Source organism: Rutidosis leptorrhynchoides, chromosome 6 (assembly GCF_046630445.1).
Source record: "Rutidosis leptorrhynchoides isolate AG116_Rl617_1_P2 chromosome 6, CSIRO_AGI_Rlap_v1, whole genome shotgun sequence".
NCBI classification, from domain to species: Eukaryota; Viridiplantae; Streptophyta; class Magnoliopsida; order Asterales; family Asteraceae; genus Rutidosis; species Rutidosis leptorrhynchoides.
In genome coordinates, this window is record NC_092338.1 from 64,058,524 (window position 1) to 64,130,612 (window position 72,089).

General features: G+C 35.6%; 2 protein-coding genes across 2 annotated transcripts; both read right to left on the minus strand.

The window, feature by feature from the left end:
* Positions 1 to 45,541: 45,541 nt before the first annotated feature.
* LOC139853703 (uncharacterized) lies at positions 45,542 to 48,476 on the minus strand (the record flags this gene model as incomplete). The annotated part of the gene is made up of 6 exons (XM_071843070.1): positions 45,542 to 46,453; positions 46,537 to 46,606; positions 46,945 to 47,006; positions 47,132 to 47,206; positions 47,286 to 47,377; positions 47,465 to 48,476. Coding segments are annotated over 6 exons (2,049 nt in total), but the record flags the coding sequence as incomplete, so codon positions are not given.
* A 44-nt stretch (positions 48,477 to 48,520) lies between these two features.
* On the minus strand, positions 48,521 to 49,147 carry LOC139853704 (uncharacterized). The gene is made up of 2 exons (XM_071843071.1): positions 48,879 to 49,147; positions 48,521 to 48,765 (listed from the first exon to the last, which is right to left on the minus strand). Exons 1-2 carry the CDS (start codon positions 49,018 to 49,020, stop codon positions 48,521 to 48,523), a joined length of 387 nt encoding a protein of 128 aa, XP_071699172.1. The 5' UTR covers positions 49,021 to 49,147.
* Positions 49,148 to 72,089: the final 22,942 nt, after the last annotated feature.

A 72,089-nucleotide genomic window follows, 5' to 3' on the forward strand; every position in this document is an offset into this window, starting at 1 on the left:
ACTACCTCCTTCAAATATAGGCGTGTTAATCTTTCCATACTGTCTGTCTCCTTTATTGGTAGAAAGTGAGCTGATTTAGTTAGACGATCAACTATCACCCAAATAGTATCATGACTACTTGTAGTCCTTGGCAATTTCGTAATGAAATCCATAGTTATTCTTTCCCATTTCCACTGCGGAATTTCTGGTTGTTGCAGTAATCCTGACGGCTTTTGGTGCTCAGCTTTGACCTTTGCACACGTCAAACATTTGCTTACATAAGTAGCAATTTATGTCTTTATATTAGGCCACCAATAAAACTTCTTGAGATCGTGGTACATTTTCCCATTTCCTGGGTGAATTGAGTACCTCGTTTTGTGTGCTTCATCTAGTACTAGTTGCCTTAGATTACCATGTTTTGGTACCCATATCCTATCAGCAAAATACAGGGTTCCATCGGCTTTTACTTCAAGCTGTTTTTCTAACCCTCTGCTCATTTCGCCTTTTTCATTTTCTTCTTTTAAAGCCTCTAACTGTGCTGCTTGAATTTGCTTTGTGAGATCAGTACGAATTGTAATATTCAAAGCTCGGACCCTAAGAGGTTTTACTCTTTCTTTCCGACTTAGGGCATCAGCTACAACATTAGCCTTTCCGGGGTGGTAACGGATTTCACAATCGTAATCGTTTAACAACTATACCCAGCGACGTTGCCTCATATTGAGTTGTTTTTGATCAAAAATATGCTGAAGACTCTTATGGTCGGTGTACACTGTACACTTGGTGCCATATAGATAGTGTCTCCATATTTTGAGTACAAAAACTACTGCTCCAAGTTCCAAATCGTGCGTTGTATAGTTCTTTTCATGAATTTTTAGTTGTCGTGAGGCGTATGCGATGACTTTTGTGCATTGCATTAATACACATCCTAAACCTTGGCGCGAAGCATCACAATAGATCACGAAATCATCATTTCCTTTCGGTAATGACAAAATGGGTGCAGACGTTAACTTCTTCTTTAATAACTGGAATGAGGATTCCTGTTCCGTGGACCAATCATACTTCTTTCCCTTTTGAGTCAATGCGGTTAAGGGTTTGGTGATTCTAGAGAAATCTTGAATGAATCTTCGGTAGTAACCAGCAAGACCTAAGAATTGGCGGATTTGTGTTGGAGTCTTCGGTGTTTCCCATTTACTAATGGCTTTGATCTTGGCAGGGTCAACTTTAATTCCATGTTTACTGACAACATGGCCCAAAAATTGTACTTCTTGTAACCAGAAATCACACTTCAAAAATTTTGCGTACAGTTCTTCTTTCTTGAGTACTTCCAGTACCAGTCTTAAGTGTTGCTCATGTTCTTCCTTGTTCTTCGAGTAAATCAATATGTCGTTGATAAAAACAATGACAAATTTGTCTAAATACTGTCTACAGATGCGATTCATTAGATCCATGAATACTGCTGGAGCATTAGTCAATCCAAAAGGCATGACTAGAAACTCATAGTGACCCTAACGGGTTCTGAACGCGGTTTTAGGAACATCTTCTTCTTTCACTCTCAGCTGATGATATCCGGAGCATAGATCAATCTTGGAATAAACACTTGATCCTTGCAATTGATCAAACAAATCATCAATCCTCGGTAATGGGTACCGATTCTTGATTGTTAATTTGTTTAATTCTCGGTAATCTTTGCACATTCTCATAGATCCATCCTTCTTCTTGACGAACAGAATATGAGCACCCCAAGGTGAAAAACTGGGACGAATAAATCCACGGTCCGATAATTCTTGCAACTGGTCTTGTAATTCTTGCATTTCTGAAGGTGCAAGTCTATATGGAGATCGGGCTACAGGTGCAGCTCCTGGTATGAGATCAATCTGGAATTCTACACATCTGTGTGGAGGTAGCCCCGGTAATTCTTCTGGAAATACTCCGGGATATTCTCTTACAACCGGCATGTCATTAATGCTTCTTTCTTCAGTATCGATCTTCTTTACGTGTGCCAAAATAGCATAACAACCTTTTCTTATAAGTTTCTGGGCCTTCATACAGCTGATAAAGTTCAGCTTTGAGTTGCTCTTCTCCCCATAAATCATTAATGGCGTTTCATCCTTACGAGGGATGCGGATTGCTTTCTCAGCGCAAACAACTTCCGCTCTTGTTTTGGACATCCAGTCCATGCCAACGATTACGTCAAAACTTCCTATTCTACGGGTATCAAATCGATTTTGAAGGTTTCACCAGCGAGATTCATTTCGCAACCATGGCAAACTTTATCGGCTTTTACCAGTTTACCATTAGCTAATTCAATAGTATATTTATCGTCTAGAGGTAATGATGCACATTTTAGTTTAGAACTAAAGTCTTTACACATATAACTTCTATCAGCACCCGTATCAAACATAATAGAAGCTAGTTGATTATTAACGGTAAACGTACCCGTGACAAGATTAGGATCCTCACGTACTTTACTGGCACTAACATTAAATGCCCTCCCACGTGTGGGTTCTTTGTTCTTCTCCTTATCAGGGCATTGATTTATAAAGTGACCCGACTTCCCGCATCCGTAACATTTCTTGACATCGGTCGATTTTGACTTCACGCCACAGTTGACTGGTTCCAGCAATAATTACGTAATTATTATTATTATTATTATTTAATTAAACCCTAAATAGGTTTTTATTTATTTATTATTTAGTTTAGTTTTATTAATTAATTTGTATTTTTAGTTTATTTAGTTTTATTAAATATATAAAATTAATAGTTTTATAAAATAAATAATATAAAAATAATATTTTTATAAAAATTATACTTTTTACAACTTTAAGTTTATTTTTATTTTTTTATCTTTTTATTCGTTTTAGCGTAATATTTATATTTTTCGCTCGTATTTAGTTTTAAGACATAGTTTTTGCCATAGTTATTTTTATTTCTAGATTTTTAGGCTCTGCCGTAAAATCCCTTAAGTGCTTTTTCTTTAAACTAAGATTTAGGTGCTTTAAAATTTTGCGACGCCGTTTTTATATTTTAGTAATTTTTAAGTTTTTGCCATTTGGGATATAGTTTTTCTTTTAAGCTTTAATACCTTTAGACGTAACTTTTAATTCTTAGTTTTTAGTTCCTTTTTAAGTTTCGTCGCGCTACTTTCTTATTTTTATTTTTCGACCTTTTATTTTTCGACGTTTTCCGACGCGGTTTTTTTCTTTCTTATTTCTCACCGATATAGTTTTTAGGACATAGAATTTTCTATTTCTTCTCTAAAATTTCTTTAAATTTTGACGAAAAATTATTTTAAGCGGTTAAATTGATAGACATCCAAATTTTCTGCTTCGTAGTAATAGTTGGATTTGTTAGTGGCTGAGTTGTGAGCTTCCAATTTAAAGGGTTCTGGCTCCATGCTGCATCTATTGGCTATTCGAAACGTGGGCAAAAGCAGAAAAGTCTATTAATTTGATAACTTATATAATTTTTATCTTTTATAACTATAGGATATTCAGTGAATGCACCGAGCAAAACGTTCACCACCTTTTGTACGTTCACCACCTGTAACTCGATCAAGACATTTAGCAAATATTGTCGCCGTTGATTTTTCTTTAGAATCGTCATCCAGTCGACAAAGTACTTCAATTCAAATTTCCGATAATCCATTTTTTGAACCCGACCTCATAATTGAGAATCCGGAGAATATTCAGGGACAATTCAGAGATCCTGAACCATTAATCTTTCCTCCGAAACCACCAATCATTCAAACGGAGATTGTAGAGGAACCAACCATTAAATTAGAATCCTCTAGTGATTCAGATTCAACAAATTCAATCATGGAAAATCTGGAACCTCTAAGTATGGAAGACCGAATGAGAGCTAAACGCACTGGTCAAGGTCACGCAATTACTCAACCTGACATTAATGCCCAAATTATGAAATCAAAGGGCAACTCCTACACATGGTAACTAATCAATGCCAATTTAGTGGTGCACCGAAGGAAGATCCAAACGAACATCTTCGTACCTTTAATAGGATCTGTACACTATTTAAAATCCGAGAAGTGGAGGATGAACAGATATATCTCCATGTTATTTCCCTGGACTTTAAAGGGAGAAGCCAAAGATTGGTTAGAATCGTTACCTAAAGGGGCGATTGATACATGGGATGTTTTAGTTGAAAATTTTCTTAAACAATTCTTTCCGGCATCTAAAGCCGTGAGACTTCAAGGAGAAATTGTTACGTTCACGCAAAAGCCAAATGAAACTCTATATGAAGCATGGACAAGATTTGGAAAATTATTGAGAGGATGTCCGCAACATGGTTTAGACACCTGTCAAATAGTACAAATATTCTACCAAGGATGCGACATCACTACAAGGAAAGACATAGATATAGCAGCTGGTGGTTCCATTATGAAGAAAATCGCAACTGATGCTTACAAAATTATTGATAACACTGCTTCCCACTCACATGAGTGGCACCAAGAAAAAGATATCGTTAGATCATCTAAAGCAGCTAGATCCGATTCTAGCCATGACTTAGATTCCATTTCCGCAAAGATAGATGCTGTCGAGAGACGAATGGAAAAGATGACTAAAGATATCCACTCAATACGAATTAGTTGTGAGCAGTGTGGAGGACCACATTTGACAAAAGATTGTCTCAGTATTGAACTAACAATAGAACAAAGAGAGAATGTTTCATACATAAACCAAAGGCTTGGAAATAATTATCAGAATAATTATCAACCGCCAAGACCGATCTACAATCAAAATCAGAATTATAACCGAAATGTTCCATACAACAACCAACAAGGTCCTAGTAATCAACAAGTATCCAACAATACTTACAATCAACAAAGACCTATTTTTCCAATTAAACCACAACAAACCGATGATAAAAAGCCAAATTTAGAAGATATGATGTCGAAGCTAGTTGAATCTCAAACTCAATTTTTCACATCTCAGAAACAAATTAATGAACAAAATGCTCAAGCATTTAGAAATCAACAAGCTTCTATTCAAAATCTGGAACAAGAAGTAAGTAACCTAGCAAGGTTGATAGGTGAAAGAAAACCGGGAAGTTTATCTAGTGATACAAATGCTAACCCCTGGAATGAAACAGCTAAAGCCATTACCACAAGAAGTGGTATTACACTTAAACCACCTGAAATGCCTGTAATTTCTGATGAAGCTATTCCTACTCCACAAGAACCACAATCTGAACAAGATAAGGAAATAGAACCAGTAGTTGAAAAGGTTAATGAAGAAAACACAGTTAAGGCTAAACCTTATGTTAAACCATACTAACCACCATTTCCTTACCCGAGTAAAATGAGAAAAGAGAGACTTGAAGCCGAGCAATCCAAATTCTTGGATATGTTTAAACAAATAAATGTAAATCTTCCTTTCATTGATGTAATTTCAGGAATGCCTAGATATGCTAAATTCTTGAAAGATTTAATCACAAATAGAAAGAAAATGGAAGAACTCTCGGCTGTTACAATGAATGCTAATTGTTCTGCAGTGCTGTTGAATAAGATACCAGAAAAATTATCAGATCCAGAAAGTTTCACAATTCCATGTTTTATGGGTAGTCTTAGTTCAATAGAAGCATTGGCAGACTTAGGTGCTAGTATAAATTTAATGCCGTATTCACTATACACTAAACTAGACCTTGGAGAATTGAAACCAACACGAATAAGCATACAACTAGCCGATCGATCAGTAAAATATCCTAGAGGGATAATGGAGAACATGCTAGTTAAAGTTGGTACTTTAGTATTTCCAGTAGATTTTTTTATTCTGGACATGGAAGAAGATTCTCGAGTTCCTCTCATATTAGGAAGACCATTCTTAAACACGGCTAAAGCAATAATAGACGTGTTTGGTAAGAAACTGACCCTAAGTATAGAGGACGAGAGTGTTACCTTTTCTGTTGATAGAGCCATGCAACAACCGCAATCTGCAGATGATACATGTTATTATATTCAAACTGTAGATTCACATGCAGAATTGTTAGAAGAATTTCCAGAATTACAAGGAACAGGAGAATGTTCTTTAGGAGAAGGAACTGAACCAATTGATGAAACTGAAATGTTAGCTACACTTATGGCTAATGGATATGAACCAACAACAGAAGAAATTCAAATGCTAAAAGAAGAAGACAGATATCGATATAAATCATCGATAGAAGAACCACCGACATTAGAATTAAAGCCACTTCAAAACCATTTGGAATATGCTTATTTACATGGTGAATCTGAATTACCTGTAATAATATCATCTTCTCTTACTGAAAATAAAAAATCACAACTCATTTCTGTGCTAAAAGCTCATAAGCCAGCTATTGTATGGAAAATTCATGATATTAAAGGAATAAGTCCTTCGTATTGCACACATAAAATCCTTATGGAAGAAGGTCATAAAACGTATGTGCAACGCCAACGAAGACTAAATCCTAATATGCAAGAAGTTGTTAAGAAATAAATTATTAAACTGCTTGATGCAGGTTTAATTTATCCAATTTCTGATAGTCCACGGGTAAGCCCAGTTCAATGCGTACCTAAGAAGGGTGGCATGACTGTCATCACAAATGAAAAAAATGAGCTTATTCCTACTAGGACTGTAACAGGATGGCGTGTTTGTATTGATTATATAAAATTAAATGACGCCACCAGAAAAGATCATTTTCCCTTACCTTTCATTGATCAAATGTTGGAAAGATTAGTCGGGAACAGTTACTATTGTTTTCTTGACGGTTTCTCCTGATAATTTCAAATTCCAATAGCCCCCGAGGACCAAGAGAAAACCACGTTCACGTGCCCTTATGGTACTTTTGCTTACAAACGCATGCCATTTGGACTTTGCAACGCCCCTGCAACCTTTTAAAGGTGCATGATGGCGATTTTTCACGACATGATAGAAGAATGCATGGAAGTTTTCATGTGAAATGTCCCGTTCTTATTGATTAAAAACGTTCCATATTAATTGATTTCGTTGCGAGGTTTTGACCTCTATATGAGACGTTTTTCAAAGACTGCATTCATTTTAAAACAAACCATAACCTTTATTTCATCAATAAAGGTTTAAAAAGCCTTACGTAGATTATCAAATAATGATAATCTAAAATATCCTGTTTACACACGACCATTACATAATGGTTTACAATACAAATATGTTACAACAAAATAAGTTTCTTGAATGCAGTTTTTACACAATATCATACAAGCATGGACTCCAAATCTCGTCCTTATTTAAGTATGCGACAGCGGAAGCTCTTAATAATCACCTGAGAATAAACATGCTTAAAATGTCAACAAAAATGTTGGTGAGTTATAGGTTTAACCTATATATATCAATTCGTAACAATAGACCACAAGATTTCATATTTCAATACACATCCCATACATAGAGATAAAAATCATTCATATGGTGAACACCTGGTAACCGACATTAACAAGATGCATATTTAAGAATATCCCCATCATTCCGGGACACCCTTCGGATATGATATAAATTTCGAAGTACTAAAGCATCCGGTACTTTGGATGGGGTTTGTTAGGCCCAATAGATCTATCTTTAGGATTCGCGTCAATTAGGGTGTCTGTTCCCTAATTCTTAGATTACCAGACTTAATAAAAAGGGGCATATTCGATTTCGATAATTCAACCATAGAATGTAGTTTCACGTACTTGTGTCTATTTTGTAAATCATTTATAAAACCTGCATGTATTCTCATCCCAAAAATATTAGATTTTAAAAGTGGGACTATAACTCACTTTCACAGATATTTACTTCGTCGGGAAGTAAGACTTGGCCACTGGTTGATTCACGAACCTATAACAATATATACATATATATCAAAGTATGTTCAAAATATATTTACAACACTTTTAATATATTTTGATGTTTTAAGTTTATTAAGTCAGCTGTCCTCGTTAGTAACCTACAACTAGTTGTCCACAGTTAGATGTACAGAAATAAATCGATAAATATTATCTTGAATCAATCCACGACCCAGTGTATACGTATCTCAGTATTGATCACAACTCAAACTATATATATTTTGGAATCAACCTCAACCCTGTATAGCTAACTCCAACATTCACATATAGAGTGTCTATGGTTGTTCCGAAATATATATAGATGTGTCGACATGATAGGTCGAAACATTGTATACGTGTCTATGGTATCTCAAGATTACATAATATACAATACAAGTTGATTAAGTTATGGTTGGAATAGATTTGTTACCAATTTTCACGTAGCTAAAATGAGAAAAATTATCCATTCTTGTTTTACCCATAACTTCTTCATTTTAAATCCGTTTTGAGTGAATCAAATTGCTATGGTTTCATATTGAATTCTATTTTATGAATCTAAACAGAAAAAGTATAGGTTTATAGTCGGAAAAATAAGTTACAAGTCATTTTTGTAAAGGTAGTCATTTCAGTCGAAAGAACGACGTCTAGATGACCATTTTAGAAAACATACTTCCACTTTGAGTTTAACCATAATTTTTGGATATAGTTTCATGTTCATAATAAAAATCATTTTCTCAGAATAACAACTTTTAAATCAAAGTTTATCATAGTTTTTAATTAACTAACCCAAAACAGCCCGCGGTGTTACTACGACGGCGTAAATCCGGTTTTACGGTATTTTTCGTGTTTCCAGGTTTTAAATCATTAAGTTAGCATATCATATAGATATAGAACATGTGTTTAGTTGATTTTAAAAGTCAAGTTAGAAGGATTAACTTTTGTTTGCGAACAAGTTTAGAATTAACTAAACTATGTTCTAGTGATTACAAGTTTAAACCTTCGAATAAGATAGCTTTATATGTATGAATCGAATGATGTTATGAACATCATTACTACCTTAAGTTCCTTGGATAAACCTACTGGAAAAGAGAAAAATGGATCTAGCTTCAACGGATCCTTGGATGGCTCGAAGTTCTTGAAGCAGAATCATGACACGAAAACAAGTTCAAGTAAGATCATCACTTGAAATAAGATTGTTATAGTTATAGAAATTGAACCAAAGTTTGAATATGATTATTACCTTGTATTAGAATGATAACCTACTGTAAGAAACAAAGATTTCTTGAGGTTGGATGATCACCTTACAAGATTGGAAGTGAGCTAGCAAACTTGAAAGTATTCTTGATTTTATGAAACTAGAACTTTTGGAATTTATGAAGAACACTTAGAACTTGAAGATAGAACTTGAGAGAGATCAATTAGATGAAGAAAATTGAAGAATGAAAGTGTTTGTAGGTGTTTTTGGTCGTTGGTGTATGGATTAGATATAAAGGATATGTAATTTTGTTTTCATGTAAATAAGTCATGAATGATTACTCATATTTTTGTAATTTTATGAGATATTTCATGCTAGTTGCCAAATGATGGTTCCCACATGTGCTAGGTGACTCACATGGGCTGCTAAGAGCTGATCATTGGAGTGTATATACCAATAGTACATACATCTAAAAGCTGTGTATTGTACGAGTACGAATACGGGTGCATACGAGTAGAATTGTTGATGAAACTGAACGAGGATGTAATTGTAAGCATTTTTGTTAAGTAGAAGTATTTTGATAAGTGTATTGAAGTCTTCCAAAAGTGTATAAATACATATTAAAACACTACATGTATATACATTTTAACTGAGTCGTTAAGTCATCGTTAGTCGTTACATGTAAGTGTTGTTTTGAAACCTTTAGGTTAACGATCTTGTTAAATGTTGTTAACCCAATGTTTATAATATCAAATGAGATTTTAAATTATTATATTATCATGATATTATCATGTATGAATATCTCTTAATATGATATATATACATTAAATGTCTTTACAACGATAATCGTTACATATATGTCTCGTTTAAAAATCATTAAGTTAGTAGTCTTGTTTTTACATATGTAGTTCATTGTTAATATACTTAATGATATGTTTACTTATCATAGTATCATGTTAACTATATATATATATATATATATATATATATATATATATATATATATATATATATATATATATATATATATCCATATATATGTCATCATATAGTTTTTACAAGTTTTAACGTTCGTGAATCACCGGTCAACTTTGGTGGTCAATTGTCTATATGAAACATATTTCAATTAATCAAGTCTTAACAAGTTTGATTGCTTAACATGTTGGAAACATTTAATCACGTAAATATCAATCTCAATTAATATATATAAACATGGAAAAGTTCGGGTCACTACATCATGGATGACTTTTCAGTCTTCGGTGATACTTTTGAATCATGTCTAGTTAATCTGGAACGAATGCTTTTTAGATGCGAACAATCAAATCTAGTACTTAATTGGGAGAAATGCCATTTCATGGTTAAAGAAGGCATCGTTCTTGGACATAAAATCTCAAAGAAAGAAATTGAAGTGGATAGAGCTAAAGTAGATGTAATTGCTAAACTTTCACATCCCACTAATGTTAGAGGAGTTAGGAGTTTTCTAGGGCATGCCGGTTTTTACCGACGTTTCATAAAAGATTTTTCTAAAATTGTCACTCCTATGAACAAACTCCTAGAAAAGGATGCACCATTCATCTTTTCGAATGAATGCATCAAATATTTTAATATTCTTAAAGAAAAACTCACTAATGCGCCGATCATGATAACACCAAATTGGAATCTACCATTTGAACTTATGTGCGATGCAAGTGATTTTGCAATGGGAGCCGTTTTAGGACAAAGGATTGAAAAACGATTTCAACCTATTTATTATGCTAGTAAGACGTTACAAGGAGCACAAATAAATTACATAGTTACTGAAAAAGAACTCCTTGCTATTGTCTTTGCTTTTGACAAATTTCGTTCATATCTCGTTCTAGCTAAAACGGTGGTCTATACCGACTATTCTGCTCTTAGATACCTATTTTCGAAACAAGATGCTAAATCACGATTAATCCGTTGGATCTTACTCTTACAAGAGTTCGATATTGAAATCCGAGACAAAAAGGGAGCAGAAAATCTCACCGCCGATCATCTTTCTCGTCTTGAAAATCCCGAATTAGAAGTTCTAAATGAATCGGCAATACAAGACAACTTTCCTGATGAATATCTATTGAAGATAGATTATAATGAAATTTCATGGTTTGCAGACTATGCAAACTACTTAGTATGTGGATTCCTTGAAAAAGGATTATCGTACCAAAAACGAAAGAAATTCTTTAGTGATATAAAACACTTTTTCTGGGAAGATCCACATTTGTTTAAAAGTTGTCCCGATGGAATAATACGCCGATGCGTATTCGGAAATGAAGCTAGTCAAATCTTAAACCATTGTCACACAGGACCAACAGGAGGGCATTATGTGCCTCAACTCACAGCAAGAAAAGTTTACGATGCTGGATTCTATTGGCCTACAATTTTCAAAGACGCACATCTTTTTTGCAAATCCTGTGATGCTTGTCAAAGGGCCAGAAAAATAAGTCAACGTAATGAAATGCCACAAAATGTCATTCAAGTATGTGAAGTATTTGACATTTGGGGTATTGACTTTATGGGTCCATTTCCAAAATCTCATAATAATCTCTACATTCTCGTTGCCATTGATTATGTATCTAAATGGGTGGAAGTACAAGCTCTCACAACTAACGATGCATTAGTTGTAGTCAACTTTTTAAAACGTCTTTTTGCAAGGTTTTGGAATACCGAAAGCTTTAATAAGTGATCGGGGTACTCATTTTTGTAATAATCAACTTGAGAAAGTTCTCAAAAGATATGGAGTAACTCATAAAATCTCCACTGCTTATCATCCACAAACAAGTGGACAAGTTAAAAATACCAACCGAGCTTTAAAACGTATTCTAGAGAAAACCATAGGATCAAATCCGAAGGAATGGTCCATGAAATTGGAGGATGCACTCTGGGATTTTAGAACAGCCTACAAAACTCCAATTGGAACCACACCTTTCAAACTAGTTTACGGAAAAGCATGTCATCTTCCAGTAGAAATTGAGCACAAAGCATTTTGGGCTTTGAAGACATGTAATCTTGATTTACATGAAGTCGGACGTCTACGATTAAGTCAACTAAACGAATTAGAAGAATTAAGACATGAAGTATATGAAAATTCGTTAATCTATAAAGAAAGAACGAAGAAATGGCATGATAAAAGAATCAGAAGTTCAAAAGAATTTAAGGAAGGAGACAGAGTTCTTCTTTTCAATTCACGATTCAAGCTATTTCCTGGAAAATTGAAATCAAGATGGTCTGGACCATTTATAGTCAAAAGAGTTTTACCATACGGAACAATAGAGTTGATAAATTCAAATGGGATTGAATTTAAAGTTAATGGTCACAGAGTTAAACATTACGTACATGATCCGATGGAAGTTGACAACGAAGTTAATCATAATTTCGACACCACATCTAACTAAGTGTGGGGAGGTTCGAATCTTTTTAGGGAAATATGTAGTTCTGTTAGAGTTAAATTTTCTGTTTTCGTGTAGTTCTCGAGAATGGAATCCGAATGGTCTTTCCCTAGCAGACCCTAAAGAACTAGTCTTCTCCCCCCATTCTGAATTTTTATCTTTTTAGGTTTTATGAGATGAAGACTTCCTGTGAATTAAACCATGGTCTAATGCTACACGCTTTGATCACTAAACGTAATAATGACACCCTTCCAAGTGAATTGGTATCATTAATCAGAGGCAAATTGGACAGAGTAAGAAGCGAATCCAGGAACGAAAATAATAAGTTACATTTTGGTAAAGGATAATCAAAATTCGCAGCGAAAAGAAGAGCACGACACGTAGAAAGATGTCACAAATGCGCAAAATGGTCACACGAAGGTAAATGTTCTATTAATCAAACATATTCAAATACCGAATTTGTTACTTTATGCAGAGATGGACCGTTCATATGTTTCGAAGAAAAAATGTTGAATGCTCGAGGTTATGCCTATGTAGCTATGGAAAACCAATTAGTCCGACTATCTTATGAGTGGGCTAAAGCAGGTCACTGAGAATTCTATCTCACAGGTAAGTATGTACAGTTTTTATTTTTATTTTATTGCTTTTAACCTTTTGATAATAAACGCTAAATCGTTCGCTATAAAGTATTAAATTGGTATTCAATAAAATTAGGTTTTGCGACCGAAATTATTGATATCATACAAAAATTTATTACATCACTGCGAAATTACCGTTTATTCTTAAGGTATAAATATCTTTAATTAATCAAACCAAAATATTTCAAAAATTCGTCATGAGTTAAACTAGGTTATGGAACCGAAATTACTTTACCGAAAAGAGGGGCGTATATTTTTGATAATATTTGATTGATTAAAGTGGGATAAAATACCAAAAAGATTTTTAATTTTTACTTTTACTATGTTTTTTTTTTAATTAATATTAAATCAATATTGTAAAAAAATTTTAAAATATATTTAAGTTTGTAAATATTTGTAAAATTAATATTTTTAATATAAATTTGTATGTATAAAAACAAAAATATAATATAAATTTGGTGTGAATTTTTTATTTTTATTAATATGAATTTTTAATTTTATGCATTTTAAATTTAAGTTTGGTGTGAATTTAAAAACAAAAATTTACTTTATTTCGCTAAGTTAAAAATATGATTTTTAAAATTCGTCGTAAGTTGAAGACTAGGTCATTGAACCGAAATTGCTTTACCCAAGGGAGGGATGAGAACTTTTATTACCATTATTTTTAATCTTATTGAATTAAAGTATGCCAAAAACATTAAAAAAAAACCCAAAAATCTTTACTTTTAAAACCGCGCTTAAAAAAAATAATAACAAATTTTAAAATTTTGTCGAGGGACGGACTAGGACAACGATCCGAAACGCCCTCATCCTAAAAAGAAACAAATTTTTAAAATTTTATTAATTTATGTTTTTAAAAGTTATAACGTTTTTATAAATAAAAAAAAAGGGAAAAAGCACTGTACCCGGACCCCATGCGATCGCATGGGGTTTGCACTGCAACCTCATGCGATCGCATGAGGCTGGAAAACAGCTCAGGATCAAAAGCAGTCGACTGCTTCTGTCCACTCCACAAATACATACACACACAAACACCTCTAAATCCATCATTTTAACATCAAAATTCACCAAATTTCTTGCTACAATCCGCTCTAAACATGAATTTGATAAGGAGTTTATCAAAAAGGGTAAAAATTTCACTCCTAAACCTCTTTAAATTTGATTTTTAGTGTTCTTGAGCTATAATTTACCTAATTTGATTTTGTTAATTTCTAGTGTAATTAGAGTTAAATTGTTAGTATTTTATGCATGTATAACCTAGATTGATGCTATTTAACATGATTTGAAGCCAAAAACTTCAAAAATTTTAGAAATCTAGGGTTTGTGTTCTTGAGCAATTTGGGGCATTTTGATATAAACAGGTTATGGCCGATTTTTGTCATGAATTATTGCTAAATTAAGTAGTGTAATATGTTTAGGTAGCTAAATGATCCAAACTTTGATCCTAAACATGATTTTTGAGAATTAAAGTGGACTTTTTAGGTCCAAAATTCATGAACTTGATTAATTTGATATAATTGCCATTTGAGACTTGTTTAATTGCTAGTAATGACTATTTTGACATGTTATTTGAGTTAAATGCTTATGAACTTTGTATACATTTTCATATATGCTTATTTGAAAAAGTGTAGAATTGTTAAAATTGTGAAAATGTGTATAAGTTTAATTTTGATTTAACATGTTATTGTAATTGTGTTAATTTGTTCTTTTGCTAACACTAATGCATATTTGGATGCACAAAATTTGTGTTAAATGTGTTTTGTAGAGATTTACTAATACTGAAACTGGAGGTTCATCATCATCATCTAGACGACCTGCTCCAGAACCTGAGCCAGAAATGCAATACGAGCCCGAACAAGAACAACAACAGGAACCACAACAACAGCCTGATCAACACGTACCTTATTATGATCCGCTACAATTTGTTGATGCCTTCATAGTATTTCCGATACATCCACCAGTAGAATACCCAACGATTCCTGAACACACGTTGCATCCTAATCTGAGATTCGATAGAAGCTGGAGGGATTACCCGGCATATCAAAGTAACAAATTCAAACTAATACCGAAAAATGTAGAAGTGCCAAGGGTAATTGATTGGGATCCTTTGGAAAGGGTCCAACTAGCTAACTCAGTTAGGGAGCATCTGATCCAAAGGTATGGCAGTTCTTCTTTTACCGATTGGAAACGTCTATTCACCATTTGTAGACCTGTATATAAGGAATGGTGTGTTGAGCTGATGAGTACTATAGCATTAAATGTAGATGTAGATAGATTAGATGATAGAAGTTTTCTTAGATTTATACTTGGCCGTAGGATGTACAGGATGTCCATGCTGGACATGGCCAGGGCATTACAGATTTACACTCCTAGTGAATTGCTACTACCCGATTGTATGAATTTGATTTATCGTGGTGAAAGGGTAGATAGGAAATTTGACGCGAACGCCGTCTGGAGGCGTATGTCAAACTATAATGTTTTTACGCTGGGAGGAAAACACTCCTACTTACATATTAACAAAGCCGAGCTTCGTATAATTCATAGATTTTTGGCTAACTCGATTACACAGAGAGGTCACAACAAGGAGAAAATGACCTTACATGATTTATTTTACCTAAAGTGTATTCGAGATCCAAGAAGTTTTGTTAATATCCCCTATTGTGTTGGTTTTTATTTGTCTAAGATGGTGGAAGGAATACAGGAAGGGGAATTATAGGAGGAGGTATTTTTGTTACTCTCATTGGAGAGTATTTGGGTGTAGATAGGGACCAAGGAGGTCCACTTATGGTATGTAGGGAACAGGTTGAGCCTTTAGGATTGAAGGTCTATCAGGGTGCTAAGATATTGAAGAGCAGACGCAACCAGGAAGTACCCTATGAAGGTAGTCATCCTCAGGTAAAGAGAGTTTCAGATGAGGAAATGGAGGAAGCGGATGACATTAGGGATGTCATTAGGGAGGCTATGACTGACCTCTACCAGCGTGTAGATGAGGTAGATATGACAAACGGGGAGAGATTTAGTCTGATGGAGCAGTGGCAAGCCCGGAATGATTACGAGCATTCCAGGCAACGACAGCATGATAGATGGGACTATCATCAGCGACAGATTATGAGCCGGCTGTCACCTCAGGATCACTATGTTCCGACCCGACCCGCTTACTATCCTCCACACCAGCCCGAGATGAGACCACCATATACTCTCTACGACCCTAACCAGGCCTACCAGTACACCTATCACCAACCATGGAACCCGGACGACGACATGAACTGGAACCCCTATCCAGATTGATATAGTTCCTATTGGTGATTTCTATGATTTTTATCTTTTTATTATTTCTATTTATTTATGTTTAAACATATGATATTGTGATACATTAATGTATTGTTTAATATTTTTATTATTTGGTACTAATATTTCATATTTGATTTGAAAGTGAGATTTTAAGTCCCATTTCAAATTACCGTGCATGTTTATATTTGTATGTATGTATATTGTACACAACAGGGTAAAACAGCGCATTTTCAAAGACTGGCATTAAGTTCAGCAAAAGCTACTAATTTTGACGACAAAACGAAAAACAAATGTGATGTAACAACAAGACGGAATGAACAAATGATGTGCACCATTTATCATTCAACAAACAAACGCCAATATGTTTGGAAACTTTGGTAAAATTTAATCATTTTTCTACGCTAATCACCCTTAATAATTTAAATTGTTACTGATTTCTTGCAAATGAGGGCATTGCAAGATCTTAAGTGTGGGAAGGGGTTAAATTCTTTCGGATTTTTAAAATTTTTAACTTATACACTTGGTTACCATTAAAAATACTAGTAAAGCAGTAGTTGTATTAGAATCTAGTGCTCTCTGATAATAAAGAACAGCCCTAGTCTTATATACTGACTACCCAATTCTAGTAAAAATTTTAAAATTTTCAATTAAATGAACTCAAAATCATGTTTATACATATTTATGAACGATAAAACTAGGTGTTAACACCGAAATTATTGTTACCTCGGAAAGGACATAAATTGAGAAACAACCCAAAGTGTTAGAATTCATTTAAAATGGAATAGAGGACAAAAAAGGCAAAGAAAGGAAAATAAAAGCCAAGTGTGGGAAAAATTTACCAAGTTATTTAAAACATATATCACATATTTTTGTACAAATAACTGAAGATACTTTTATTTTGGACAATTTTATCAGTTTTACCCAATTTCTTGTAATATATTTGAAAGAAAGATGGATCTACACGATGAATCAATTCCATCATTAAAAGGAAGTAAAGTCTTCCAAAAAAGACACGCGCTTCTTGATTTAGGTCAGGAAGTTGTCGTCCAGACCAGTTGTAGAGTCTACGAAAAACCTTGAAAAGTTTTCTCGAAAATCAGCTGGAAATCCACCGACCTCAGCATCAAACAGGGTCGCCAAGTGGTCAGACTTATCCTAACCATGAGAGGATCTATCTCGTAAAATGGGGAGGACGCCGTGAAAATTAGCTTGGTAAGACTAATGAATCAGACCCCCAGAAAGGATAATCTCCTTAAAGATTAAAAATCAGCTTTTAAGCCTGATATTACTCAATCCTTGAGATTGACTTTATAGATTAAGAATTACAAACTCATGGAATTCGATGATATCTAAACTCAAGCTTGAACGAGAAAATATTTTAATCAAATTACAAACCGATTTGTTTTTTCTGAAAACCCATTTTCAATGCGTTCATTACTATTGAACGTAAAATCCTAGGAATTCACCTGGAATTCATTAGGTCACCTGAACCAATTCGAGTGTCAACATTAAGAACGGTAGTTGCATAGCATGGTCGAAGACAGGACCTTGTGCCAGATCGAAAAATTATAGGGTGAGGTTTACTATTGCTCCTACAAAGGATAGTAATTGCATCCGACACGTTATAGACCATAATTAAAAGCATGTCAGGGGACATTGCCATAACAGTTGCTTGTTCAACGTTTTCCTTTACAACCGGACAGTAGTTTACCGAAAGGTAATATACGTAGCAAGTATACTGGACGTGTTGCTTTCCTAATACAAGGTTAGCAAGTGGGTGACACAAAACCGCAAGTTTTGAGCTAAAGTTTTCAAATCTGAAACCCATCAAACCCACAAAAACATTTCGCAAACACCAGTGAAGGATTATTCCGAAAAACTTATCTAGGGTAAAAGCTAGATCGTATTTTCAAAAGATCAAATGTTTTCATAAAGATCCAATTTCCTAAAGGATCTAAATTTTTATAGTCATGTGGGACTGTAAACCACAACGTTACTACCATTGTTAATACCGCCGTATAGAAATCACTGATGTACAAAGTGTGAAGAATAAAGAAGTGATTCTAGTATTTTTATTTCAAGACTATATTGCTTGAGGACAAGCAACGCTCAAGTGTGGGAATATTTAATAATGCTAAAAACGAACATATATTTCATAGCATTATCCCTCAAGAAAGATAAGCTTTTAGTTGCAATTGTTCTATTTACAAGTGATATTCGTTTAAATAATAAAAGGTGAAGACAAAAGACAGATTCGACGAATTGAAGACGCAAATGACCAAAAAGCTCAATATTACAAAGTACAATCAAAGTGGTTCCAATTATTGATAAGAAACGTCTCAAAATTACAAGAGTACAAGATACGAAATGCAAAGTACGAGATATTAAATTATACGCTAGGACGTTCGAAAATCCGGAACCGGGACCAAAGTCAACTCTCAACGCTCGACGCAACGGACTGAAAATTATGAGTCAACTATGCACATGAATATAATATAATATATAATTAATTCTTAAAATTAATATATATATTATATTATATATTATAAACGTCGGCAAAGAAAGAAACAAACTCTTGTGAGCTGGAAAAAGTGGCCATGCGAAGTACATTTTCCATGCGATCGCATGGCAGTACGTGACAGGCCACATCTATAAATTTCGCAGTTTTTGAGCAAATATATCCATCTTTTTCTTTCCTTTCTTTCAACGTAAACATATATATATATTTATATTATAATTTTAATTTTAATTTTAATTTTAATAATAATAAGGGTATGTTAGCGAATGTTGTAAGGGTGTAAGTCGAAATTCTGTCCGTGTAACGCTACGCTATTTTTAATCACTGTAAGTTATGGTTAATGTTATTTTTAAATTAATGTCTCGTAGCTAATTTATTATTATGCTTATTTAATGCCGAAGTAATCGTGATGTTGGGCTAAATATTAAAATTGGGTAATTGGGCTTTATACCATAATTGGGGTTTGAATAAAAGAACGACACTTGTAGAAATTAGACTATGGGCTATTAATGGGTTTTATATTAACTAAATGATACCTCGTTAAATTAATATATAGACTTATAATTTGACGTATTTATATATAACCACATACGCTTGACTGGATACGGTGGGCGGGATATCTATAAATACCAATAATTGTTCATTTAACCGGACACGGGATTGGATTAATAGTTAATAGACTTGTTGAAACAGGGGTGGATTACATTCAAGGGTAATTGGTGTAATTGTTAACAAAGTAGTAAAACCTTGGACTACACGCAGTCGATAACCTGGTGTATTCATTAAACAAAGTATTAAGACCTTGTTACAATTCGAATCCCCAATTAGTTGGAATATTTGACTTCGGGAATAAGGATCATTTAACGAGGACACTCGCACTTTATATTTATGACTGATGGACTATTATGGACAAATCCGTATGGACATATCGAATAATCCAGGACAAAGGACAATTAACCCATGGTAATAAAACTAAAATCAACACGTCAAACATCATAATTACGGAAGTTTAAATAAGCATAATTTATATATTTCATATTTAATTGCACTTTTAATTATCACACTTTTATTTATTGTCATTTTATTTAATTGCATTTTTAATTATCGTACTCTTTAATTATCGCAATTTTATTTTATCGCACTTTTATTTATCGCAATTTCATTATCGTTATTTACTTTACGCTTTAAATTAAGTTATATTTATTTTTAATATTTTACATTAGGTTTTAACTGCGACTAAAGTTTTAAAATCGACAAACCGGTCATTAAACGGTAAAAACCCCCCTTTTTATAATAATAATATTACTTATATATTTTTGTATTTTTACAAATATAAGTTAAAAAATATAGCGTTAAGCTTGTTTTAAAGATCCCTGTAGAACGAACCGGACTTACTAAAAAACTACACTACTGTACGATTAGGTACACTGCCTATAAGTGTTGTAGCAAGGTTTAGGTATATCCATTCTATAAATAAATAAAAATCTTGTGTAAAATTGAATCGTATTTAATAGTATTTCCTTGTAAAAATTAATACTATTTCCTAGTACACCTCGCACACATCAAGTTAGTCAATCCTTAAGATGCTAGCATACAAATCTATCAGACTTCCTAGTTCAGTATTATAACAGTAATCGTACTATATTAACATAATTACGCTAACCCAAACTTCTATCATGGCAACATACAGATAAATTAAGCTATCATGGCAATATCGGAACGCATTATTAAACATAAAAGATAAGAATACATGTTTAATACAAAAGACAAGCGTTTCGAGTAAAACCTGAAAAAGCCAAACTAATCTGCCCGGGATCACAGGGACTCGCCGGGATATCCTCCGGAAAATAAAAGCTAAGCTAACTACTACTAAAAACTACTAAAAATATTGAAAATATAAATTGTATTTCAAGTTGAGTGTGTGTTGGAATGGATGGAGAAATGCCCTTTAAATAGACTTGGAATTTGCCTGCATACGCCTGGCAGGGCGTATGGCAGGGCGTATGGCAGCACGTTTTTGGCAGGCCGTATGCTTGGCAGGCCGCATGGAGGCTCGTGTGGTGGCACGTATATGGCAGGCCGTTTCTATAGTGGCAGGCCGTATGGCAGGCCGTATGGTCTGCTGATCAGGCTTGATTCACTGGATTGTAACTTGATTTCTTGTCTTTCACCGCTTTCGCTCTAGAATCTTCGTTTTAGCTCCGTTTTACTTGATTCTTTTTACATCGCCTTTGTAATTACTTAATCTACAAAATCAACCGAAAAAATGATAATTTTGCGGACAAAGTTTTAATCTTTATTGTTTTAGGGCCTGATTTAGGGGGTAAAAACGTGACTTTTTGCCCGATATCAAATACCCCACACTTAGCTTTGCTTGTCCTCAAGCAAGAAAGCGGGAATATCGGGATCTTTCTAATAGGTTCTTACTTACCCCACCCGTAGATCTTTTTATTATGCCTTCATTAGAAGTCGGTTCATCTTTCGAAAGTATTAGAAAAAGTTTCGAACTTTGATTATTTGGTCGCTAGATTTCAATTGCGTCCATCGTGAAAAAGGCGTACTTTCCAACTTCTCAGATGTAGAGTGTACATGATCAGGCTCCTTACTGACGGATCACTCATATCACTCAAGTGTTTAGGGTGTCCTATTCTAATTGTATTGTCGCTCAGAAGCCAGTCGTGTAACAGTTCTCATCATAGGCTTGGTAAAGCATCGATATCTCCATCGGTTAAGTAAGGACGGCACTGATCTTCTTCCTAAACATTCTTTCAAGAGGAAGACGGGTTATAGGGTTTGGTTGGAAACTTATGAGTTTTGGTGAAAGGTATCCAGATCTTTTGATTTTGAGAGAATTGATAGACTTTAATTCTTCAGAGTATCCATTTTGGATAGATAATGGCTGAGAATTCCATAAAGGTTTTCTTCGGAAGAGGCGGATTATGCTAAGACTTTGTCTAGAATTTTCTTTTGCTCTTCCTTCATTCTTCTTCAGGGCATCTCCTTGGGTTTCTTTTTGCCTTATTAGAGACTTTGCTCTTACATCATTTTTTTTTGGCATACCCTTTCTTCATAACTTTTGTCTTTCGTTCCTGGTGCCCAGAGAGGAAGTGATAATCCACTGAAAATAGGTCTTTGACCTATCAAAAACAATCAGGGGTTCGGAATCTTTCGACTAGTGCTTTTAAAGCGAATTTGATCGATCTATCTCTTCATTCATCTCTGGATTTTTGGTGAATGGAAAGGGGAATGAAATGTGAATGGTGTATTTTGGGAGTGAATTTGGGGTGAATATTTCTGATTCATCAACTCTTTATGTGAGTTGGTCGGGTTAAAATACGTGGAGTGGAAACGGAAACGGATGGCTTTTTGTCTTCTCTATTCAGAATGATTTCGGAAGGAGTATCGCACCTGCACCACGTATGGCGCTCACTAACCATTGGCCTTGAAACGTATGACTGAACCAATTTCTAACTTGAACCATACACCGGCACGCTCATCAATTGAAATAACAAAGTACTGTAGATTTGATGGGTCATACAGATACTTTGGGTCCAATATTCCTCACTTTTTAGAGTAGGGGTCGTGCTTGATCATGCGTAGCCTTTAACATATTTTCTTAAAAGAAATCTTTTGACACAAAACATTAGTTTCAGCTTAATCGTTCCGTTCTAATAAATGTTTCGAAAACCGATTTCTAGCAATTTTATTAGATCTTTTGGGCAAAAACAAAGTAAGAATTTTTCAAAATTACCCAATATCCATTGCTTAATTACTTTTGGACAAAAGAATTTTTCAAAACCTGGCGTTTTATGGTTACTTGACTTAAAAACTTCGACCTTACAAACCTTACCCATTACCCCACACTTAGAAGAACATTGTCCCTAATGTTCTCTCGAAAGAATATTTATGCTATATGAATTAAGGACATGACTTCTAAAATTCTAAGTTCGTTGCGGGGGTTACCCCACACTTAAGAGATTTTAGTGCGTTATAATTGAAATAGGTTTGAGGAAGGATTACTTCCCTATGGTCGTGTTACTTTCCTAGCATTGGGCCCTCCTATGGTCCATCTCCTACATACCAGTCTCTTTTAATAATATTTCTGCATGAAGAACACAAAGAGAAAGGCAGCATTTCCACTATATATAACTTTTTATACAATGCTTCAAAAAGATAAAAACTAAAACATAAAATAAAGATAAAGTAGTCTATGGGATACTATCCTGGTCAATGTGTGTCGGCTCTGCAAAGTATCTGAAAACGTCATCCTCCAGGTTTGGCATGTGCTTGAAAGGCGGCCCTATATCCATTTCAGGGCCTAGTAAAGACTATAGACATAAGTCTGTTGGAATCTCCAGGTGGGATAAGTCTGGGAAAAGCTCCTCGTTAGGCATGCTCCCAGTGATCTCAAATGCCTGGGCCATTGGCGGCTCCACTGAAATAGGAATAGTGACTAAATGACAACCCTCTGGCAACTCAGCAACTGGAACTGGCTATGTAAATGAGGCAGGCGGCACGATGGGAGTAGGAGTAGTGTGTATAGGCATGGCAACAGAGTGAACTGAAGCTGGTGTGGAATGCCCGGGCGTAGACTGTCGTGTTGGCTGAACACGGCGTGCTAGCCTAAATGAAGATGGGCCCAGAGTACGTGGCATCCCCTCACGCCGGAGGTATGCTCTTAGAGCTTTGTAAAGGCTCTGCTGATCTCAGAGTAGTGCCCATGCAACATCAGGGTCAATCAAAGTAGCTCCGTAATGGATCACCATCTGTGGCTCATGCGTATCTGGCAACTGTGTATGCTCGACCGGTCTCCTGGCTAAACGTCTAGATCGTCGGACGGGAGGAGATGGCAGTGCTGTGCCGATGTCTTCCTCAACGCTCTCTAATACTAATCTCCTTGGGCCTAATTGCCCTGTTGATGGCCTGTTCTGATCAGCACTGCTTCCAGATGAGTAAACTACAGGAGTCCTCCTCCTGCGAACGGAAATGTAAGCTGATGCTCCTGAACTTGGCATTGCGCCTAAACACATTCAACAAACTTGTAAGCACTAAGCGCAAGTATGGCGCTTAGTTTGTTAGTACAGAAATAATATCTTAAAACTGAAAATAATTTAAAAATAAAATAATAAGAAATAAAAAGGATAAGCAAGGGGTGCCTCCCAAGAGTGCTTTGTTTATCAAGTCATTACAGCTCGACTTTTCCTTGTCAAATCTTCAGAATGGATCGAAGGAGAAGAGGTGCTCCTCCATATCGTGGTCTTCTAAATAGGCTTTCAACCGGTGGCCATTGACTTTGAAATTACCAGTAGGTCCTTCCAATTCCACGGCTCCGTGGGGAAAAGCGTGTACAACTTTGTATGGGCTGCTCCATCTTGATTTAAATTTTCCCGCGAACTTCTTGAACCGAGAATTGAAGAGAAGAACTTTATCTCCAGGGGCAAACTTTATAGGGATTAATTTGGCATCATGCGTAAGTTTCGTTCGTTCCTTGTAGATGTATGACATTTCATATGCTTGGTCTCTCAATTCGGCGAGTTCGTTCAATTGCATTTTTCTATGTCTTCCGGTAACTGAGGGATCGAGGTTGCAGGTCTTCAGCGCCCAGAGAGCTTTGTATTCGAGTTCTAACGGAAGGTGACAAGCTTTTCCATAGATCATTCGGTAGGGTGTAGTTCCTAGAGGATTCTTGTAAGCAGTCCGGAATGCCCACAGAGCATCATCTAGCTTCTCGGCCCATTTATTTCCATGATGGCCGACAGTACGTTCTAAGATTCTTTTGAGTGCTCTGTTCGTGACCTCTGCTTGTCCATTGGTTTGCGGATGATAGGCAGTAGACGTCTTGTGGGTAACTCCGTATTGTTGCATCACCTTCATAAACTGAGTGTTACAGAAGTGTGTGCCTCTATCACTTATTATCGCACGGGGAGCTCCAAATCTGCAGAATAGTCTCTTCAGGAAATTTGTGATGACTTTGGCATCATTAGTTGGAAATGCTTGAGCTTCGACCCATCTGGAGACGTAATCTACTGCTACGAGGACATATTCTTTCCCGTTAGACTTTGGGAATGGGCCCATAAAGTCTAATCCCCATATATCGAAGATCTCTCAAACTTGGATATTAGTCCTAGGCATCTCGTTCTTCATAAAGATATTACCTTCCCTTTGGCATGCGTTGCAACGCTTTACAAGCTCTTGCGCATCTCGAAATATAGATGGCCAGTAGAATCCTGATTCGTAGACTTTCCTTGCGGTTAAATTTGCTCCATGATGACCTCCAGTTGGTCCATGGTGAAATTGGTGAAGAATCCCTGCTACTTGCTTCTCATCTACGCACCTCTTGATTATCTGATCAGGGCAAATTCTAAACAGGTAAGGATCTTCCCAGTAGTAGTACTTGGCATCCCTGAAGAACTTCCTTCTTCGGGAGGTACTCATGCCCTTTTGTACAACTCCGGAAACTAGGTAGTTGGCCATGTCGGCATACCAAGGAGTGTCATTAAATTGTGATCCTATGTGAGTTTGTCCTAAACTCATAAGCTGTTCTTCCAAAAATTTATCTCTGATATCTTGTTCTGCAAGTTTTTCCATCGTTGGGTTTTCCAAACGACTAAGATGATCTGCTGCGATGTTCTCTGCTCCTTTCTTGTCTTTAATCTCGATGTCGAATTCTTGAAGGAGTAAGATCCATCGTAGGAGTCTCGGTTTCGCATCTTGCTTAGTGAATAGATATTTGAGGGCTGAATGATCTGTATAGACCGTAGTTTTGGACAAGATAAGATAGGAACGAAATTTGTCGAAGGCGAATACTACGGCTAGCAGCTCCTTCTCCGTGGTAGTGTAATTCTCTTGAGCTCCGGTTAAGGTTTTGCTGGCGTAATAGATTGGATGAAAGTGTTTATCTACCCGTTGTCCAAGCACTGATCCAACGGCGAAATCGCTCGCATCACACATGATCTCAAATGGTAGACTCCAATAAGGAGCTATCATGATCGGTGCATGTGTTAGCTGTTCTTTCTGATAGTGGAATGCTTTTCGACATTCTTCATCAAAGATAAACGGGACTTCCTTTCCTAAGAGGTGAGTGAGAGGTCGTGTGACCTTTGGAAAATCCTTAATGAAACGTCGGTAGAAACCGGCGTGTCCTAGGAAACTCCTTATTGCTCTTACCGTGGTAGGTTCTGGAAGTTTAGTGATGGTCTCAATCTTAGCCTTATCAACTTCTATTCCTGCTTTAGAGATCTTATGTCCTAAAACTATCCCTTCTTTTACCATGAAGTGACATTTTTCCCAATTAAGAACTAAATTTGACTCTTCACACCGAGTGAGCATCTTGTCAAGGTTTAATAGGCACGAATCAAAGGTACTTCCAAAGACTGAGAAGTCGTCCATGAAGACTTTCATACAACGTTCAATCATGTCGTGGAATATTGCTATCATGCATCGCTGAAATGTAGCGGGCGCATTGCATAACCTAAAGGGCATACGTCGATAGGCAAATGTTCCATAAGGACAGGTGAAGGTTATTTTCTCTTGGTCCTTTGGATCGAGGGGAATTTGAAAGTAGCCAAAAAAACCGTCTAGGAAACAGTAGTACTCATTTCCTGATAGACGTTCCAACATTTGATTAATGAAAGGTAATGGAAAATGATCCTTCCGGGTTGCATCATTTAGTTTACGATAGTCTATGCAAACCCTCCAACCGGTAACTTCCCGAGTTGGAATAAGTTCATTATTCTCATTTTGAATTACAGTCGTCCCTCCCTTTTTGGGTACCACTTGAACAGGACTGACCCATGGTAAATTAGAGATGGGATAGATCAGACCGGCGTCCAGAAGTTTGATTACTTCTTTCTTGACGACTTCTTGAATCATAGGGTTGACCCTTCTTTGCCTCTGAACTGATGGCTTGAAATCATCTTCCATGAAGATCTTATGGGTGCAATAGTTGGGGCTGATCCCTTTGATGTCGGAGATCTTCCAAGCAATTGCCTTCTTATGTGATTTCATCACTTGAATCAATTTCGCCTTCTCTTGTGGCGTGAGGTCTTTTGATATAATCAAAGGGAGTTGCAATTCTCCTTCTAAGAATGCATACTCCAGATTGTCGGGTAACTTTTTCAATTCCAATTCCGGAGGCTCCTCGATAGATGGCTTCATTCTAGCTATCTCCTTACGGTCTAACGAGTCGTACCTCTCCTGGAATTCTGATTCTTCAGTAGCGGTCACTGATGCTATCTGTTCTTCATTTCTGGAAATTATCCTCCTTAATGCTTCCTCTTCAGAAACGTCTTCTTTAGTTTCGAAGGTAGGTTCGGAAAATTCCTCACAGTCTTCCCTTGACTGGGGTTCCTGATGTACCGGAATGAAATCTGTCTCTTCATTTGGTCTTCTCCTTAGTAGAGGTAAAGGAATGCCTTGTCTTAGCAGTGCTATTTGAATAGTATGGCCAAGAAGGTTACTTTCAGAGAGGGGAGATATGGGATGACTAAGGTCTATGGCTGAATGGTTGTCGAGATTTCCTTCAGGAGGTGTAAAGAACAGATCCTTAGAAATTTGATCTTGACTGCAAATAGCCATAGTCTCTTCCAGGTATTCGTTGACGAGTTCTTGAAAAGAATCAGAGAGATTCACATCCTCTTCCGCAGGATGGTTCATGAGGCGATCAACATTGAATGTGATTTCTTCTCCTCCAACCCTCAACTTTAGAGATTTCTCGTGAACGTCAATTACGGCCTTGGCAGTATTTAGGAATGGTCTGCCAAGAATGAGTGGGACCTTCGTGTCTTCCTCAATATCCATAATGACAAAATCAACGAGGAATCTTAACTGATCTGTTCGCGAGTTGGATAGTCATTCTGGTTGGCCTTAAGTCATTTAATCCTAGCTTCTTGAATAATGAATAGGGCATTAGGTTTACACTGGCTCCTAAGTCTGCTAACGCATTGCTAATTTGGACATCTTGCAGGTAGCAAGGTACCGTAAATCTTCCTTTATCTCCAAACTTAGGGGGAATTCCATGCTGCAACACTAACGAGCATTCTTCACTTAAGGGCAAGCTAACTATCTCTCTTAATCTCTCTTTATTTGAAAGCAGTTCTTTGAAAAATTAAGCGCAGTTTGGCATTTCTACTAAAGCATCTACTAGACGTACATTCAAATGCAAATTCTTAATAATATCCCAATACTTAGCAAATTGTGTTTCTTGTTTTTCCTTCCTAAGCCTACCTGGGAAAGGTATGCGGGCGCGCGGAATGATTTCCGGAGCCTTAGGAGAGATAGGTTCCGGTGGATTGATGACTGGGTCAATTGGCACAGGTTCCTTATCAGAAAAATCTTGTATGGGTATATTGACAGCTGTTTCTTTTCCTCCTCTAGTAATTACTAGGGCATCAAACTCACTACACTATATATCAATTTTAGTGGTTAAACGTTTAAGCGTAAGGTGAAAATTTGTGATTAATTCTTCAAAAGTCTTTATCAACGTGTCAAACTTATTCTGGCATTCTATGACTTGAAGGTTTATCATGTATTGCTTTTTCATAAATTCAGCTAAAATTTCCTTAGAGTGGAGAGTAGGTTTGTGCAATGGAAAAATTATATTATGATCCGAGCTATTTTGCTGTTTGTGTGCCCATCTAGGGTAAGGATACCTTATATTGGTTCTAGTAGCATCGGAGTTCTTAGGAATTTGTAAACTTTGAAGAGTGAGGGTGAGATCTTGTAACCTGGTTTCCAGCATTTTTACCATATGAGCGAAGACATCATCCTTCTCAGCTGCTTCATTGTTCCAGTCTTCCTGTAGTGCAGCTATTGTGTCCAAGAGATCCCATGCTTCATCTGCTGTTCGAGACATGAAATTTCCTTGCGAGGCCATGTCTAGGAGAGACTTATCATCCTTGGTCAAACCATTGTAAAGCGTACAGACTATGTCTGCCCGACTTAACAAATGATTCGGACATCTTTTAAGCATCATCTTTACTCTATTCCATGCTAGACACAATGACTCATTTTGTTTTTGAGAAAAGTTAGTGATGTCATTTCTTAAACAGGTTTGTAGGGAGGGTGGATAATATTTATTTAGAAATTTAGTGGCTAAATCCTCCCATGTATGAATTGAATTCGGGTTAAGTGCGTCAAACCATGCTGAAGCGTGTTTAGAAAGTGAATATTGAAAAAGATAAAGCTTTAAAATGTTTTTATCGTTTGATTCCTTCTTAAAAGAGTCAACCAGACTGATAAATTTGTTTATATAAAAATTAGGATCGTCAGTCGGTAATCCTTGAAATTTACAGATCATACTGACTAGTTTAATCATGTGTGAACTGATCTCAGGAATTCCTTCGGTTCCTAAGGTGATTGGTCCTCCTCTTTCCTCTAAGCATGATTTATGCATAGAAGCAAGGGTGTCTTGTTGTTCCATTTTTTTTCTTTCTAATTTTCTGTTAATAAAAAGACTTAAAAGTAACTTTTAGAAAATATTAATTTACTAAAAGAATCGATAATTTAATAAAAACAATTATTCTTGAAATTCGGTCGCTAACCAGATCGGATATCTTAACTGATAGGACTTCTCACAGATTACTTGTATCGAGGTGGCCAGGCCAACTACGAAGAGACAGGATCCTTTTGGTTCCAATATAATTGGAGACTGTTCGGAAAATCCAATAACCAAGTCCGTGTATAATTGTCTTTCTTAGACACCACCAAACAATACTTTGTCAGTTTAAAATCTTTCTCGATCAAAATATTCGATCCCCAGCAGCGGCGCCAAGAAGAAGGTCAACTACTGATATGCCACTAACGGACGGTTTTTTTTTATTTTGTGTAGTGTCGTTAGGTCGCACGGTGTCCGATTCGGTAGCACACAGCGTCTTCGTTTATTTATATTTTACGGGGCCTAAATTTACTTTACTTTCTAAGGTGTAGAAGGTGTAAGTTAACCTAGTGTCGAATTTTATGCTGATTAACGAATTGAAGATCAAGTGGATAATTGTCTTTTAGTTAAATTACCTGGATAAAAGATAGTAGTTGATTTTATCTAAAGGTCCTAAATGGAGAAAAGGTAAATAAAGTGGGAGGATATCTGGAGTATGCAGATCAAGGAAATGTTGACCAAGATATCAGTATTGGGTTAGGGAAAGGTAATTATGCTTATGTTAAGACTATGCTTGGATTGATGTTGATCTGATTGGATGAGCCAATTACACAGACCTACTTATCTCTGAACTCTCGGAGTTCTCTTTGAGCAGTGAGAAGTATGTCACTTGGTCGTATAACTGAAGTGTAACAATACCTCAGAGGTTATCCTCAGTAGAGTACTAGGTTTATTAGTGAGTTAAGCTCTAATCCTAACCCTCGTTATCAGTTCAGATAACTGAATAACAACGTGCCGTGTTGATTGAACACTGATCACAAACGAAAGGAGTCGTTGGGTTTAAGTTGGCAAAACCTTAAATGAAAACTAACAACCATTTCATCATACTAGTGAGATCACAACAAATCAAACATTATACAGCATTACAGTTAATATACTGATAGTAAAGCAGATAGAAACCTAATAAGTACCTAAACAGTTGATATGACTAAGACCTAGGGCAACAATCAGACAAGAACATGAAATAGGCTTGGTTCATACAGTAGAGGCACTAACTAGATCTTAACAGCTCCTAAGAGGTCTCTTTAGAACAGCCAATAGGCATACTAGGTCATTCATGTCTCAATTCCTAGGTTCCGTGTCCTAAAAGTGCATTAGATGCCTCTCGGGAACTCCGGCCATACCGAGTTCATAGAATCTTCAGATACAGTATAACCAGGGGTCTTAATCCTATGAAGTAGCTAATTTCATATAGGTGGACAAGTCCTGATCACAACCTAAGTTGGTCAATCCTTAATATGCTAGCATACAAATCTATCAGACTTCCTAGTTCTGTATTATAACAGTAATCGTACTATATTAACATAATTACGCTAACTCAAACTTCTATCATGGCAACATACAGATAAATTAAGCTATCATGGAAATATCGAAACGCATTATTAAACATAAAAGATAATAATACATGTTTAATACAAAAGACAAGCGTTTCGAGTAAAACCTGAAAAAGCCGAACTAATCTGCCCGGGATCGCAGGGACTCGCCGGGATATCCTCCGGAAAATAAAAGCTAAGATAACTACTACTAAAAAATACTAAAAATATTGAAAATATAAATTGTATTTCAAGTTGAGTGTGTGTTGGAATGGATGGAGAAAGGCCCTTTAAATAGACTTAGAATTTACCTGCATACGCCTGGCAGGGCGTATGGCAGGGCGTATAGCAGCACGTTTTTGGCAGGCCGTATGCTTGGCAGGCCGCATGGTGGCTCGTGTGGTGGCACGTATATGGCAGGGCGTTTCCATAGTGGCAGGCCGTATGGCAGGCCGTATGGCAGGCCGTATGGTCTGCTGATCAGGCTTGATTCACTGGATCGTAACTTGATTTCTTGTCTTTCACCGTTTTCGCTCTAGAATCTTCGTTTTAGCTCCGTTTTACTTGATTATTTTCGCATCGCCTTTGTAATTACTTAATCTACAAAATCAACCGAAAAAACGATAATTTTACTGATAAAGTTTTAATCTTTATTGTTTTAGGGCCTGATTTAGGGGTTAAAAACGTGACTTTTTGCCCGATATCAGTGACTGCCTCAGGAGGATGTGTCTAAATGATTGCCTCAAAATCTCAGTCAATAAATGACGGAAGATGAGTCCCTGTGACTACCTCAAGAGGATGTGTCTAAATGACTGCCTCAAAAATCTCAGTCAACAAATGATGGAGGATGTGTCCCTGTGACTGCCTCAAGAGGATGTGTTTATATGACTGCCTCAAACTCACAGTCAACAAATGACGAAGGATGTGTCCTTGTGACTGCCTTAAGAGGATGTGTCTATATGACTGCCTCATGGTTCCTGGTCTGACTAACTGTTAAAACCTGAGAAAATTAAACTTTGAAAAATAATTAAAGTTTAAACACTAACTTGATTATTTCACAGAATTTCTTAAAATTCTTAAAGGTTATCATGCTGTACCAAAACCCTCTTAAAATCCAAATCTGCCTAAAGTTTTCGAGCAAATTCTTATGGTGAAGGTTTTCGAGCAACTGTGCATAAAGTGTAATTTTTCGTACAAAGCATCTGAACTTATTGTTTCTCGAGCAAAACTGACTGAAAATTAATTTTTCAGTCATCATATGTCTATATAAGGATGAAAGTTCACTTTTTAACCCATCACTTTCAAATCTCACTTTAAAACTACTGTATTCAAGGCCCACTTGCTCTCTAGGAACACCCTCGTCATCATCACTGTTCACCTTCTTCACACTTAAACTAAATCGGTATTTTTTCTTTAAATTCATGTGTTTGTGGTTAAATTTGTTGTCTCGTAGAAGAGTTATAGTCTCTATAATCACTTAAATACACAAAAATGCCATGATTTGCATGTTTATTTGATGAATCTCTGTTTTTGTGTGTACAGGGGTATCGAACCCTAAGAACTTGAACTGATCAATTGTACCTTTAAAGCAAATCTGTTATGATAAATTGACTTAGGGTTCTTGTCTGTGATAAATAGAACATGATTACTTCCTCTAATCCATTGTTAGATGCTTATGTCCTTTCAATTTCGAAAAGGGGTCAATTTTAGGGTTCACGAGTAAATCTGAGCATATCTGATGTCTAGCCTTAATTCATGCTTTTGATCGAGTTAGGTTTATCATAGATTTCACTCGTTAAAACTCTATTTGGCCTAATTTGTTGATTTTTCTGCTAAGTGATGAATGTGTATTCAAACAGACAGAGTGCTCAAAAACTTCATGTTTTCGAGTGCTCGAAAACCCTTGATGCTCGAAAATGTATTCTGACTGAAAACCTTTACTGTCTGAAAAATGTTCAATGACTGAAAACTTGCTGCTCGAAATATTTTGTCTGAAAAACACGTATGAAAATTGAGTACTGACAGAAAACTCTATGCTCGAAATCTTTGTCTGAAAAGTGTGCCTGAAAATTGTGTAGTGCCTGAAAACTCCCTGCTCGAAATGCTCTGTCTGAAAACCTGTCTGAAAATGAGTACTAGTGCATGCTCGAAAACCCACTATTGCTTGAAAACCTTCCCTTGCTCGAAAAGTGTTCCTGTTCAAAATTTTTCTAAGGGTTGGAAATATATTAAAACTGTCTTTGACAAATTTTTAATTAAAAAAATTAATTAAAATTAAATGTTTTTGACACAACCTTTTTCAAACACACCATATGAACTGTGTTTTAACTAACCATGCTCATGATACAATAGCAATGTCGAACAATGCCTTTTTCGATGAAGATGTCCCCACCCCATGTGACTACTGGATCCCCATATTGCTAAACCACCCAATGCGCAACGTATTCACTGAGTTCGAGCATGCTTCTGAGCGGCAGCTTCTCTTGATGCGAGACACCATGACTTACCATCCATCTGTTGATGACACCCCTGACTCCTTTTCCTTTATAGTCACTCAAAACCTTGATCGGAGAGTCTCATTCACTCTAACTGACATGAAAAGATTCTTAGGCATCCTTGCAAGAGCTGAATATGATGCATTCCCTTCCGAGAATGAGATGTTAGCAGCCGTACAACAACTTGGATATGATGGAGAGGTCACAAAGATAAGAGCATTCAAAAAACAACGTATGGCACAACGATGGGCAGTACTGTATACATTTGTTAACCGATGTTTCAACCCGATGCAGACTGGATCCGACCACATCACCATTTTCTTGTTAAAGATCTTCTATGGAATCGTGTTCCTGCCAATTGCTGATTTTAGCCGAGTTATCTGGGATCGCATGATAGAAATACACTCAACACCTCTCCTATCATACATTCAATTTCAGAGATTCTATGCAAACATTCTCTCAGGCATCATTGATGACAACATCAGAACTCCAGAACCTATCCCTAGAGATCGGGTTGAACCACTTGTGGAGCAGAAATATATCTCATATATTCAAAAGAAAATAGGGTCCAAGAATGTTCAAGCTCAACTCATACATGCTCATTTACTAAATCTCGGACCACGAGATGATCCAAGAATAATGATCTACTTAAGAGAGATAAGAGCTCCTATGGATCCCCTACCACCCGGGGAACTTGCCCAAGGAGCTGATAGGACACCTGGTGAGGGGTCTAGTAAGCGAGGGTCAAAGAAAAGAAAACTTGAGGGGAAAAGAATTGAGGGTGAAAATAGGCCTAAAAGAAAATCAAAACCAAAGCAGGTAACCTCTGAACAACTCCAGAAGGTTCTTCACGATATTGATCGGAGTGATAAGGATGGTAATGAGGGTGGGGTTGAAAAATCAAGAGAGGATGTGCGGACCGGGAGTGAGAAGGGGCAAAAAGAAAACGTTAGCCCCCCACAAACACTAGGAAGCCACTCAGATGCACAAACATCTGTTTCATATGAGTTAGAGTCAGCAACTTTAGATGAGATTCGCCAAAAACAGTTTGCAAATGTGTCTAGTGCTCGTAGGGATTTGGCGCAATCGTATACCGAACGTTCAGTGTCTATAGCTCAGACTGCCATAACAAGCGTAGAGACATGCAAATCTCCGGAAATTGCCTCTCTAATATCGCTTGGAAGTCCTGTTCCAACAGGCCTCACTACTCAGCTCTCCAGTTCAACAGTGGTGATAACTGAGTTTTGTCAAGAATCTCAGGGTGTTTTCACTAACACCTCTTTGCAGGGATCCATCACATCCTCACCAATTATCTCCATGGCTCTTTCACCACCACGATTAACATCACCACCACCTGATCTCAATGCTTCCCCACCACCATTATCACCTCCAATCATGACATCATCTCCTATTACCCAGATTGTCACTCATTAACCAAATCTCACGTACATTCAACGGGAAAACGAATTCCACGCTTATCTTCTCTCCGTTAATCTTTCTGAAGGTGACTACATCAGGAAAACTATCCTTGGTATTCTCAACTCTCTTCAACTCATCCCAAATTATCCACCAGTACTTGAACCAATCCAGTGTTGTGTTGATCAACCATCTTCCTCTAGGCGACATGATGACCCCGATTCCGACGGCTAACATGAGGGGGAGAATATCGGAGGAAGATCCACTGTGCATATCACTCAATCTATCAGTCAAACACAAACTTCACCTAGCTCTTCCAGGAAAGGGAAAGAAATTGTTGATGACTCTGACATGCCTGAAGGAATGGTCGAAGGGATCGATTACACAGTAGAAGAAGATGATGTTGCCCCCGAAGGACATGACGTGATCATAATCAACTCTGATGATGAAGATGATTTTGATGAAGTTATGTTTGTTGATGTCAAAGAAGAAGTTGAAACCAAAATCGATATGTCTAAAGCAGTGGTTACCTCAGCCGAAACCTCCCTTGCTATGGTGGTGTACACAAATCCTGACATCGAACCCATCACCTCTCAGTCTGAAACAATCATCACATCTGCACCACAGCTTATCATCCCAAAATCTGAAGAAGAAGAAGAGGAAGAATACTTCACAAACTTGAAACCCCAACCTACTATGGTCATTGAAGGAGCTTTCACTAAAGAAAATTACGTAAACTTAGAAGCTCCGGACGAGGAAGAGCTGAATGAATTTAACCGGTTTGTCACTCAGGAATACACCGGTGAACCTGCACCAAGGTTTCCCAAACCAACTGCTCCACCACCTCCTGATCAATCCACGTCATCTGATCCTCAACATGGAGAATTCAACAAACACATATCACTTCCGATCAAACTTGGTGAACCTCAATCTGAAGAAGTATTACAGGGCTGTTGGCTGGAGGAACAAGCTTATAGGATCTTCGTAAGTGAAGATAAACTCAAAAATGTGCCAGTAGCTGAAAGGTTCAAACCAATCGGGTGTTATGATTTTCTCAATGACAAGAAAAAGTTGATAATGTACCGTTACCAAAGGAGGGTTTATAAGAACTGGGATGAGTTTGAAATGGAAGACCAGAAAGAGAATCTGATTATCGTCATAAACAGTGTGTTCTGCAGATCATTATCTAAGAGAGTGTATACTACACTTTTTTAGAGTAATTCGTTCAAATGACCATGAATACACGTTCTCGGAGTATGATCTGGTTGAACTCAATCCGGCTGACGTATTGTTTCTATACAATTGGTTGAGAAACAAAATAAGAAAGACTTGGGTTATCGAAATGGCAATCGAAAGGGTGAGAAGGTTCATGAAAGATAGAATTAAACTGGCTTCTCAATATGATCTGCAGCTAGGTGTCGAATCTATTCGAAAGAAGATTCTGCTCTTCACACCTAATCAAACCATCGATACTCTGGATTTGTCTCAATTCAAGATATGTTATTGCTTGGACGCCCCTGAAGAAGGCTTCATTTTTCGCAACAAAATCAAAAAGCCCATTTTTATTCGCAAATCCGAGCTGCCCAAATACTCTGATGGAACCCTCAAGCGTGCTCTAAAGTTCTTCGACATTTGCAAACGAATAGAGAACATAGGGAACTATCAAAAGCTGATGACGAACGAGATGGCAAATCACATCAATGAACTTCTTGAATTCAGGCTGTACATGAGGCAATTTGATATTTCGTTAGGGATTAACAGGAAAAAGAACTACTTCACGGGTTCTCAATATGTACCACGATTTGAATACAAGATCACCAGTCTCAAATAGTTCATCATTCCCAAACATTATGAAAGAAACTACACACCAGGATGTGATGTGATTAAAGCGATGAGAGCTGAGGAAGAAGCCAAGAGAAAGGCCTCAGAAGGTGCAAGTCAGAGCTGATGATCTGGAGATGATATTTTTTTTTGAAAACCGCACGCCAAGGGGAGATTGCTGACAATTGTTTATGTAATAGATTAGTGGCACACGGTTTTATCTTTTATATGTAGTTTATTTACTGTTTTACCATGGTAACTATGTAACTTTTGTAACCAGGGAGGTTGTCATATATAAACAACCTCCCCACAACTATTGTATCTAGTTATCCATTTTGCACTAAATCATCTTATCCTTTCTCTCATGTGTTCTTGATAACTAATACTTTCAACCCACTAATCAACTCACAAACCTTCGATCTAGGCTTCATTAGGGACTAACATATGCGATTGATTCTAGAGCTCTTAAAGAACGAACAACTGAATGCCAAGTTTTTCAAGTGTGAACTTTGGTTGCGAACCGTACAATTTCTTGGACATGTAGTTGATAATGAAGGAATACATGTCGATACTATAAAAATCACCGCTATTCAGAAATTTTTCGAGAACGAGTCATGGATGAAGTCCATAAGACTAGATATTCTAATCACCCAGGCTCTTTTAGCTGAAATTTCATTCAATATAAGCTATCACTCAAGTAGATCCCCACTGTAATTAAGTGTAAACTTTGCTTTAACAAAACGTTGACCGAATGGTAATTTTTAGTCAATACTTCCTGTTAATTAAAGTTCATACATTTCACATTTCGAATCTTAAAAAGTGTCTTGTTGATGACATACTTGTTATTCCCTTGAATGATCTTCGCATTAATTGCACTTCACCGAAAAACCTATAGAAATTCTGGATCGTGAGGTTAAACGTTTGAAACAAAGCTCTATTCATGTTGTTAAGATCCGTCGAAATTCACGAAGAGGCCCCGAGTATACCTGGGAACGTGAAGACCAGATGAAGCGGAAATATCCTCATATTTTCTTAAACATTGATGCATCCGAGAAGTCTTACTGAAACTTCGGGACGAAGTTTAAATTAATGGGGAGGTACTATAACAACCCTCACTTTTCTCTTTTGAATTTACCAAATTGCCCTTAGGGTTTCAATGTCATACTCTGTGTATTAGCATTAGGGTTGTTATTCGGATATAATAAAAGGAGTAATAAATACTAAACCCTAATATTATTTAAAACCCTAAACCTAACCCAATGCATTAAATGTTAAACCCTAATACCATTTAATATTTAATATTAAACCCTAACCCTAATACTAAATTAATAATATAAATTATATGTAATAATATTAAATGGTGACATTTATAAAATTTAAAAACTAATTGGAACCAAATAAAAATTAATAAAAGTTAGGGTCTAATAATTAAATAAAATTTAATTTAAATAAAATTTAATTTAAAAAATATATATATATAAAGTATATATAAATAAATACATAAATGCCGATTTAAAAAAAATAAATAAATAAATATGAATAATATGTATATGGGTCAGTTTTTGTATTAAAAAAAAATTAGGAAACTAAACTTGATTATTTAGCAAATTCAATCCTAGATTAATCCTAAGTTTAGAATCCTAATTAACCTCAAACTATCCCATCCTAATCTCATCTAAATGCTTGATTATCAAGTAAACACCACTATAAAAGGCATCAAGTGTTTCTAATTGTTGCATCACAAATTTACGCCAAGAAAACCCTCCAAATCCTTATTTTAGTCGACAACCTGCAGCTTCTTTCCAGCCTTCTTGTGTCGACTAACAACCACCCCCAAACCCTCCTGCAAATCGTCATCCAAACCTTTCCATCACAGTTTTTTTAGTCGACCATAAACCCCACCAAAATAGCCCATTCGATCACCTTCTGCAGCTTGCAATCGACCTTTGTTGCTGCTGTAATTAGTTTCTGTTTTTGCCACACAAACGCCATGAATCCTGCTTGTTTCTTGCTGCAATTTGTGAACCAAAACAGTCCTAAAAATCATCCAAAGTTGCTGCTGTGTTGCAGCTGTTTATGTCGAGCTATTCAGACCCAAGACACCCTCTTTTGGGTCGAATTGTTGCTGCTACTGCATTCTGCTTCTGCTTCGCATCATCATCATCATCCTTAGTCTCTACTCTTATTAAGGTAGTCACTACAACCCTAGTTTAATCATGCTTTTGGATAAATTACTTTTAAGATGTTTAAGTATTATTAATGAATTATGATGTGAATGAATACATAATGAGTATGATTAGTTATTAAGTTAATAAGATTAAAGGTATCATAAAAGATTATGTGATTGTTAAATTAAAAGTAATAAGGATAAGTATGAATATGAAGATTAATAACTTGTTAAAGAATAAGGGTGATGGTTAAAAAGATAAAAGAAATAATGAAAGTATGTTGATTAACAAGATTGTAATTAAAAGTATTATGATTATGATATAGAGTATGATCTTGAATATGAAGTAATAAGATAAAGTTTATGAATATGTATTGATTATGTTAATAAGATATTAGGTTGTGATTAGGTGTAATAAAAGATTAAGATCATGAATCTTGTAGGAATAATGATAATGATTATGATTTTATGTAAGTGAATATAAACAAGTATGAATATGAGTTAAGTATGATTAAAAAGATTAGGGTTATAAGTTTTGGATAATACATATGGTTAATAAAGATTAGGGTTGGTGAATGTTAATGTTATTAGGTTTTGATTATGATAAAAAGCTATGATTTTATGATTAGTAATGTGTAATGAAAAAGATATACATGCATGCATGCATACGTATGTGTGTACATGTATACATTGTGGATGTACGTGTATATGTATGTGTATATATGTATGTACATGTACGTGTGTATGCATGTATGAATGTGTATTATGTAAGTTCTATACGATTAGTAAAAATAATAAGAAAAGTAATAAGTGTATATATATATATATATATATATATATATATATATATATATATATATATATATATATATATATATATATATATATATATATATATGTATCATCTTACACTTATGTATATTTAACACTTACATATAATATATACATATATCACATAGCTATAAACATATATATGAAAATAAATAAGAATATATGTATGTATGTATCACATAGGTGTATCTCTATATATGTAACATATAATGATAAGATTAAATAATAGTTGATTAATTAAAGAATAATACTACTATTATTATTATAACTTACACACTAATCTATATAGTAACACTTAATTTCACTAAGTACATTATCACCTATATACATATAACTAATAAGTATCTTAATAAACTGGTTATGTGTATACACTTATAACGTGAAGGTTATAATTAAAGATAGCGTACAAAGGCTACAAACATCACCGCTACTTGTGGCCTAGGGTGATCCTTGGTACCATAATGGGACGTTTGTGGATCTCGAATGCCATGACTTAGATTCTGGTCAAGAGATCCTGGGCCGCTCGGTAACAATAGATCATTCGAGTGACTTGCATGTTAGCAACGAAGTTTGGACGAGATTGTACAACATCTTTGTTAAGAATTATAACCCGAACATTCTTAAACTAGAAGCTTACTATAAGTGGAAGCTTTCCATAAATAGTAGGTTTCCAAATATAGAAACTTTTGAGAAATAGTAACTTTTCTCAAAAACCGTCACTGTTAATATAGTTTGCTATATTAATAAACAAACTTTATGTCTATTAGACATTAACTAATTAAACATTATATCTCTAGGTTGAGATCTCCGATTACATACTCCGTCCATACTACTTGCGTGGAATTTCTTGCTTGCTACTAAGGTGAACTTCATAGCCTCACTTTTTAACTATCTTTATATACTTGTTTTGAACTTTTGGGTGAGACACATGCTTGCTTTTAAATGATTTATAATTTAGACACAAGTACCTAAACTATTTGATATGCAATTTCGTGAGACTTTTATTAAACATGTATTTATTTTTACATGCAAATCCCCGCCATAATATCGTTAATTGCTGGAATTGAAATTTTGCAAGCTTAATTATTGTGAGTAGGCCTATTGAGAGTGACGTCTCTACTCATTGGCGTAATCATCAAGGGGGTACATAATAATGATTGCCGACACCCGTACAGTGTCAGGGGTTAATGTTTAGTTCGATATTATAACTCATGGCATATTGAATATTTTGATGTTTTGAACTAATTCTTGTGGTCTAAAACTTATTATGATTGTTAAACCTATGATGTTCACTCAACCTTTGTGTTGACACTTTAAGCATGTTTGTCTCAGGTGAAGATTAGCTTGTGTGCTGCCCTATGATGCTTAGTTAGCTGTTGCATTGGAGTCCACATATTAGACTTATCATTTGTTAATTACATATGAGTTTCATTATGTAACACATTATTATATTTCCGCTGCAAATTCAAATTTTGTTATAAAACGTCTCATTTAGAGTCGTTCTCGTTTATACATACTTGTGTTGTGATATTGTGAAGTCATATTTCCCCGACCTTATTTGGGGGTATGACAGTTTAGGTGCGGTATCAAACTTGAGCATTAACGAAATCTTTCGTGGCAAATGTAATCGCCCCTTATCCCCATTATGGTCGAGTAGTTGACAATCAATTGAATGGGCATGCGGTTATATGATATGGAATAATCGAAATCAAAAGGTGTTTGCTAACTCTTCGTGGAGCGGTCCTACGGGTTTAATGGAAATACAACACAAGTCTTTTAAATAGATTTCTAGTCGTATTAAGAATCGAAAGTTGGATTGGCTAGGTTGGATCTCAGATCCATGGTCTTGTTTTGTCTAATGTAACACATTTAGTAGTTGCTCTCTCCGCAACTTGCTTCGCCTTGTCTCGTGTTTTTTCTAGATCGCGTTGTACTTGTATTGATATACATTGTCGGGTCTTTGTTTCATTGTAATGGGTTTTCTCCTTTATTGGGTTCGTGTTAATAAAACTTTTGTTTTTTGAAAAAAAATGACTTCTTATGAAAAAGCTTAATAAATGCTAAACACTAAACTTTATAATCTAATAACTAAATGACTGAATAGTTTAGTGGACTCCACCTTATCAATATTACATTTAATGTTAATATACAAATAAATACGGAGTAACAAAAAATCATTTCTATGGATTCTTTCTCTATACAATGAAAAGAATAAGCTTGATTTTATAAGAGTGCTCCTAATGGTGACACTCATTCCTCCTCAGGACTAGCCGTCATATCAGCGTCACATTAACACTTCCTTCTCAAAACTAACTCATGACTAAACACCACAAACAATGACATACTTCCTCAAATAAATTGGGACCCACTATATTAATTAATTAATTGAATGTACAACTAAAGAAGTAAAAGATACCACACATATAAATATATTCCTCCGTCCACAAATATTTTACAAAAGGACTAAAAAAGGGACGAGAAGGAGGACTAAAGGCTGGGCGGCCCCTGAACTAACCGTTGTCATTGGTGTCCAGGAGAGCTAAAGGCTTGACGACCACCAAGTAAGAACCGTTGAGAGCATCCTAATTCAAAGTAAAAAACGGATGAAATACCATTTGTTGAAAGCAATTTAAAAGAGGTAAAATTACATGTACATCTCATATGAAATATGAAAATTATATATACCTTCAATATACATTTTTTGTGAATGACTGAAAATGACTTCATAACATTTTATTTTTAGGATTATATAGAAAGGTATATAATTTTCAATTTTCTATTAATGAGTGTGGTCAGATGACACAGTAGTTTTTGTAGGCTTTTTAAGAGTTTGAGTGAATAATTTTCAATTTTCCCATTACTCACCAATTTGGAAATATTGGAGATTAGTTATTTAAAGGATTAGTTCAATTGTGGAGTTTTCTTTTGATGTATTTATAGTTAGCTCTAGTGAACTTTGGTGTTTTGGTGATGCAATTTTGATGATGTATTTTGGCGATTTTATAAAAAAGGCTAGTTTTTCAAATAAAAAAATCTCTCGTTATTCACTAACCTTAATATAATTATTATATTTAATATTTAATTTAATATAAGGTTGTGTAACTTGATTATGATATTCAGATAACTAATTAATTGATTGATTATTTATTAAGTTAGATTATCTGGTCGGCTACTTAAATAAAAATAAAAATATGTACTCGTATATCGTAAAGGCACGGCTGTCTCGAAGCCACATCGTCACCATAATTTTGAACGTATAATTTTGCATTTAATTGCATGTGTCGACATAAGATAAAATGTCAATATGATATTTCTCCAAAACATTAAAGTATTGTGGTGGTGTTCAAAATCTTCTTGTCGTTGTATCTAGCGTTACAACTGGCTAGGGAGTACGGAACTAAAAGTTAAAGGTATTAACAATAGTATTTTTGCTATATGATTGAAAATACGTGCTCTAAAATAAGCTTATCTTAAAAACTTTGATACGTAATTTTTAATTTATCATTACAAGATGATATGGTGATTGACGTCTTGATATTTTTACAAAGCTCAATGATATGGTGATTGATATGATATGGTGATATGGTGATTGACGTCTTGATATCTTTACAAAGCTCAATGATTTAAGCATCATTAGTTAATAAATTTAGCTTAATGTATGCTTTTCGATTTAATCTGATTGTTCTCTTTTAATTGACTTTATAATTATAATTCATCTTTTAACATGTTGCTAGGAGTTTCTTTGTCTTTCAAAATAATAATAATAATAATAATAATAATAATAATAATAATAATAATAATAATAATAATAGTAACTAGTTAAAATGATTCTTGATTCGAATGAAACTGCCAAACGATAAAATCACATTAACATTGGAGGTGCTAAACTCTTAACATCACCGAGTTACATTTACAAAAACCTTAAAATTTGGTATGTCGCAAATCCACATTTAATATTAGGTAGACGTCGCTATAAGTATGATTATTTTCATCTCTATTTTGAAATGGAAAAAGGGTGTTTACGAAAATGAGCACATAGTACTCTTTTAATATCCATGAAATACTTAAATAAGAAAAAAGTAAACACACCCTAAAAATGTAATATTTCTGTATAATAATCATAATCATGTTAACATATTATCGGTAATTAACTACGATATAACTTTATAAAGAATGGTCTTGATGGAAAGAAAGATAAGTATTGATTACGAGATATGTTTGGGGGAATTATCACCAAAAAACTCATTTTTTTGAACTTGTTTGCGTGAGAGCCTACAAAAAAAGTTTGGCAATTTGCCCTCGCAAGGAGCAAGAAACCTCTTTCTCCCTTACGCCTTGCGTCCTTGCGACTTTAGTCACACTTGAGAGCAAGGAGCAAAGAGCAAGGTGCCTCTCGCTCCCTTGCTCCCAGGTGGAAGCAAGGACGCAAGGTGCCTCACTGCCTCTTGCTCCCTTGCTCCCAGGTGGAAGCAAGGTGCATCTTGCTCCCTTGCTCCTAAGTGGAAGCAAGGACGCAAGGTGCATCTTGCTCCCTTGCTTCCACCTGGGAGCAAGGGAGCAAGAGGCACCTTGCTCCTTGCTCTCAAGTGTGACTAAGGTCGCAAGGACGCAAGGGAGCAAGATGCATCTTGCTCTTTGCGAGGGCAAATTGTCAAACTTTTTTTTTATGGGTTCTCACGCAAACAAGTTCAAAAAAATGGGCTTTTTGGTGATAATCCCTTTGTTTGGGTGAAAGATCTTAAATGAAGACTGACCACTTAGTGGACTGGAATATATATTACTCCTATACAATTGAATTAAACAATCATGTTTAAATTGTCGAATACATTTTGGTTTTATTTAACGAAAACAAAACATTATAATCTTGACAATTGACATGTTATCTGACTAATGAAATCTTATTACAGAATGGGCCTTTATGCATTTTTAATATTCTTTTGACATTTTATGTGATTAACAACTTCTAAGCCTACCCATGTATGAAAGAGTCGTCACAACGATAAACTTGTCATCCACATCTAAAAGGAAATAAATAAGTAAATAAAATCAAACCATTCAACCACCCAGCTACTCCGTACTTGCTACGGGTCGTTCTAGTGTTCACATCTGAATAATAGTTCCTCATATATGTACTCGTGTAGGTTCAGTTATGCTAAAATTAGCTACTCGCAAGTCAAAACACACACGATGTTATTATACTAAGGAAAATAGTACTCCGTAATTTCTCTCTAAGGTTTACATATGCACCACTTTATAGTTTGCAACCTATCATCCTTAACTAGGCTGATACAAAATTTCCTCTTGCATATCTTATTTTTTGACATTAATAAGTCTAGCAAAAGATTTAGTGAGTATTGTTTTTCTTTTATAACGCCAAATTCACGCATCATATATAATTTTACAAGAATAATATCCTAAGAGGACTCGAACTCATGACCTCAATGTCAGATGGGCTCCTCGATATTGCTAGGCCCAAGGGCCTCATATTTAGGGAGTATTCTTGAAGGGGTACATAGAATATTAAGAAATCGAGCGACTACATAAAGAAGTGGAATATTTTTACTGAGATGCACGAAATATAATTCCATTAACCGTTTCTTGCATATTTCCCTACCAAGATACGTACGTCAAAACCTCTTGTGAGAACATCTGATCGATTACCACTAGACGATATTGAGATGATTAAGAAATCAAAATCAATAAAAAGTTCTGATACAGAGGCGTTAATTAGCATATTCCATGGCCAATGTATGAATCTTCTTCACCTTCGCTACAAAACATATGTACGTGGCTATATCAATCATTTTATATGGATAATAAAAACAACAAAACTACAAACCAAATAATAACGAAAACTAAAAAGATCAATCTAGTTTGTTACGACTTCGTGAAAATGTGTTATATTGTTCCCACATGCATGTATTGTACGTTTGTATGTGTTCACATACTAAACGAATATAAAACCGAAATTGCTTCCTGGCGTTAAATGTGTTTTTAGAAACAAATGTACCACATCTGAAAACATACATTTCCATTAATCATCTTGCGGAATAACACTTTTATCATCACGTCCCATAAAATACAAGGGCGTTCGAAATACAGGTTCAATAGTTCCTTCGAAATGATATTATTCCAGCAGATTCATTAAGTACAAACATAACATTAAATAATTAAATAACATAATAATTATCCCTTGGCACCCAAACCTCTAGATTTGGGCAGCCTATTTGCAACCAAAGGCTGCACTATGCCTTGCGAATCTCGCCCAAGACCCATCCCTTCAACGAACCCCATTTTAGCCATCATTTTAGACCCAAACCCTTTTGTATGTTTTTCAAATGACCCAAATTGACCATTTCCAGATTTGCTCTTGCCCTTACTTTCACTGCCCTTTGAACTTTGACCAACAACCCTTTTCGGTTTCTGTGGTACCGGTGTCGTCACTTTCATGGGCTCCGATGTTTGACCCGTTTCAGGGACCGTTGCTCCTAATCCAAGCGATTTGGGCCGTTGGATCGCTTCAATGGGCTCCGCTATTCCACTACCATCTTTACCTAATCCACCACCATCAACGTACCCCATTTTTGCAAGCATTTTTGAACCAAAACCCGTTGTGTGCATCTCAAACGCACCGTAACTTGATGAGTTAGCAACGACTTTGGTGTTGGTCAAAGTCTGGTCAACCTCAATAGTCTTTGCGGGCTCAGAATCCATGTTACCGCTCGAGATAAATGAAACGGGCTGGGCCGCGTACGAGCCCATTTTGTCTTTATCTCTCCTTTTATTCTTACTTGATGATTCACCAGAAGCTTTGGTTTTGGCAGATTTTGAGTCCAGTGGGCTTACACCGGTCTTCTTTTTCCTGTTTGAAGGTGTATTACCCGGTGTTACATCGTTAACTTCGTCATCATCTATTCCCAGCAGCTAAAAGACAAAATTTATAGTCAGAATATGAAAAATTGGACATACTTGACCTTGTATATAAGCAAAAAGAATCTTTTGTTTACCTTCTCGAGGCGAACTCTGTCAGTTGATGAAGGCATACCCGTATGTTGTGTCCGTGTAACTGTTACAAACCTGGATAGAATAAAGTGAACCCAATTCAGACTAATTTTGCTTTTAACATAATTAATACAGTACTTATACTTTATTTTTATAAAACTTAATAATGGAAATAGAAGTGTCTGCAAGTCAACCCAATTCAACAAGTCTGTTTCGACCTATACTGAAAGTGACCTATTTCAACCAGAACCCATTATATTGACCCATTACTCAATCCACTCGACCCGCCTATCTTGCCACCTCTATAGATGACCAATGACTACTTTTGCATGGTTCCTATAGAGAGTTGGTAAGATGCAGATCTGAATTTGGAATACAATAAAACAGGGAAAAGTATGAGAAACTTGAATCACCTTTTCCGGCCTGAACCTTGAATACCACTTCGTAAACGATAAATTGCTGCTAGCCTTTGAACCTAATAAATTTCAGACTTATCGCGCGGTAGCATTATGTAAATGATGTTTAAGTCTTTTAAGTATATAAAGAAAAGAAAAAAAAAGGTAAAAAAGGAAGATAAGAAGACGATGCGGGATTTGGAACCTGGGCAGAATCACGCGAGTGCATGACTTGAAATGAAGTCATATCACCCTTGTTCTTCACCAATTGCTCTAGTTTCTGTATTTATTACCAAACAAATGCTCATAAGTCTTTATACAATAATTTATTTTACTTAAGAAATTCAGTATGCCCTTACAAAATTTATTTTCTCAAGATCAACACCGCGATTAATCATTCGCTCCCTACGTTTAGTAGCAATCTTATCTTGACGTAGTTTCTTCTTCTCACCTGCAAACACACATAACTAGTCATCATTCAATTGTATGAAATACAAGGTATACTCATAAATACAGTATAAAAAGATGTATAAATTACCTGAAAATCTGCGGAAATTTGTACTCTTTTCGGCTTTCGAAGGCCATGATTGGGGAACCTTACCAGCATGTTTCTTTTTTCCATACAGAGATCTTGAATTCTTGACAAGCATGAGGTCATCAATGGCAGACCAATCATCAGTTTCACCTCCAGATTTTTTATACTTTGTTCGACTTTTGTTTTTGGGAGGTTTTTTTAAGCCATATTCTCTTGATGCATCTTGAAGTGCAATCCCACCTACACCCTTTAACATTTTATTAAAACGACCACCATTAATATCATCTTCTTCATCATCATCTGAGCTATCAAGAACTTGATGACCGATTAATTTATCAACATTTGCACTTTTGTAACTCCCACCGATCCCTTCAAAATAATCTTTTGCAATCTCTTCGTTTATATCTGAATCGCTGTTGTAAGCTCCGTCACTTTCGGATGAATCAGAAGAATCTTCAGTTTCAGAAGAGTTTAAGCTTTCTTCAATGTCATTCCTACCATCATCATCTTCATCATCATTATCATCATCATCATCATCATCATTATCATCACAAGATATATCTTGGGTATACAATTTCATCCCTCCAATTGATAAGAATCCGGAATTTGTTACCGGAGATGATGATGCATCGACATCTGAAACTGCATCATCATCATCATCATCATCAATCATGTCGGTTTCCATTTCGTGTGCGGATGACGAATCAAAATGGGAATATTCTTTCGCTTCAATGACTGGAGTTGCTTCGAGCACACTAGGGAATTCTTCAGGTTCTTCACGAAACCCTAATCCTATATGAGAAGTATCATCATCATCATCATCTACCTCAAAACTTGCACCATAATCATAAGTATATTTCACAGTTTCAGATTCCGTAGCCGGCGATTCGTCTATGTAAGCAATAATCTTTGATTCTTTAGAATCAAGCAAAACAATAGGGTTTGATTCATTCAATTTGTGGTCATTGCCCCCTTCATCAACAAATGAACTCGCCTGCAAAACCTCATTAGTCAATAATTTATGTTTGCAACATAGTTATCAACAACCAAGCATATGACCTAAAATTCAAAGACTGCTAATTTCCCCAAAATAAGCTGAAAAGACAAAAATTCATTGAATATCATGATCACCTGAGGATATTGGTAAGAAAAAGCATTATTCTTTTTCTGTTTATGGTATTCAATTGGCCTTGTTTTAGAAGCTGAAGATTTGGGTTTAGCGCCAGATGTACTACCAATCTCAAATTTCACTGCAGATTTGTTCTTTGATTTATTCCCAGTACTGTTGGCATTATTACTATTTCCTACAATAACAAAATATAAATAGAACAGAGCATTGAATTTAAATTAATCCCATAAATAGAGAATGATTGATGTATTGCAGATATAGATACAGATAGAATAGATATAGATATACCTCTGGAAGGGGGAGAAGTAATTAGGGGAGACCAATCGGATAATAAACCACCTTCAACGAATAAAGATGATGATGATGATTGTTTTGTGGGTTTTCGAGATTTTGATTTATTGAATTTCTTCCTGTTACCTCCACCAGCCATGTTCAGGATCTACAAGAACCCGATGAATTGGTTCTTGTTAGGTTTTCTACGTCTCTGTTTATCGAAGGGTCCTCGATGGGTTCGGTCAATCTTGCGATTGTGTGTGATGCGGTTTTCTTTTTTTTCTTTTTCTCTCTTATTTTTTTCATCTTTTTTGTGTTTTTTATTTATGCAAAAAAATAAAAATAATAATTAAAAGATATGAATAAGATTTGTAATAATGTTAGTAGTTTTGTATGTATATATGGGTATTATTACTCCTTACATCCCAAATTATTATTATTATTTTTGACAAAAAAACATAGAATTAAATACATACCAATACCAATTTTTCACAAAATAGTGAAAAACTGAAAAGAACATCAATGAGTTAAGGTGGACTACAAGAAACTTTGTCCACTTACACAAACCATATGGCATATAAGCCCAAAATATAATCCTACAAAGTTTGACCATACACTATCACAAACACTAAATTACTAGCCATACAACAAAAAATCAAACTCTTCCTTTACAAAAGCAAATATGACTGGGATTCCCATATATATAGTTGATGTGCATCACATATTCTTGAATCAACCAACCATTGAAAGACCTTGTGATTTATGTGTGCAATGACTCTGCCCAACAAGTGTACCTTCCACTAAACAAAGCCTCACTCATAGCATTCTAAACCACCCAAATAGTCGTCGGGCTAAATAGACACCAAAACTTCGTTGCTTTAATTTCCATATCATTGCACCAATCATATGAAAACTTCAAAATGAAGAAGGAAACAACCAACATACATTACACCAACGAAACAAGGTCACCCAAATCTTATACGTCCATGAACAATGTAACAACCACATTGATCATCCCGACCCATCTCTTATACAATGCCTATATCGGAAGGAGTTCCTTTGGTTATATGGGTACGAAGGGTGTGGTGTTGTTTGTCTTTTACCGAGCCTCCAAGGTAGGAACGATAAGAAAATTAGTGTGTGTGTGTGGGTTGATTACCCCTCAAATGAGGCTTTAGGCCACTATTTATAGATAGATAACGGCGGTTATATCCAATAACTGCTATATAAGTGGCCACTCCTTTAATAACTGCCTCTAAAATCTTCTAATAATGCCCACAACCTACTCCACGTTCTCCACGTGCCTGATATAACGGACTTCGGTCCAGCTCAGCAATAACAAGTCAACACCCCCAGTACGCTACGCTGTCAAACGCGTGGCGTTGACTTGACCATGCTTTTACGAGCTCAACAGACCAAAGTTCCAAATAAAAATGAGTTGGGCGCCACGTGTTGCACGTGACGCAGCGCGACGTGACTTACGTCATTAATTAGCTTTCGCCGAAATTGATTACAGTATGTAATGCTACTTTGTTTATTCACACTTGGTGTTATACTTTCGAACTAATTTAGTACTAGTTTAGTACTAGTATGATAATATGATAAGATGATGAAATATGAAATATAATATTATGCGAAATCTATCGTGGAGTGCTTCGGTTTTAGTGAGTGAGATCCAAGTTAAGTCTTTTGAGTGGATCTTGGGTCGGATTAAAGGAAAATCTATCGATTGGCTAAAATGGTTTGTTAGTCCTCAATTGTTCTTAGATTTGTAATCGTATTGCTAGAGTTGTGCCAAATTACACTTAATTGTATTCTCGTGGTTTAATTTTGGGTCGGTCATTCTTGTTTGACCGGCGCCTTGTATTGTAATTTCTCGTTTTGGTTTTAATCTACCTGCTTTTCAAAAAATAAAATAATAATAATAATAATATTACGCGAAATGTAATAACCATAGACTAAATAAAACGGGCTACGCTGTGAAAAGCCCATACATTCAGCAATAATTAGGCCCAAATCAAACAAACATAAATTCCTTCCAGGGTGCGCTTTTTGAAAGTAGGATTTTGGAGTATTTATTTGATGGATTATTCTAATTATTTACAAGATATTTTTTTGTAGGGATTATCACCTACATACCCATTTTCTCTACTTTTTTTTTTTGACTATTAACCCATAAAAAAAAAGTTGACAATTTGCCCGCACCAGGCGCAAGAGCGCAATGTGTCTCTTTGCGACCTTGCTCCCCGGTGAACTCAAGGACGCAAGGTGCCTCTTGCGACCTTGCTTCCCGGGAGACGCAAGGCGCCTCTTGCTCCCGCCTATATGTCATAATTAAAGTTTTATTTCAGACATTTCATCAAACACCTTACGTGCGCCTTACATTTGGTATTTTTTTCTTGATCGTCTTTCATGGTAATACACCAAAAATTAAGGGACTTCAAGCAAGGACTTGAAGCAAGGAATTAAGGGATCGCCTTTCATCGCATCATATGATTTTTTAATTTCCATCTTGTATCTAAAATCAATAAAATGTAGAAGAAAAAAAATGATATTTGGTGTATTACCATGAAGACGATCAAGAAAAAAATATAATATGTAAAGCGCACGTAAGGTGTTTGATGAAATGTCTAAAAGAAAACATTGATAATGACATCCATGCGGGAGCAAGAGGCACCTTGCGTCACCGGAAAGCAAGGTCGCAAAAGGCACCTTGCGTTCTTGCGTCCACCGGGGAGCAAAGTCGCAAGAGGCATCTTGCGCCCTTGCACCTTGTGCGGGCAATTGTTAACTTTTTTTATGAGTCCCGAGTCAAAAAAATTTAGAAAAAATGAACATTTAGGTGATAATCACTATTTTTTATGGGATTTACTTTTCATATTTGTTCTTTTGGGATATACACATTATTTTATTTTTCAGGTAACTGAAACTCGACTTTTTTTTTTTTTCCTTAGCCTACAATTCACATTATCCAACAGGCGATGTTGTAAAACTTTATGAAAATTGATGATGTAAAAGTTAAAGATTTGATTTTGTGATATAATACTGTAATCTGAAAATCTAAATCTAAATCCAAATTCAAATCCAAATCCAATCCAAATCCAAATAAAGTAAATAATAAAACCATGTACATAAGAAATGGCGTTGTTTCTAGGAAGCAGTATCATTTCAAGACGTAAAACGATGTCAATTTAGGTGTTTTTTTATTTTATTTTTACCTTTTTTCATAATACAAAATCAAATCCATAAGATTAATCACATCGTCAATTGCTTAACATATCCCCGAATGGATACTTAACCCCGAATGGATACTTGGAATAATGGTCTCAATGACACAAAGTTTAAACGTGAGGCCCAAATCTAATCCAAAAAACTACTACGTTGTGACTTTGTTTTTCAAAAACAACAAATGACAAATTGAAAACTGTGTATTTCATAACAAAAAAAAAAACCCTACTGTTAGTTACGGAGTATATATAAAATAAATCACATCATATGCATGATTTCTTTAAAAACATAGAATCAAATACAACCAACAAAAACTGTATAGGTCGATGCCAACCCAATAAAGGCCAACAAACCGAAAGAGAAAATACTTAACTACTCGTATCAATTAGTATACCATTATCAAAACTCTCCTTTTAAATGATAAACTGACAACTCATTATACACTCAAAACTGTTTTTTAACCTCACACATTATTGGAAGATTCCATATATTAGACTTGTATTTGTTTTTTGTTTTTTGAACAGCAGTACGAGATCATCCAGGGGGACTTAACCACTCACGCGTTCATCTTCCTGCAATTGCATAACCCGCTTCCAACTGCTGTCCAGAAGGAAACCCGGCTCAATCTGAGGACATGGGCGGTAAAACAACGCGATGTGCGAAAGGCACCCTTGGGTGCGGTTGCACTCTCAGCCCCACCCAAAGTCCGGCCTTGTTTGTAGCATAAGTACACCAGAAATATGAATTGAGATTCTCTCAAATAATATCATATTATTTGTACGTGACTTGATAAAATTGAATAACTAAAAGAAATAAAAATTATGTTAATGACCTCTTAGGCTCCTACCATTCTTCCTCACAAAAATCATGACCTATCAAGTAATCAAATTACTTGAGACTTGAGAGTTGAGAGGATCCTAATCCCCCAAAAATTTATCATATAACCAAATAAATGATCAAAGGATCAGCATTTGAAGAAGGAATATTTCATGGTGGCCCCCTATTCAAAGGATATATTGTTGACTTTAGTGTGCACGCCATAACACAAATCTATATTACCGCTTATATACAGGCCTATGGGGTCACACACTTTAGTACTTAGACACCATTATTATATATTGTTGATATATAATTATAACCTACAGTTCGAAAAGTATATTTAGTTAAATGCAAAATATTTAATTGACCATTTATGATGGGCTTATTTTACCTTAGTGAAATTATATAATTAATTTTTGGGCCTTCTTTTCTCGGGTTACACCAAGACGTCGCAAAAACAAAATAAGGAGTATTATTTTAAATGTCAACAACCCTTTTGCAATTGACAGCCACAAGAAAAGTCGGTGTCATTGTTAAAAAACAATGTGTGAGGTTAAAAATTTTGATTGCATACATAGCATATAATGCCCCGACCTATGTGTTTGATTTTGTATGATTGTGGTAACTGTTGGTCATGGCAATTTTAAGCCAGGTTGGTTATTGATTTATTGAGTGGCCATGAAGCCAGAGTTGTATTGTATTTATTTTCAATTTCATAGTTTTGTAATTTGGTTTATTTCAAATTGTAAAAGTATTTGATTAGTTGTATTTTTCAAATTTAAATAAATGTAACAAGATGAAGATTGAAGATAAAGATGCAACATGGAGATTGGCTTAGAAGATGGCGAATGGATCAATTTAACAACGATGGTGTTTGACACAAGCTTTACTTGGTTCTTGAATCAAGTGGGAGCTATGGTATTGTCCTTAGTTTGACCTCTTGATCCTATGTCGGCTCATGGGATCAAGCATAGGATTTTGGGCTAGGCTATGTATGTGTGTGATGCATGATTATGTTTTATTTTACGCATTTATATATATAATTGTTGATTAGAGTATATGCTAAATGTTTTTGATGAAAACTTTAAATAAAACACGTAATGAGTTTAAAGATTAAAATCATTGATTTTAAAAGCTAAACTCTAACGAGTTTAAAATTGATAATTTTAAAACTCAAATAATTTATATGGGCGACATCTTTTAAAGTTGTTTTAAAACGATACACGTTTGTGTATTTGTTATTTTTTTTATATATGCTATAAATTAAATAACAAATTAGACGCACAAACATAATCGACATATACAATTGGTTAAAATATTTTTTTAACTAATAGTGTAGCGAATCTTGTGTGCATGCATTATTCGTTGACACGAACTTTTTCTAAAATACCCGTTAAATTTAAGTCATGTCATCCAATGAGCTTGCAAACACTCCTCGTTATTTTTCTGATCTAGTGAGACTAGGCTGAATTATAGCCACGAGGTAGATTTTTCGATCTAGTGAGACTAGCGTGAATTTCCACTGTTTCCAAATTGGACGACTTAATCGTATTCACGGTGAGACCTGAGTTCGAGGCAAGGATGGGACAAACATGTCAGTAGATAATAGTGGTTTGTTGGACTACATATATTTCTTGGTCCCATAAAGATCTAAGAGTTGCACTTGTAATGCAATTGGTACCCGCTACCTACCAATAGACTCTATAACTGCTAGCTGATCAACAGATGTGACTATGGAATCTCTATGTGGATCTTAGGCTTTCGTAAATTAATTGTTTTTAAAAAATTATAAAAACTTGGGTAGTTAATTTACTAAAGTTCAATATCGAAAATACTAAATTGAATCTGTATCTGTTGTAGATGTGAAATAAACAAAACGTAAACCAAAACACGCTTCCTTCTTTGTTGGAGAGGGATAAACTCAATGTTCAAACTTTCTAGACTGTCACTGTAACCTGAGAACTGTTCTCAAGGATAAATGGAAGTTGAACAAAATTTAGAACCCTTGTTCGATCCTCCTACTAGGGCATCTTCTGTTGCTCAGTAAAATGCTTATCGGAAGTTGTTTGATGGACATGAGAAGTAGGATGAAAGGGTGAAAAAGAATAAGCTAAATACTTTGTGGAAGGAAAATGGCAAATCATTGTCAGGAAAAATATTCCACCTTCCAAGAAGGAAATCCCAACTAAAGACGCCGAGAATATTTTCATTGTGGAAAGGTTGACAATTGGAGAAGGAAGTTGTCCTATCTACCAATCTAAGCTGAGAAAAGGAAATGCTGGTAAGACTAGCAAACTCAGATATATTTCATATACAGTTATATATTTTTCTAGTGAATCCTGGATCTTTGTTAACTGGTTGTGGCCTTCACACCTGTAACAATATGAAAGGAATGAGAAGAAATAATAGACTGAAGAAGGGCACACTGGATTTGCGAGTGGGCAATGGGAATCAAGCTTCGATTGAAGCGATTGGTCACTAAGAGGTTACTCTTGCAAGCGGTCTTATTGTTTTGTTGGAACAATGTTATAATGCTCCTAGTATTATGAGCAATATAGTTTGAAAGATGTTGGTTTTGAACTTACATTTACGCACTTTGATATTTCAATTTCTAAGGATAATATTTTTTATCTTAATGCCTATCCAAGTGATGGTATTTTTGAAATTGATATGCATGGTGTTATTTCAAATGAGAATTCTGTGTATACCTGTACCGTCAAACAATTCAAGCAAAACTTGAATAAGACCTATCTTAGACATTGTCGTCTTGGTCATATAAACAACACATTTCAAAACTCCATTCTTATGGACTTTTGGAATCAAATGGCTTTGAGTCATTTGATGTATGTGAGTAATGTTTATGTGAAGGATGACAAAGGCTCATTTCTCCGATTTAGGTGAAAGAGCTACATATCTTTTAGGACTTATGCATATTGATGTATGTGGCCCTTCTAGAACAATGTCTAGATGGTGAAACTTACTTCGTTACAATAACTGATGGTTATAGTAGATATGGTTATGTTTACTTGCTGAAACATAAACATGGAGTTTTTGAAAGGTTTGAAGTCTTTCAAAATGAAGTAAAGAATCAGCTTAGAGAGACCATTAAATCACTTCACTCTGATGGAAGAAGTGAGTATATGAGTCAAGAGTTTTTGGACCACCTGAAGAATTGTAGGATTGTGTAGCGACCCGACCAAATCATGTTTGACGGCGCCGTCTACGTAGGTCCCATTACATGGTCAGAAGTCTTTAAGACAAAGTTTGACCGAAAATATGTCGCATTCATTTCATAAGTGTGGATGTTTCAAAGTTTACAAAAGTAGTTTCCATAACTAGTACATAACGATGTTTAAAGTACAAATGAAACACGTGCGACACAGTTTAAAGTAGTCAAAAGACGCTCCACATATGCAAGTATACTCGACATCCAAGCAAATATCAAAAAGAATGTGCGGAAGCATGTATCACCTAATGATCAAGGACCTGAGAAAACATAGGGAAAATCTGTCAACGAAAACGTTGGTGAAATCATAGGTTTAAATAAGTAAGTGAGTAATTGTAAGTCGAACCACAAGATTTGCACATTGATAAAATATTAATACATTCTAAAAGTTAATATTCACGAGCACCCAATTATCAAGGCTTAAAATTCCGTCCGTTGAACCCCATTAATAATGCTAGAACAACACTGTTTCTCGAAAATATATTTCATCCGTAGACGGTAGCGAACCGTCCGAGATGAGGGCTTATCAAACCCATATGGCCATACAACATAAGTTTACGCCTACACTTACACACTGCAAGAGTAACTAATGATAATCGAATTGAGAATTTTGTTCTAAACTCGTATGTAGAATGTTTGTTTTCCTCTACTTGTGTTCACTTAGTTAAAAAGAAATGTTTATGTTTTCTCATCCCAAATGTAAGTTCAAAAGAGTAAAAGTGGGACTATGATCTCACCTTGAGTGCACGTATGAAAAGTACTTCACAAAGTAACGTGTGCAAAGGATAATGCTAGTCTTGACCTAAACAAATAGGTCGTATCAATAACGGTAAACACGATAGGTCAAAGATGTTCAATTAGTCCTATGGCTCGTTACGACTCGATTATGTAGCATGTGAATCAATTTGTCAAGTTTCATAAAAGATACAAGTATAGAAACAAGTTAGGAAGGTTGCATAATCATTTGGTTAAGTTTGACAAAAAATCAAACTTTGGTCGGTCAAAGTCAACGAAAAAGTCAACACGTTCGGGTCGGGTCCCGAACTATTTTTCTGAGGTTTTTATTCATATATAAGCATGTTAGAATAAGTCTCATGTGAATCGGAGGTCCATAGCGTGCCAAACATTTTTCTTATTTTGACCAAGGAGGTCAGAACCTGGACACGGCTTAGGTCGCGCCGCGACCCAGGATTGCCGCGCCGCGGCATTGGTCGTGTGCTGGTACCTGGTCAGTCTCAATTGTTCAAGTCTCAAATCAAAACTCTTTTAAGCATATTTTACAAACCGCTAACACTTAAAACTCGCACCTTATATCGTTAGAAAGCTAATTTGACAAGGAACCCAACTAAACACATTTCACCAACCGAAAACATTATTTGCAATAATCGACTTTTCAAATCAAATGATCAATCAATGCACACATTTAATGTTTCAAATTTTACAAGTGCACATTTATGATTCGGGCATTTAATGCATACATAAAACACGCCGTTTTGTAGATAATCAAGTATACAATACAACTAACTACTTACTAACAATAACTCATAGCTTTCAATGCATTAAATGTTCACATTCAATTCTATCAAACCCTAACCAACAACATCAAAATCACTAATCATGTTTATGAAGTTTTCTAAAACAACCTACACATCAAATTGAAGCTAGTGATGTTAAGAACACATTTAATACATGCACTTATAACATTTAACATCATTCAAACAACCAAATCACCAAATCAAACACACCAAAGTTTATGTTCATGTTAGTTACTTCAAATAACAAAATCGAACATATAAATCATATATTCATGTTAGACTTGAGCCATAGACACTAATTAACAACTTTATAAGTTAAAAACATCAAGAACACATAATCTAGTGATTTTAGAAAGTTACCCAAACTTGATGAAATCGGTATGGAATCGAAGAGGAAGTTGCAAGGATTCCAAATATGTAATTTGTTTTGTGAGACACCCGCTAGCTTGGATTTAGATGATGATTCTTTTGTTTGGAGAATTGAAAGAAAAATGGAAAGTGTGAAGAGAAAAGGAAAAATGAAAATGAAAAAGATGAATGGATGGGAGTGGTTTGACCACTTTGACCTAGTCAAAAGTTTGGTCACATGGCAAGATTGGTCCCTCAAGTTTTAATCGGGGGCGTGAATTATCTAAACGAGATAATTTAAAACGCGTATTAACGGGAGGTGTTATAAACATATAACGGACTTTAAATAATTAAACGGAAAAGTAAACGGAAAAAGGCGGGATGTTACATTACCTACTCCTTAAAAGAAATTTCGTCCCGAAATTTAAGTAGGCGTAGTAGTCGTTGTTTCTTCCTCGGAATCTTGCGTTTCCGGAACCGGGAATAGATGAGGGTATTTCCTTTGCATTTGATCTTTCCTTTCCCAAGTAAACTCGGGTCCTCTTTTGGCGTTCCAACGAACTTTAACAATCAAAATTCGGCTTTGTTTCAATGTCTTGACGGAGGTGTCTACAATTTCAACCGGTTCCTCCACAAAATGAAGTTTGTCATCAATAGTAAGTTCCTCGAGAGGGATGACGATATCGGGTTCGGCAAAACACTTTTTCAAGTTAGATACATGAAAGGTAGGATGAACGGAGCTCAATTGAGGTGGAAGATCTAAACGATAAGCAACGGTTCCAATACGCTCCAAGATTTCGAAAGGACCAATATACCTTGGATTTAGCTTCCCGCGTTTCCCAAAACGGATAACACCTTTCCAAGGCGCGACTTTTAACATTACGCGGTCACCGACTTGAAATTCGAGGTCGTTGCGTCGTTTGTCAGTATAGCTCTTTTGACGACTTCGGGCCGTCCTAAGCCTATCTCGGATTTGAACGATTTTCTCGGTGGTTTCGTGAATGAGTTCGGGTCCGGTGATTTGCACGTCGCCTACCTCGGCCCAACAAAGAGGAGAGCGACACTTTCGGCCATATAACGCTTCAAAAGGTGCGGCTTTTATACTCGCGTGATAACTATTGTTGTAGGAGAATTCGGAGATAGGTAAGTGCTTGTCCCAAGCTTTCCCAAAATCGACAACACAAGCTCGTAACATATCCTTCAAGGTTTGTATTGTACATTCACTTTGCCCATCGGTTTGTGGATGATAGGTGGTGCTCATGTCTAAACGCGTTCCCAACACTTCTTGCAAGGTACGCCAAAATCTAGAAACAAAACGGCCATCTCGGTCGGAGATAATCGATAAAGGTATACCATGTCGGGCTACGATCTCCTTAATGTAAAGTTGTGCAAGTTTCTCTATTTTGTCCGTTTCTTTCATGGCAAGAAAGTGTGTAGATTTGGTGAGACGGTCAACAATAACCCAAATAGTATCATAACCGCCCGTCGTTTTTGGTAGTTTGGTGATAAAATCCATCGTTATCCTTTCCCACTTCCATTGCGGGATCTCGGGTTGTTGGAGTAGTCCGGACGGTCTTTGGTGTTCGGCTTTGACTTTGGAACATGTCAAACACTTGGCAACATAAGTAGCTACGTCCCTTTTGATGTTCGGCCACCAATATTGTTCTTTAAGGTCGTGGTACATCTTATTGGCACCGGGGTGAATCGAGTATCGTGACTTACGGGCTTCATCTAAAATAAGACTTCGTAGGTCCCCATAACTAGGCACCCAAATCCTTCAGGCGAAATATCGGAGTCCGGTTTCCTTAGTTTCGAATCGAGAGACTAAAATGTTCAAGAGCTCGTGTGAAATGTTTTCATCCTTGAGAGCTTCATCTTGGGCTACCCGAATTTAGCTATTAAGGTTTGTGTGGATGGTGATGTTTAAGGCTCGGACACGAAGAGGCACCGCTCTTTCTTTTTGACTTAAGGCATCGGCTACTACATTTGCCTTTCCGGGATGGTAAAGAAGCTCGCAATCGTAATCGTTTAAGATTTCAATCCACCTTCGTTGTCTCATGTTTAGTTGCTTTTGATCGAAGATGTGTTGGAGACTTTTGTGATCGGTAAAGATAGTACTCTTGGTTCCATAAAGATAGTGTCTCCACATTTTAAGTGCAAAGACAACGGCTCCGAGTTTGAGATCATGTGTCGTGTAGTTTCGTTCATGAATTTTGAGTTGTCGGGAAGCATAAGAAATGACTTTCGTTCGTTGCATCAACACACACCCAAAACCATGTTTTGAGGCGTCGCAATACACAACAAAATCATCGTTGCCTTCGGGAAGTGACAAGATAGGAGCGGTGGTTAGCTTCGTTTTCAAGATTTGAAATGCGGATTCTTGTTCAGTTGCCCAAACGAATTTTCTTCCCTTATGCGTTAACGCGGTTAGAGGACGAGCGACCAAAGAAAAATCTTTGATGAATCTACGATAGTATCCGGCGAGGCCCAAGAATTGACGAATGTGAGTAGGAGTAGTAGGAGTTTCCCATTTACTAATGGCTTCGATTTTTGATGGATCGACTTTAATACCTTGATCACTTACAACATGACCAAGAAATTGAACTTCCTTCAACCAAAATTCACACTTGGAGAATTTGGCATAGAGTCGTTCTTGTCTTAAAAGTTCAAGCACAAGTCGGAGATGTTCCTCGTGTTCTTCTTCGTTTTTAGAATAGACCAAAATATCATCGATGAACACGATAACGAATTTGTCGAGATACGGTTTGCACACGCGGTTCATAAGATCCATGAACACCGTCGGTGCGTTAGTGAGACCAAATGGCATGACAAGGAATTCATAACAACCATAACGAGTTCGGAAAGCGGTTTTGGAGACATCTTCCCCCTTAACCCTTAATTAATGATAACCCGAGCGGAGATAGATTTTCGAATATACACAAGACCCTTGTAGTTGATCAAAGAGGTCATCGATGCGAGAAAGAGGATATCGGTTTTTAACTGTCAATTTATTTAGTTCACGATAATCAATGCACATTCGTAGGGATCTGTCTTTCTTTTTAACAAACAAAATCGGAGCGCCCCAAGGTGAATGGCTAGGTTGGATAAAACCACGATCAAGTAGTTCTTGGATTTGACTTTGTAATTCTTGCATTTCGGATGGAGCGAGTCTATATGGTGCACGTACTACGGGTGCAGCTCCCGGAATAAGATCGATTTGGAATTCAACCGGTCGATGAGGTGGAAGACCCGGCAATTCGTCGGGAAATACATCGAAAAAGTCACTAACAATTGGCACATTATCGATATGCTTCTCATCGGACTCGACTTTCTTAACGTGAGCAAGGATCGCAAAACAACCCTTACGGAGTAGTTTTCTAACTTTAATGCACGAAACGAGGTTGAGTCCGGTGCAACTCTTATCGCCATAAACAATCAAAGGTTCACCATTCTCGATAGGAATTCGGATTGCGTTAAGATCACAAAGAATGTGAGATTTCGTTTTGGCTAGCCAATTCATACCGATTATTACATCGAAGCTTCCTAGTTCCATGGGTATCAAGTCAATTTCAAACTCATTACCCAAAATGTTTAACGTACACACCCGGTAATATGTGTCGGCACTCAATAGTTTCCCGTTGGCCACTTCAATGGTATAAGTGGTATCTAGTGGAAGTGGTGGAGTGCTAAAAGAATGAGTCAAAGTCTTGGATGCAAAACTCTTATCGGCACCCGAATCGAATAAACAAGTAACATAAGTGTTGTTGAGAAGAAACGTACCCGTGACTAGTTCATTATCATCCCGGGCTTCCTCGATGTTAATGTTGAAGGCTCGGCCGCGTGTGTTGGGGTTGTCCTTCTTCTTCGGGCATTCGTTTGTAACATCCCGCCTTTTTCCGTTAAATTTATTTTTAACACCGTCTTTTTCTTTTAAATAATACCTTTCGTTATTTAAATTCGTAGTTTCCGTTGACTAACGTTCATAAAAATTCCGTCATTTAATTATAACATCTCTCGTTAACTTGCGTTTTAAAAATATTCGATCGGTTAAATCCCGCACCCGCTTTGAAACTCGAGGGACCGGAGTTGCCAAATGGGCAAACTAGTTGACTAGGTCAACTAGTCAACCCATTTCATCCATTCCATCATCTCCCTCATCCCTTTTATCTCCATCTCAAGAACACACACACAAACCCATTCCATTCATTCATCATCTAAATTCAATCTTGGAAGCTCACAACAAATCCGACTACATATTCTTGATCCTCTCATCATCCTCTACGATTTGATACTAACTTCATTGATTTTGGGTAACATTTCTAAAACTCTAGATTTCTCTAAATTCGTGTTTTTGATTTGAAATGGTGTTAGTTAGTGTCTATGGCTCAAGTCTAACATGAATATATGTTTGGTTTGCTCGATTTGTTGTTTTTGGAGTAACTAGCATGAACTTGAAATGGGTGTGCTTAATCCTTGATTTTGGATGAGTTAATGTTGTTAGATTGTTAAAGTGCATGTTTTAATTGTGTTACTAGTATCACTAGCTTCGTTTTGATGCGTAGGTTGATTAAGAAAACTTCAAAAACATGAATATTGATTTTGTGATGTTTGACTAGGGTTTGATAGTTCTTGACATGAACTTTTGATGCTTGAATGCCATGGAATGTTAATTGTTAGTGATTAGTTGTAATGTATGCTTAATTACCTTCGAAACGGCATATCGTATGTGTGAATTGGATTCCCGAAACCTAAAATGCAATTGATGAACTTGAAACTTTGAAAATGGACTTTTAAATGATCACTTGACGAGAAATCGGTTATGGAAAATGTTGTTTTTGTTTGATGAAACATGTTTAGTTGTGTTCCTTGTCAAAAGAGCTTTCCAACGGTATAAGATACGCTTTCTAATTGTTTACGGTTTGAGTTTTGCGTTTGTTTGAAATTTTACCAAGCCTTGAACAAGTGAAACAGGCCTGGGACCAGGCCACGGCCATTGTCGCGGCGCGACAGGCCTGGCCGCGGCGCGACATAAGCCGCGTCCAGATTCTGTTTCCCTTGACCTTTTTACTAAAAATGTTTGACATGTTCTAGACCTCCAATTTACATGCAACTTGTTTTAACATGCTTATATATGAATAACTAGCATAGAAAAATAGTTCGGGACCCGACCCGAACGTGTTGACTTTTTCGTTGACTTTGACCAAGTTTGACTTTTAGTCAAACTTAACCAAACTTTTATACAATCGTTCTAACATGCTTTTATACTTGATTCTTGCATGAAACTTGACAACGTGATTCACATGCTATACTTAATCGAGTCGTAACGAGCCATAGGACTAATTGAACACATTTCACCCGACCTTGTGTTGTAACCGGTTAATTGATATAACTTACTTGTTTAGGTCAAGGCTAAGCAACTTTCATGCACACGTTTACTTGTTGAAGTACTTTTATACTCGTGCACTCGAGGTGAGATCATAGTCCCACCTTTTCAACAACTTTTTATACTTTTAAATTGTGGGCTGAGAAACATATACTTTGTTACATTTTGTACTACTTGCTTTTATACTTTGAACACAAGTACAAGGAAAACAAACATTCCACAGCGAGTTAGAACAAAAATCCTCAATTCGATTATCATTAGTTACACTTGCAGGGTGTAAGCGAGAACTTATATTGTGTGGCCATACGGGTTTGACAAACCCTCATTACGGACGGTTCGCTACCGTCTACGGATGAAATATATTTTCGGGAAACAGTGTATGTTCTAACACTATTGTGATGGGGTTCTATGGAAGGAAACGTTAAGTCTTGATAATTGGGTGCTCGCGAACCAACTTTTGGAATGCAACTTTTGGATGATCAATTTATGGAAATACTAAATCTTGTGGTTCAAAATATAACGTTTACAAATATACCTATGATTTCACCAACGTTTTTCGTTGACAGTTTTCTATATGTTTCTCAGGTTCATACATGGCTATTTGATACATGCTTCCGCGTACATTCATACTTGCTTGGGGTCAAGCATACATGATTTCTTGCTTGGAGTCAAGCATACATACATGCATACGCTAGTGATAGCACCTTTGGATTCAAACATATTGTTTACATACTTACGCTATTTATAGCAACTGTGATTTTAAACTAATTATGTCGCAAGATATTTCATTTATACTTTATGACTTTTGTAAACTTAGACTTGTTGTAGAACGGTTTTGTAAACTAAACTTGCAAGTCTTGTACCTTCCAAATGAATGCGACATAATTTTGGTCAAACGAGTCTCATATAGGGACTACGACCACGCAACGGGACCTAAGTTAACGGCGCCGTCGATAACGGTTTTGGTCGGGTCGTTACATCGTTCCTATAATGGCCCGTTTGGCCACATTCATAACAAGTGACCGTTTTTGGAGGATTGGGCCCCTTTCGAGCGACGGGGGCAACACTGGTGCAATTGTTGGCCTTATGACCAACTCCTTGGCACCGGTGACAAATTAGCTTGCCGCATTCACCCGAGTGGTGCTTGTGACATTTGTTGCAAAAAGGTTGAGTTCCGGCATAACCTTTCTTGCCATCGTTGGTGAAAGGCTTTTTGGTGAAGGTGTTGTTGTTGTAGTTGCTTGATGGAGTGGCTTCCTATTTCCTTCTGTTGCCACCCGATTTGTCCTCGGCCTTAGAAGCCGGCACTACGATTTCATCAACCGTTTCAATCAATTGGCGGGCCATGTTCAAAGCGGCTTGGTGATTAGCGGGTTTGGAGGACATCACACCTTGTTTGATGCTCTTTGGAAGACTATCCATATAGAGTTCAACCCTTTGAGATTCGGGGTTCACGAGGTTGGGACACATCAAGGATAGCTCGGCGAATCGTTGATTGTATGCCTTGAGATCGTTTCCGACCGCCTTCAAAGTTCTTAGCTCTTGTTCGAGCTTTCGGGTTTCTTCGCGAAGGAAATATTCAACAATCATCTTTTCCCTTAAATCGGCCCAAGAGAGGGCATGAGCTTCATCGGTACCCACCGATTGTACATAGGTGTTCCACCATGTAAGAGCGACGCCGGCGAGAGTGTGGGTGGAGTACTTGACCTTATCTTGGTCCCGACAATCGCTTATGCTAAAGACGGCCTCCGTTTGTTCGAACCATCGAGTGACTGTATCCGGTCCCCCGGTTCCGTCATAAGTGTGAGGTTTGCACCCCATAAAAGCTTTGTAGGAGCACCCTTCGCTTGAGTTACCGGCCCCTTGATTGTTGTTGTTGTTATTGTTATTGTTGTTGTTGGAGGAGTGACCGGCCATGGCCGCCTCTACGGCGGTGACCACCATTCATTGTAGTGCTTGTTCGGGAGTTTCACGGCGTGGCACACGGCGAGGAGGCATTGTTCCTTCAAAACAAAAGAATACCGTTGGTTAGTATTCTAAATAATACTAACCGTGATATGGAATAAAGATAGAGAGAAAATTTTCCTTGACTCGCCTTAAATTCTTTATGTCATAATGTCGGAACGTTCATATGAGTCACCGTAATATAATCCCGGAAATTATATTACCCTAATTCATATCTGCATTCAACATTACTTCATATAGTCAAGGTGACGTGTCAATCAAATTAGTCAACGTGAGATTAAGGTAGAATAAGAATAGATATGAGTAGGAGAGTTCGAGTATAAATGCATAAGTAGTCAAGTAATTCCTACGTCAAGTCTATATGCCGGTTGTAGTCTAGACTCACCAATGTACCCTATGACTCGGGGTCGACACCAATGAACTCTAAATCCCTACAACCAATGCTATGATACCATCTGTAGCGACCCGACCAAATCATGTTTGACGGCGCCGTCTACGTAGGTCCCATTACATGGTCATAAGTCTTTAAGACAAAGTTTGACCTAAAATATGTTGCATTCATTTCATAAGTGTGGATGTTTCAAAGTTTACAAAAGTAGTTTCCATAACTAGTACATAACGATGTTTAAAGTACAAATGAAACACGTGCGACACAGTTTAAAGTAGTCAAAAGACGCTCCACATATGCAAGTATACTCGACATCCAAGCAAGTATCAAAAAGAATGTGCGGAAGCATGTATCACCTAAAAGTTAATATTCACGAGTACCCAATTATCAAGGCTTAACATTCCGTCCGTTGAACCCCATTAATAGTGCTAGAACAACACTGTTTCTTGAAAATATATTTCATCCGTAGACGGTAGCGAACCGTCCGAGATGAGGGTTTGTCAAACCCATATGGCCATACAACATAAGTTCACGCCTACACTTACACACTGCAAGAGTAACTAATGATAATCGAATTGAGGATTTTGTTCTAAACTCGTATGTAGAATGTTTGTTTTCCTCTACTTGTGTTCACTTAGTTTAAAAGAAATGTTTATGTTTTCTCATCCCAAATGTAAGTTCAAAAGAGTAAAAGTGGGACTATGATCTCACCTTGAGTGCACGTATGAAAAGTACTTCACAAAGTAACGTGTGCAAAGGATAAGGCTAGTCTTGACCTAAACAAATAGGTCGTATCAATTGAAAGGACCCGTTCATATACATTATAAACGATTCACAATAGTTGATTACATTGCGAGGTATTTGACCTCTATATGATACATTTTACAAACATTGCATTCGTTTTTAAAAGACAAACTTTCTTTACATCGAAAATTGACAGGCATGCATACCATTTCATAATATCCACTATCCAACTATAAATTGATTTAATAATAATCTTTGATGAACTCAATGACTCGAATGCAACGTTCTTCAAAATATGCTATGAAAGACTCCAAGTAATATCTTTAAAATGAGCAAATGCACAGCGGAAGATTTCTTTAACACCTGAGAATAAACATGCTTTAAAGTGTCAACCAAAAAGTTGGTGAGTTCATTAGTTTATCATAATCATTTATTTCCATCATTTTAATAGACCACAAGAATTTCATTTTCAGTTCTCATAAATATACGTCCCATGCATAGAGACAAAAATAATCATTCATATGGTGAACACCTGGTAACCGACATTAACTAGATACATATAAGAATATCCCCTATCATTCCGGGATCCTCCTTCGGACATGATATAAATTTCGAAGTACTAAAGCATCCGGTACTTTGGATGGGGTTTGTTAGGCCCAATAGATCTATCTTTAGGATTCGCATCAATTAGGGTGTCTGTTCCCTAATTCTTAGATTACCAGACTTAATAAAAAGGGGCATATTCGATTTCGATAATTCAACCATAGAATGTAGTTTCACGTACTTGTGTCTATTTCGTAAAACATTTATAAAAGTTGCGCATGTATTCTCAGCCCAAAAATATAAAAGGTAAAAAGGCAAATGAAACTCACCATACTGTATTTCGTAGTAAAAATACATATAACGTCATTGAACAAGTGCAAGGTTGGCCTCGGATTCACGAACCTAAATTAATTATATATATTTATATGTTGGTCAATATTTGTCTAACAAATTAGGTCAAGTCATAGTGTACCACAATCCTAATGCTCGAGACTAATATGCAAAAGTCAACAAAAGTAAATTTGACTCAAAATAATTTCTAAAAATCTATACATGATTAATATATAGTTTAAATATCGTCGTTTTATATTTTTAAATATTTTAAAAAGATTTATTAGAGTAAATAATATAATTTATTTATTAATAAATAAAATTTTATATTAAATTTATATAATCAAATATACTTTTATATGTATTAAGTAATAAAATTTATAGGGTTCATTTAATATCATAAAGATAATATGATAGGTATTATTAAAGTAAGTTATTACACGTAGTAAAATATGTTTGTATCACATATTTATTTGATAAAATAATATCTATAATGATAGTAAGTAAAAGTTGTATTATTTTGTAATAATAATTATTATTATAAAAATATCAATATTTATAATTACTAAGATGACATTATGATAAAACGATAATTCTAATTATGATAACTTTAATATTTACGATAATTTTTAATATTATCTTTAAAATAATAATTCTATTTAAAATAATAATAATAATGATATTTTATAGTAACAATGACATTTCTATTAAAATGATAATTTTTGTTAAAATGATAGTTTTAATACTAACGATACTTTTAATAATAATAGTAATGATAAAAATAATAAGAACGATAATTTTATCTAAATTAATATCTTATAATATTTTAATTTCATCATGATACTCTTACTCATTATTTCCTAATCGTTTCGTTTAATAGCTTTTAATCGTCTTTTATATCGTGTTCATAATAATGATAATAATAGTAATCAAAATATTTAGGTGTTACAATTATTTGTTTTAATTACACTAATATTAATAATGATAGTTACTATAATATTATTAACGATAATACTAATAATTATCTTAATGATAATATAGTAATAATAATAATAACAATAACAATAACCATTTTTAAATAATGATATATATATATATATTAATAATGATAATAATAATAATAATACTAATAATAATAATAATAATAATAATAATAATAATAATAATAATAATGATAATTGGATAATAATAATAATAATACTAATTATAACTTTAACGATAATAACGATAGTAATAAAAAAACAATTTTTAATGATAAATCCCTTTTATTGATAAAGATAATAATAATGATAATAATAAGATAAAACTAGAACGACGATAATAATAATCATTTTTAATAAAAATATCGAAAATTCAATTGATTATAACTTCTAATCCGTTCATCGAAACCATTCGATATCTAAAGGAAAAGTTCTTAATTTTTCGCTAGCTTTCCAAGGACATGCATATCTTATACCTTATCTCAACCGCAAGTGTAACTAATTCAAGATTCAACCTAACCTGTCTAAGGGCAATATCAAAAGTACAAGCATGCATAATCCTAAATACTCGAGCACTAGTCAAGGATACACTATTAGTATGTAAAAGTTAAATTATGAGTACTCACGTATCAATATTGAGATTCAATATTGCAGGAAAGGTACGTAGACGCAACGGAAATGATAAACACTATATTGACCTCACGAGCATACCCATGAACCATACTCAATCACCTCTATAGCTATAACCCATAATTTCCTTAATCCTATCCTACTCGAAAAACAATTTTGAAATCACTCGGACAACACTCCGTCGTAATATTTTATGTATACTAATAATATCTTGAAATAATACGGAGTAAACATATATATGTAAATCGATTGAGAGAGTTTAGAGAAAAATATTTTCAAGTTTCTATGAAATAATGAAACCTATTGAATTCTATTTATAATAGATTTTTGAATTATTAAAATGAATTATTAAAGTATGAATTATTAAAGTGAATTATTAAAGTATGAATTATTAAAGTGAATTATTAAAGTATGAATTATTGAAGTGAATTATTAAAGTATGAATTATTAAAGTGAATTATTAAAGTTAAAGTAAAGTAAAAATAAAGTAAATGTAAAGTTTAAGTATAGTAAAAGTATAAAACTATGTACGTATTATACGCGTATAAATATATATAATATTAATTTAAATCGTTATATATATTTAATAAAATAAAATATAAATATCGTTATCTTTATCATACTAGTTAAGTAATGAGTTGTCAAAAGTGGTTCTAGATATTTATAAAAGTTATATACGTTTTAATAATAAAGTTCTTTTTAAACTGAAAACGTTTTTGTACGTTTGAAACTAAATAGATCAATTGAGTCTTTATGAGATTCAATCTTCCACTATCCTTTGTCTAGTTCTCAATGATTGACAATTTGTTCTTATTTATAAATTACTTTACCATTTTTCGAATATTGTTAAAATGGAAAGATTTCTCAAATCAACGTGGGCCTTTCAACAGAGACTTGTAATCATAATTTAATATATCTGATAATTCAATCAGTTGATTTTATCTTCTAATTCCATTGATAAACATTTTGAAACAGATACAATCATATAAAGTATTTAATCTAATATTTCGTTTACGTTTCAAGTTATAATATATATACACATATACATATATAATCATATTCGTTTAATGGTTCGTGAATCGTTGGAACTTGGTCGAAGTTGAATGAATGTATGAACATAGTTTAAAATTCTTGAAATTTAACTTAACAAATATTGCTTATTGTGTCGAAAACATATAAAGATTAAAGTTTAAATTTGGTTGGAAATTTCCGGGTTGTCACAGTACCTACCCGTTAAAGAAATTTCGTCCCGAAATTTAAGTGGAAAGGTCGTGAATGATAATAAGTATGTTTTCATGATACATACGGGCTGAAAATTAGAGTTTTATCATCAGCGAATAATTTGGATAAACAATCCATTTATATGAAGAGTACGAATGAAGCTAACATAGAAGAGTGAAATGAGTAAGTGTAGATTCATCTTATCATTTGACGTAGATATGATTGATTCCCAGATTTTAAGGGATTTGAAGAAAATCTTCTTTATAAGATTTGACTATCCGGTAATCAAGGAAATTAGGATCCGCTTTAAATGCGATCGTCCATTTTAATTATTCTGTCGGAGATTTTCTTATAAATTCACCTCCTTCGTTTCCTTACAACTCACACCTTCTGTTGATGCATTTTATGCAAGTCCCTAGACATCTACCCACGTCCATTGCAGGTACAACAGTTTACAGGCCACCATGATTGCTCATTATTATCCTGTGTTTGTATGTGGTTACAGGAACTGCAGGAACGAGATTTAGATGTTTGACTATGTTAGACTTAGTCAGACGTACGAGTGAAGCCTCACTAGTACGGCTGACAGGCTCATACGCACGGTTGATGCTGAGCTAAGTCACAATTACAACCTAAATGAGAAGACACGAGTGAGTGATCACCCGTACGGCTGATGAAGCCAACTCGTACGTGTGATGAATGAATCGTATGGGTGAGTCAACAGCAGGGGTATATAAAGTCTTATGTTCTTCATTTTAGGTTAAGCCTCTTATTTGTTACACACACTCAGATCTAGTGAGCTCCTCCGATTCTCTCTCAGTCCAAATCACCCATGTGGTGAATAATAGCTCTAGGTGTTGATCTAATCACACTTGATTTAGTTGTGGTTTGACTAAATTAATCAAAAAAACTTAACCTATTCACTAGAGGGTTTGATTCACTTATTCTGCCATTGTGTGAGTTAAATCTGTTGATTTCTAAGTTCCTAGTCATGTTTCATCACCTTCTATTCTTTCCCCCTCAACTCATATTTTAAAGTATTCATCAATATGCTCCATCCAGCTCTGATTCTCGATATACTTCTAACTTTCATATCGGTCATTCTTCTTTTTCATCTACCGCCGGAAGAATCTATTTACTTCTACTATACTCTTGGGTTTATAGTGTTTCTAGTTCTCCCGTGTCTTTATATTGCTATATGCATCGATATATGGTTTATAATTTCTGGTTTGTCGTTGAGCTTTATATGTTCCCTTATATTTCAAAGTCTCTGCTTCTGTCTTCTATAATCATTATCATTCACAGTTAATGCTCTCTTTTATTTGCTGCAATTTATACCCCAATTTCTATTTCGGATTTTTGTCCTTTCGTTTCTTCTTCTTGCGATTAAGCACCGCTTGTAATGGTCCAGAATTCACAGATATGAATTTCGGAATGAACATTGTTAATGTTCTAGGAAGGAAATTGTGATGGCACGATCTTGACTTGTCAACTTACTAGAATACCTTGGAAAAGGCCGAATCATCAAGAAATATTTTCTTGATATTTTAGAGGTTAAATAGAATACAAGAGTCGTATAACATGGCACATGATGATGTTATGATCTGTGAATCATCACGTTCCATTTAGAAACTCAGCATGACTTACTGTAATATAATCACATTGATCAAGTGTCATTATATTATACTAATTCATGCTTCAGTTCTCAACACTACTTCAAAATATTCCTATTTTAAACTTGAATCTTTCAGAATTTAGAAACTAAAATAGTTTCTTTTATGATGTAATACAGATAGCGCGAAGAGGTAAATGATTTCAAATAAGAAAAATTAAGAAAATATCTTCAGAAATATGGAGGATATTTATAATGAACGATATGATGATAT

Excerpts from the sequence above, each read along its gene's own strand:
- LOC139853704 (XM_071843071.1), bottom strand. The coding sequence starts at position 49,020 with ATGGCTGGTGGAGGTAACAGGAAGAAATTCAATAAATCAAAATCTCGA. Across the intron at positions 48,766-48,878 it reads TACTTCTCCCCCTTCCAGAG|GAAATAGTAATAATGCCAAC; the intron begins GTATATCTATAT and ends TTGTTATTGTAG.